Raw genomic sequence first — 71,527 nt, forward strand, 5'->3', positions numbered from 1 at the left:
TGGTGTCAGCAGAGGGATACCTGGCAGTGGTGTCAGCAGTCGGATACCTGGCGTCAGCGCTGGCATACCTGGCAGTGGTGTCAGCGCTGGGATACCTGGCAGTGGTGTCAGCACTGGGATACCTGGAGCGGTGTCACCGCTGGGACTAGGAGTGTCAGAGGTGGGATACAGGGAGTGGCGTAAGTGATGGGATACCTGGAGTGGTGTCAGCACTGGGAAACCTGGAGCGCTGGGATACCTGTCAGTGGTGTCAGTGGTGGGATACCTGGCAGTGGTGGGATACCTGGAGTGGTTTCAGCACTGGGATACCTGGCAGTGGTGTCAGCGCTGGGATACCTAGCAGTGGTGTCAGTGGTGAGATACCTGGCAGTGGTGTCAGCGCTGGGATACCTGGCAGTGGTGTCAGCGCTGGGATACCTGGCAGTGGAGTCAGCGGTGGGATACCTGGCAGTGGTGTCAGCGCTGGGATAACTGGCAGTGGAGTCAGCGGGGGATGCCAGGAAGTGGTGTCAGCGCTGGGATACCTGGCAGTAGTGTCAGCGCTGGGATACCTTGCAGTGGTGTCAGCGGTGGGATACCTGGAGTGGTTTCAGTGGTGAGATACCTGGCAGTGGTGTCAGCGCTGGGATACCTGGCAGTGGAGTCAGCGGGGGGGATACCAGGCAGTGGTGTCAGCGCTGGGATACCTGGCAGTGGAGTCAGCGCTGGGATACCTGGCAGTGGTGTCACCTAGGGATACCGAGAGCGGTGTCACCGCTGGGATACCTTGCAGTGGTGTCAGCGGTGGGATACCTGGAGTGGTTTCAGTGGTGAGATACCTGGCAGTGGTGTCAGCGCTGGGATACCTGGCAGTGGAGTCAGCGGGGGGATACCAGGCAGTGGTGTCAACGGAGGGATACCTGGCAGTGGAGCCAGTGCTGGGATACCTGGCAGTGGTCTCAGCGCTGGGATACCTGGCAGTGGAGTCAGCGCTGGGATACCTGGCAGTGGTGTCACCTAGGGATACCGAGAGCGGTGTCACCGCTGGGACCAGGAGTGCCAGAGGTGGGATACCGGGAGCAGGGTCAAAGGTGGGATACGAGGAGTGCAATTAGTGGTGTCAGCGCTGGGATACCTGGCAGTGGAGTCAGCGGTGGGATACCTGGCAGTTGTTTCAGCGCTGGGATAACTGGCAGTGGAGTCAGCGGGGGATGCCAGGAAGTGGTGTCAGCGCTGGAATACCTGGCAGTGGTGTCAGCACTGGGATACCTGGCAGTGGTGTCAGCGCTGGGATACCTGGAGCGGTGTCACCGCTGGGACTAGGAATGTCAGAGGTGGGATACAGGGAGTGGCGTAAGTGATGGGATACCTGGAGTGGTGTCAGCACTGGGATACCTGGAGCGCTGGGATACCTGTCAGTGGTGTCAGTGGTGGGATACCTGGCAGTGGTGGGATACCTGGAGTGGTTTCAGCACTGGGATACCTGGCAGTGGTGTCAGCGCTGGGATACCTAGCAGTGGTGTCAGTGGTGAGATACCTGGCAGTGGTGTCAGCGCTGGGATACCTGGCAGTGGTGTCAGCGCTGGGATACCTGGCAGTGGAGTCAGCGGTGGGATACCTGGCAGTGGTGTCAGCGCTGGGATAACTGGCAGTGGAGTCAGCGGGGGATACCAGGAAGTGGTGTCAGCGCTGGGATACCTGGCAGTAGTGTCAGCGGTGGGATACCTTGCAGTGGTGTCAGCGGTGGGATACCTGGAGTGGTTTCAGTGGTGAGATACCTGGCAGTGGTGTCAGCGCTGGGATACCTGGCAGTTGAGTCAGCGGGGGGATACCAGGCAGTGGTGTCAGAGCTGGGATACCTGGCAGTGGTGTCAGCGCTGGGATACCTGGCAGTGGTGTCAGCGCTGGGATACTTGGCAGTGGTGTCAGCGGTGGGATACCTGGAGTGGTGTCAGTGGTGAGATACCTGGCAGTGGTGTCAGCGCTGGGATACCTGGCAGTGAAGTCAGCGGTGGGATACCTGCCAGTGAAGTCAGTGGTGGGATACCTGGCAGTGGAGTCAGCGCTGGGATACCTGGCAGTGGTGTCAGCGCTGGGATACCTGGCAGTGGTGTCAGCGCTGGGATACCTGGCAGTGGTGTCAGCGCTGGATACCTGGCAGTGGAGTCAACGCTGGGATACCTGGCAGTGGATTCAGCGCTGGGATACCTGGCAGTGGTGTCAGCGCTGGGATATCTGGCAGTGGAGTCAGCGCTTGGATACCTGACAGTGGTGTCAGTGGAGGGATACCTGGCAGTGGAGTCAGCACTGGGATACCTGGCAGTGGTGTCAGCGCTGGGACACCTGGCAGTGGTGTCAGCGCTGGGATACCTGGCAGCGGAGTCAGCGCTGGGATACCTGGCAGTGGAGTCAGCGCTGGGATACCTGGCACTGGAATCAGTGCTGGGATACCTGTCAGTGGTGTCAGCGCTGTGACACCTGGCCGTGGTGTCAGCGCTGGGATACCTGGCAGTGGTGTCAGCGCTGGGATACCTGGCAGTGGTGTCAGCGGAGGGATACCTGGCAGTGGAGTCAGCACTGGGATACCTGGCAGTGGTGTCAGCGAAGGGATACCTGGCAGTGGATTCAGTGGTGGGATACCTGGCAGTGGAGTCAGCGCAGGGATACCTGGCAGTGGTGTCAGCGGAGGGATACCTGGCAGTGGTGACAGCCAGGGATACCGCGAGCGGTGTCACCGCTGGGACCAGGATTGTCAGAGGTGGGATATCGGGAGCGGTGTCAAAGGTGGGATACGAGGAGTGCAATCAGTGGTGTCAGCGGTGGGATACCTGGCAGTGGTGTCAGCGGAGGGATACCTGCCAGTGGTGTCAGCGGTGGGATACCTGGAGTGGTTTCAGTGGTGAGATACCTGGCAGTGGTGTCAGCGCTGGGATACCTGGCAGTGGAGTCGGCGGGGGGATACCAGGCAGTGGTGTCAGCGCTGGGATACCTGGCAGTGGAGTCAGCGCTGGGATACCTGGCAGTGGTGTCACCTAGGGATACCGAGAGCGGTGTCACCGCTGGGATACCTTGCAGTGGTGTCAGCGGTGGGATACCTGGAGTGGTTTCAGTGGTGAGATACCTGGCAGTGGTGTCAGCGCTGGGATACCTGGCAGTGGAGTCAGCGGGGGGATACCAGGCAGTGGTGTCAACGGAGGGATACCTGGCAGTGGAGCCAGTGCTGGGATACCTGGCAGTGGTCTCAGTGCTGGGATACCTGGCAGTGGAGTCAGCGCTGGGATACCTGGCAGTGGTGTCACCTAGGGATACCGAGAGCGGTGTCACCGCTGGGACCAGGAGTGCCAGAGGTGGGATACCGGGAGCAGGGTCAAAGGTGGGATACGAGGAGTGCAATTAGTGGTGTCAGCGCTGGGATACCTGGCAGTGGAGTCAGCGGTGGGATACCTGGCAGTGGTGTCAGCACTGGGATAACTGGCAGTGGAGTCAGCGGGGGATGCCAGGAAGTGGTGTCAGCGCTGGGATACCTGGCAGTGGTGTCAGCGCTGGGATACCTGGCAGTGGTGTCAGCGCTGGGATACCTGGAGCGGTGTCACCGCTGGGACTAGGAGTGTCAGAGGTGGGATACAGGGAGTGGCGTAAGTGATGGGATACCTGGAGTGGTGTCAGCACTGGGATACCTGGAGCGCTGTGATACCTGTCAGTGGTGTCAGTGGTGGGATACCTGGCAGTGGTGGGATACCTGGAGTGGTTTCAGCACTGGGATACCTGGCAGTGGTGTCAGCGCTGGGATACCTAGCAGTGGTGTCAGTGGTGAGATACCTGGCAGTGATGTCAGCGCTGGGATACCTGGCAGTGGTGTCAGCGCTGGGATACCTGGCAGTGGAGTCAGCGGTAGGAAACCTGGCAGTGGTGTCAGCGCTGGGATAACTGGCAGTGGAGTCAGCGGGGGATACCAGGAAGTGGTGTCAGCGCTGGGATACCTGGCAGTAGTGTCAGCGCTGGGATACCTTGCAGTGGTGTCAGCGGTGGGATACCTGGAGTGGTTTCAGTGGTGAGATACCTGGCAGTGGTGTCAGCGCTGGGATACCTGGCAGTGAAGTCAGCGGTGGGATACCTGGCAGTGAAGTCAGTGGTGGGATACCTGGCAGTGGAGTCAGCGCTGGGATACCTGGCAGTGGTGTCAGCGCTGGGATACCTGGCAGTGGTGTCAGCGCTGGGATACCTGGCAGTGGTGTCAGCACTGGATACCTGGCAGTGGAGTCAACGCTGGGATACCTGGCAGTGGAGTCAGCGCTGGGATACCTGGCAGTGGTGTCAGCGCTGGGATATCTGGCAGTGGAGTCAGCGCTTGGATACCTGGCAGTGGTGTCAGTGGAGGGATACCTGGCAGTGGAGTCAGCACTGAGATACCTGGCAGTGGTGTCAGCGCTGGGACACCTGGCAGTGGTGTCAGCGCTGGGATACCTGGCAGTGGTGTCAGTGGTGAGATACCTGGCAGTGGTGTCAGCGCTGGGATACCTGGCAGTGGTGTCAGCGCTGGAATACCTGGCAGTGGAGTCAGCGGTAGGATACCTGACAGTGGTGTCAGTGCTGGGATAACTGGCAGTGGAGTCAGCGGGGGATACCAGGAAGTGGTGTCAGCGCTGGGATACCTGGCAGTAGTGTCAGCGCTGGGATACCTTGCAGTGGTGTCAGCGGTGGGATACCTGGAGTGGTTTCAGTGGTGATATACCTGGCAGTGGTGTCAGCGCTGGGATACCTGGCAGTGGAGTCAGCAGGGGGATACCAGGCAGTGGTGTCAGCGCTGGGATACCTGGCAGTGGTGTCAGCGCTGGGATACCTGGCAGTGGTGTCAGCGCTGGGATACTTGGCAGTGGTGTCAGCAGTGGGATACCTGGAGTGGTGTCAGTGGTGAGATACCTGGCAGTGGTGTCAGCGCTGGGATACCTGGCAGTGAAGTCAGCGGTGGGATACCTGGCAGTGAAGTCAGTGGTGGGATACCTGGCAGTGGAGTCAGCGCTGGGATACCTGGCAGTGGTGTCAGCGCTGGGATACCTGGCAGTGGTGTCAGCGCTGGGATACCTGGCAGTGGTGTCAGCGCTGGATACCTGGCAGTGGAGTCAACGCTGGGATACCTGGCAGTGGAGTCAGCGCTGGGATACCTGGCAGTGGTGTCAGCGCTGGGATATCTGGCAGTGGAGTCAGCGCTTGGATACCTGGCAGTGGTGTCAGTGGAGGGATACCTGGCAGCGGAGTCAGCACTGAGATACCTGGCAGTGGTGTCAGCGCTGGGACACCTGGCAGTGGTGTCAGCGCTGGGATACCTGGCAGTGGTGTCAGTGGTGAGATACCTGGCAGTGGTGTCAGCGCTGGGATACCTGGCAGTGGTGTCAGCGCTGGGATACCTGGTAGTGGTGTCAGCCCTGGGATACCTGGCAGTGGTGTCAGTGGTGAGATACCTGGCAGTGGTGTCAGCAGTGGGTTACCTGGCAGTGGTGTCAGCGCTGGGATACCTGGCAGTGGAGTCAGCGCTGGGATACCTGGCAGTGGTGTCAGCCAGGGATACCGGGAGCAATGTCACCGCTGGGACCAGGAGTGTCAGTGGTGAGATACCAGGAGCGGTGTCAGAGGTGGGATACCAGGAGCGGTGTCAGTGCTGGGATACCTGGCACTGGTGTCAGCGCTGAGGTACCTGGCAGTGGTGTCAGCGTTGGGATACCTGGCAGTGGAGTCAGCGCTGGGATACCTCGCAGTGGAGTCAGCGCTGGGATACCTGGCATTGGTGTCAGCACTGGGATACCTGGCAGTGGACTCAGCACTGGGATACCTGGCAGTGGTGTCAACGGAGGGATACCTGGCAGTGGAGCCAGTGCTGGGATACCTGGCAGTGGTCTCAGCGCTGGGATACCTGGCAGTGGAGTCAGCGCTGGGATACCTGGCAGTGGTGTCACCTAGGGATACCGAGAGCGGTGTCACCGCTGGGACCAAGAGTGCCAGAGGTGGGATACCGGGAGCAGGGTCAAAGGTGGGATACGAGGAGTGCAATTAGTGTTGTCAGCCGTGGGATACCTGGCAGTGGTGTCAGCAGAGGGATACCTGGCAGTGGTGTCAGCAGTCGGATACCTGGCGTCAGCGCTGGCATACCTGGCAGTGGTGTCAGCGCTGGGATACCTGGCAGTGGTGTCAGCGCTGGGATACCTGGAGCGGTGTCACCGCTGGGACTAGGAGTGTCAGAGGTGGGATACAGGGAGTGGCGTAAGTGATGGGATACCTGGAGTGGTGTCAGCACTGGGATACCTGGAGCGCTGGGATACCTGTCAGTGGTGTCAGTGGTGGGATACCTGGCAGTGGTGGGATACCTGGAGTGGTTTCAGCACTGGGATACCTGGCAGTGGTGTCAGTGCTGGGATACCTAGCAGTGGTGTCAGTGGTGAGATACCTGGCAGTGGTGTCAGCGCTGGGATACCTGGCAGTGGTGTCAGCGCTGGGATAACTGGCAGTGGAGTCAGCGGGGGATGCCAGGAAGTGGTGTCAGCGCTGGGATACCTGGCAGTAGTGTCAGCGCTGGGATACCTTGCAGTGGTGTCAGCGGTGGGATACCTGGAGTGGTTTCAGTGGTGAGATACCTGGCAGTGGTGTCAGCGCTGGGATACCTGGCAGTGGAGTCAGCGGGGGGATACCAGGCAGTGGTGTCAGCGCTGGGATACCTGGCAGTGGAGTCAGCGCTGGGATACCTGGCAGTGGTGTCACCTAGGGATACCGAGAGCGGTGTCACCGCTGGGATACCTTGCAGTGGTGTCAGCGGTGGGATACCTGGAGTGGTTTCAGTGGTGAGATACCTGGCAGTGGTGTCAGCGCTGGGATACCTCGCAGTGGAGTCAGCGCTGGGATACCTGGCATTGGTGTCAGCACTGGGATACCTGGCAGTGGACTCAGCACTGGGATACCTGGCAGTGGTGTCAACGGAGGGATACCTGGCAGTGGCGCCAGTGCTGGGATACCTGGCAGTGGTCTCAGCGCTGGGATACCTGGCAGTGGAGTCAGCGCTGGGATACCTGGCAGTGGTGTCACCTAGGGATACCGAGAGCGGTGTCACCGCTGGGACCAAGAGTGCCAGAGGTGGGATACCGGGAGCAGGGTCAAAGGTGGGATACGAGGAGTGCAATTAGTGTTGTCAGCCGTGGGATACCTGGCAGTGGTGTCAGCAGAGGGATACCTGGCAGTGGTGTCAGCAGTCGGATACCTGGCGTCAGCGCTGGCATACCTGGCAGTGGTGTCAGCGCTGGGATACCTGGCAGTGGTGTCAGCGCTGGGATACCTGGAGCGGTGTCACCGCTGGGACTAGGAGTGTCAGAGGTGGGATACAGGGAGTGGCGTAAGTGATGGGATACCTGGAGTGGTGTCAGCACTGGGATACCTGGAGCGCTGGGATACCTGTCAGTGGTGTCAGTGGTGGGATACCTGGCAGTGGTGGGATACCTGGAGTGGTTTCAGCACTGGGATACCTGGCAGTGGTGTCAGCTCTGGGATACCTAGCAGTGTTGTCAGTGGTGAGATACCTGGCAGTGGTGTCAGCGCTGGGATACCTGGCAGTGGTGTCAGCGCTGGGATACCTGGCAGTGGAGTCAGCGGTGGGATACCTGGCAGTGGTGTCAGCGCTGGGATAACTGGCAGTGGAGTCAGCGGGGGATGCCAGGAAGTGGTGTCAGCGCTGGGATACCTGGCAGTAGTGTCAGCGCTGGGATACCTTGCAGTGGTGTCAGCGGTGGGATACCTGGAGTGGTTTCAGTGGTGAGATACCTGGCAGTGGTGTCAGCGCTGGGATACCTGGCAGTGGAGTCAGCGGGGGGATACCAGGCAGTGGTGTCAGCGCTGGGATACCTGGCAGTGGAGTCAGCGCTGGGATACCTGGCAGTGGTGTCACCTAGGGATACCGAGAGCGGTGTCACCGCTGGGATACCTTGCAGTGGTGTCAGCGGTGGGATACCTGGAGTGGTTTCAGTGGTGAGATACCTGGCAGTGGTGTCAGCGCTGGGATACCTGGCAGTGGAGTCAGCGGGGGGATACCAGGCAGTGGTGTCAACGGAGGGATACCTGGCAGTGGAGCCAGTGCTGGGATACCTGGCAGTGGTCTCAGCGCTGGGATACCTGGCAGTGGAGTCAGCGCTGGGATACCTGGCAGTGGTGTCACCTAGGGATACCGAGAGCGGTGTCACCGCTGGGACCAGGAGTGCCAGAGGTGGGATACCGGGAGCAGGGTCAAAGGTGGTATACGAGGAGTGCAATTAGTGGTGTCAGCGCTGGGATACCTGGCAGTGGTGTCAGCGCTGGGATACCTGGAGCGGTGTCACCGCTGGGACTAGGAGTGTCGGAGGTGGGATACAGGGAGTGGCGTAAGTGATGGGATACCTGGAGTGGTGTCAGCACTGGGATACCTTGAGCGCTGGGATACCTGTCAGTGGTGTCAGTGGTGGGATACCTGGCAGTGGTGGGATACCTGGAGTGGTTTCAGCACTGGGATACCTGGCAGTGGTGTCAGCGCTGGGATGCCTAGCAGTGGTGTCAGTGGTGAGATACCTGGCAGTGGTGTCAGCGCTGGGATACCTGGCAGTGGTGTCAGCGCTGGGATACCTGGCAGTGGAGTCAGCGGTGGGATACCTGGCAGTGGTGTCAGCGCTGGGATAACTGGCAGTGGAGTCAGCGGGGGATACCAGGAAGTGGTGTCAGCGCTGGGATACCTGGCAGTAGTGTCAGCGCTGGGATACCTTGCAGTGGTGTCAGCGGTGGGATACCTGGAGTGGTTTCAGTGGTGAGATACCTGGCAGTGGTGTCAGCGCTGGGATACCTGGCAGTGGAGTCAGCGGGGGATACCAGGCAGTGGTGTCAGCGCTGGGATACCTGGCAGTGGTGTCAGCGCTGGGATACTTGGCAGTGGTGTCAGCGGTGGGATACCTGGAGTGGTGTCAGTGGTGAGATACCTGGCAGTGGTGTCAGCGCTGGGATACCTGGCAGTGAAGTCAGCGGTGGGATACCTGGCAGTGAAGTCAGTGGTGGGATACCTGGCAGTGGAGTCAGCGCTGGGATACCTGGCAGTGGTGTCAGCGCTGGGATACCTGGCAGTGGTGTCAGCGCTGGATACCTGGCAGTGGAGTCAACGCTGGGATACCTGGCAGTGGAGTCAGCGCTGGGATACCTGGCAGTGGTGTCAGCGCTGGGATATCTGGCAGTGGAGTCAGCGCTTGGATACCTGGCAGTGGTGTCAGTGGAGGGATACCTGGCAGTGGAGTCAGCACTGGGATACCTGGCAGTGGTGTCAGCGCTGGGACACCTGGCAGTGGTGTCAGCGCTGGGATACCTGGCAGCGGAGTCAGCGGGGGGATACAGTCAGTGTTGTCAGTGGTGAGATACCGGGAGCGTTGTCAGTGGTGGGATACCAGGAGCGTTGTCAGTGGTGGGATACTGGGAGCGTTGTCAGTGGTCGTATACAGTCAGTGGTGTCAGTGGTGGGATACCGGGACCATTGTCAATGGTGGGATACCGGAAGCGTTTTTTTCAAATGTGCTGTTTTTTTGTCAAATATGGAGAAAAAAATTATGAAAATCTCTGTTTGATTTTGGACAAATACAAATCGACAGAACGACTTCTAAATATGAAGCAGAACCTCAGCGGTGCAATAATGGTTGCACGGTTCAGAATCCCTGACTATGCACAAACTCCTGGTTACAAGGCGATTTCAAACCAGGGTCTCGGGGAAAGATAGCTATAGTGAGGTCTAATGGCTAGAGCCCTAGTGGGGGATCATATATAACACTTCCGATAAAATCCCATAGCCAGGCCTTAGCATTAATTTGATGCAATAACTATCATATATTATAAGTACATATCCTTCAAAATAGATAAGGAAGTGTGGATTTTGGTACTTTGTGCCCTAAAAATCTGCAATTGCTGGTATTATTCAGGCATATTCCACAGGTAAATACATCTGGGAAACATTATTGGGCTATGAACTTCTTTGCACACGGTAATTACCAGGTGTGGTAAACTCCGTACAACTCACAATTCAGACCCCTGTGAAACAGTGGTTTGCTCAGAGGTTGTTTGCACACGGGGCAAGTTTCCCAGCCTTCGGCTTGGGTGCTTTTAGTTGGCCATGATGACCTCAGCCTTGTAGCGCTAGACGATTCAGAAAAGGGGGTGGTGATGGACAGAGTATCTGAATTAAGCAGAACACTTGTACCCAGTCAACAGATCAGGGCTTGATCCATCACCTTTTTTCGCTCACTGCACCATCCCAGCTCAGAACCTGGCTACATGCAAATTAGTCTGTCCCTGGCCCAGTGCATCATGGGAACGGGGCAGACCAAACTACCAAGTCAATTCTTATACTGGAAAGGAAACAAGCTTCCGGGGACCGGTTTCTGGCATTACAGCCGTCTTCGGCCCGGCTTGCTTGAATCCTGATGGTGCAGTGAGCAAGGGACTCATGTCTGAGCATACCCTTCCACGCTTATGGTGGACAAAACGATTCAGAAAAGGGGGTGGTGATGGACAGAGTATCTGAATTAAGCAGAACACTTGTACCCAGTCAACAGATCAGGGCTTGATCCATCACCGTTTTTTCGCTCACTGCACCATCCCAGCTCAGAACCTGGCTACATGCAAATTAGTCTGTCCCTGGCCCAGTGCATCATGGGAACTGGGCAGACCAAACTACCAAGCCAATTCTTATACTGGAAAGGAAACAAGCTTCCGGGGACCGGTTTCTGGCATTACAGCCGTCTTCGGCCCGGCTTGCTTGAATCCTGATAGTGCAGTGAGCAAATAGTGCAGTGAGCAAGGGACTCATGTCTGAGCATACCCTTCCACGCGTATGGTGGACAAAACGATTCAGAAAAGGGGTTGGTGATGGACAGAGTATCTGAATTAAGCAGAACACGTGTACCCAGTCAACAGATCAGGGCTTGATCCATCACCGTTTTTTCGCTCACTGCACCATCCCAGCTCAGAACCTGGCTACATGCAAATTAGTCTGTCCCTGGCCCAGTGCATCGTGGGAACGGGGCAGACCAAACTACCAAGCCAATTCTTATACTGGAAAGGAAACAAGCTTCCGGGGACCGGTTTCTGGTATTACAGCCGTCTTCGGCCCGGCTTGCTTGAATCCTGATGGTGCAGTGAGCAAGGGACTCATGTCTGAGCATACCCTTCCACTCTTATGGTGGACAAAACGGTTCAGAAAAGGGGGTGGTGATGGACGGAGTATCTGAATTAAGCAGAACACTTGTACCCAGTCAACAGATCAGGGCTTGATCCATCACCGTTTTTTCGCTCACTGCACCATCCCAGCTCAGAACCTGGCTACATGCAAATTAGTCTGTCCCTGGCCCAGTGCATCATGGGAACGGGGCAGACCAAACTACCAAGCCAATTCTTATACTGGAAAGGAAACAAGCTTCCGGGGACAGGTTTCTGGCATTACAGCCGTCTTCGGCCCGGCTTGCTTGAATCCTGATAGTGCAGTGAGCAAGGGACTCATGTCTGAGCATACCCTTCCACGCGTATGGTGGACAAAACGATTCAGAAAAGGGGGTGGTGATGGGTAGAGTATCTGAATTAAGCAGAACACTTGTACCCAGTCAACAGATCAGGGCTTGATCCATCACCGTTTTTTCGCTCACTGCACCATCCCAGCTCAGAACCTGGCTACATGCAAATTAGTCTGTCCCTGGCCCAGTGCATCATGGGAACGGGGCAGACCAAACTACCAAGCCAATTCTTATACTGGAAAGGAAACAAGCTTCCGGGGACCGGTTTCTGGCATTACAGCCGTCTTCGGCCCGGCTTGCTTGAATCCTGATGGTGCAGTGAGCAAGGGACTCATGTCTGAGCATACCCTTCCAGCACTAGACAGCCTGGCTGCCCTCTCCACACAACCCGGCGCTCTCTCTCAGCTGCAACCACTGGTGAGTCCATCGATGCGCACATAATTTATGCCGTGGCTCCTCTTTGGGGCCCCGATACCGGCCCAGTCTGCTCGGATCACCCGATCGGCTCCCTGCATTGCTTGCTGATTGTTTGGATCTGTACTTTGGCAATGGGAAATCTCGGACTGTTATCACATGATTTTGTTTTTGTTTTTGTTCAATCGCTCTATCACAGCAAATCTCATGCTAGACCACTTCTCCTGACTTTGACTCTGGCAATCTGCCTCAGCCACTTTCCGACAGGCTATTTCCACTCTCAACTGGCAGCCATCTTGTAATGGCTACCGACTCAGGGTCATCCATCTGGGACCTGCGCCCTTCTGCTAATCTGGTGTGTCCCATCCTTCTGCTGATCTGCTGTTATTCATTGACTTTATCTTGCAGTATTTCAGGTCTCTTGAAATTGATTTAAACTGTAGTTTTTCTTTTCAGCTGCATATCTGTTTATATACATAATGGGTGCTATAGTGTATAGGATCTACACAGCATACTCTCGCTGTTTTTAGGACTAATGCTATCTCCTGACCTGTCATGTACACTCCCTCCTCCCCCTACACCCTACCCCTCCCTGCTCTACTCTTCTCCACTTCCCTGCTACTGACCTTTGCCCTCTCTTGTCCTGGCCCTTAGCCCCCACCCTGTCTATCGTTGAATTTTCCCTAGTCAATTTGAGACCTAGCTATTTTGTCTGATGCCCGATGGAGCTACCTGGTTTAGCTATAGGGGAGACAGGTCGGGGATCTCCCTCTTTGGAAGTCACCTACCCAGTCGGTCTTTAGACAGACGGCCTTGCGTCTCTCCTGTCGCCTCTTCCCACATCCTCCCTCTATCTATGTATCTCCCTCCCTCCGCTCTCATTTTACTGAGACTGTACTATTTTGACTGATGCCCGATGGAGCTCCCTGGTTTAGCTATAAGGGAGATGGGCCGTGGATTCTCTCCTTGGTCGTCACCTGCCCAGTCGGTCCATAGACAGACTTCCTTTCGTCTCTCCCCTTATCCTCCCTGTCTCTCCTCCTCTGCCCCCTCCACTACATTTTTTTCTCTCCTTTCTCTCCGCTCATAATGTGTTACCTATTTTTGTGATTTATTTTGTAATTGTTGATCTTTTTCTGTTACTTTGTTGATTTTCATGTAAAGCGCTTTGATACCTTCGGGTCTAGCCAGCGCTATATAAAACTCTATAAATAAATAAATAAATAAATAAATAGATAAAATGGTCAAAATATAGATTATAAGTATAAAATCTATCTACTGATTGCGCTTGAGTTATTTTCCATGCACTTTATCAGTGGTATCTCCTGTTCAGCAGCTGATGCCCTCCTAAACCCGGGGAGAGGTGTGGCGCAGTGGCCAGGGCGGCTGACTCCACAGCACGGGGCTCACAGTACAATTCCCAGCTGCGGCGGAAGCTCAGCCCAGACTCTGGGCAATAGCTCACTTAATCTCCCCGATGGCCCCCGCAGCCTTGAGACCTTTAAGGGTGATTAGTTCGCACTCCACAAATACGGGATGAACCCAGTCATGTTTTTGTGACATCTCTGGACCCTCTTCTGCTCCATGCCCCAGCCCTGTTCACCCTATTCTTTCTCTATCATGGCCTAGCACAGATGGCCATGATGCAGGAGTCAGCCAGAAAGCCCTGTTGCATGCATGCTCCAATGGAATCGCGAGTGGCTTCGTTGCGGCTGCAGAGTTGCAATTTGGAGTGTGTCAGTCCTCGGGGCTCTTGGCAGGGGCAGGTTCTTCGGGTTTGGGGTCCACTAGGACAATGCAGAGTGGAGTTAAGGGGAGGTGCCAGCACAAGAGAGAGGGGAACAGTTAGAACGAGAAAAGGAGAGAGGAAAGTGGAGAGAGACTGATAAAGAGCGAGAGAGAGGAGAGCAGCAGAGCTAAAGGCTCCCACAGAGTCCATTCATCCCTGAAGACCAAAACAGACGCATGCTTTGGGTGATACGTTACCTGATATACGACAAATGCCATTTCAAGCTCCCCGAAGCTAGCGGCTGCTTTGTGCTGACGATGGGCAAGAACCCAGAAAGATATCCATAAATGCAACACAGGCTGCACCTACGCAGGTGGCGGCGATGTTCTTCTTGCTGGTAATTTGAAAACACTATAAACTGCATTTTCCAGAATGGTGCTGACTTGCTGTCAGTGCGTGCTGGTGTAAAAGTATTGGTTTCCCCATAGCCAGTGAGGCAGACGTCAATGGTCTCCCTTTGCACCAGGGATTATGATCGACAACACTGACAGGAAAAGATCACATATCCTACTACATGGAGGTGTCTTTATTTTTCCACATGGAGATCTGGACCCAGAGCATCATGGGCTTGGGTGTGATGAAGAGACTCAAATAAGCAGAATGTAAGCTGCTCGCTGAGGAACATTGTACCATTTTTTTTCCAGAATCCATTTTCAGGCTTCCTCTTCAATGCATTTGTAAGTCAGGCAGAAGAGCTCCACCAACCATGATGTGAAATTGATTACGGGTGAAAGGGAGAGTCTTTCTCAGCAGTTTGATTAGGTTATTCTTCTTAAACCTATGGTGCATGTTTTGGTGCTGATAGTGACGTGTCAGATGAAGACGGTGGGTTGTGAGTACAAGAAATCAATGTTTTTAAGGAAGTGTTTTGGGTTTAGCATCAACAGTTTTGTTTTTTGAACTGGTCCCTTTTAAGAATAGTTGCCCATCCATACTTCACTGCTGGGAAGGCAGTTTGTTCATATCTGGCTTGAAAGGTATATTAATTAGAACTGAAGAACAGATGGTGGGAGCTGAGATAGTCCATAAGTGGCTTAATGTAAAATAACAGTATTTTTGGCTAAACAAAATGGGACATCAACACAATAGGAACCATAGGGGGAGAGAAAGGCCAGGCCGCCCCCACTCTACACATTATAAACAACAACTTGCCTGACTTGCAATACACCTGATACTGAAACTTCGACACTAGAAGGCTTTCCAATACTTTCCAATTCCCTCATGAGTGTGTTCCCTATCACTACTCGGAGTGTTGTGGTGTATCAATTTTATCAATTTTATAAAATGTCATCAAACCATCATAAAGCTTATCCCACCCAGAAATAACCAAGAAAAAATGTGGGAAAGGAGAGAAAGCACCACACTGTCGCAACACCAAGGTGGTTGTTGGCTGATACTCGCCGGCATACCCACTTATCATCATAGGTTACTTTCTCTCCATGCAGTAAAAGAAAAGTGTGTGTATTCTCATGAAAAATCTCAAACCCAGTGAAGTAAGAAAGACAGTAAAACCCAAGTGTAAATAAACTGTGCATGATGTCTTTGCACGTGCCCTTTGGACCCCTGTGAGAATATAAAGGTATAATTCTCACCATTAAAAACCGGTAAAGCTTACTGGCTCAACGTAACTTTATTAGGTGCTGTAAGCTTTCCTAATTAAAAATGGTTTCAATCAAACGATAATCAATTTTCTAAAGCCAACATGTTTCGTTGCTAAACCATAATGCAACTTCTTCAGGGCTATTGGGGTTCCAAATATAAACTTCATGTGAGATTCACATCAAACCAATTGGTTGGGAAGACTCCTAATACCTGCAACTGTCTTAAGATGGAACACGCGTCCTCCGATCACGTGCCCCGGAGGTGATTGCCCAATGTCTAGTCCCCCCTGCCGCGTCCCACCGGCGTGTCTGATACTCCGTCTCCGTTTGATGACATTTTATAAAATTGATACACCACGACACTCCGAATAGTGATAGGGAACACACTCATGAGGGAATTGGAAAGTATAGGAAACCCTTCCAGTGTCGAAGTTTCAGTATCAGGTGTATTGCAGGTCAGGCAAGTTGTTGTTTATAAACAAAATGGGAGCCTCCGCTTAAATCGGAAGCGTCCACATGCACGCTGCTGCAACAAGGGACACTGTCCGACAATTTCATCTGTCTGTCACATGCGTATTTACATATAAAACATGGCGAAATACATATATAAAATATATACTATAAAAAATACAATGAGTAAAGGGATCATGCCACCTACAGAGGTTTTGTAAAGATTCAGTCAATGAGGAAATGTCTGAAGTCGTTCATTGCATTCTGAAGTCATTCAACCTTCATTTAAGTGTCCCTTGTTTATGAATATTCAATCGGTATTCAGATAAGTTGTTTTGAATTGATCAAACAATACTCAGCAGACGTGTTTCGCTCAAGCCTGTGTGGCATTGAGGTTTCTTCAAGGCTGGACATGAATCACCCAGTCACATGGTTCCGTCTTTGCCAGTGAGAGAACTTCATAATGTGGTTTTGACTAAAAGGTCATATGGTTGTACTGTTCTGGGTTTGACTTGTAGTGCGGGTGTACCAATATTGGAAACAATTGTTTGGTCACCCACACATTATGTTAGGGTATGGACATGTCAGAGTTTAGGTGGTGTGGCTAATAAAAAGGTTGACCCCGCCCATGTGCACGTTCAGTATTGTACCACAATTATGTAATTCCTGTTTGCTAAGTTGAAGGACACGCCATCACAATGCAGCGGTGTAACTTCCATTGGTGCAGCAGGTGCAGTGGCACCAGGGCCACGAGGCCTGAGGAGCCCTGGTTTTGCTCCAAATTTTCATTCAAACAACCGCCAGGGGGGTACATTTCCCTCCTTGCACTAGTGCCCCTGGCACACTGGCCACCTTACTGTAACAAGGGTTGCATGGCTCTTGGGCTGTTCAGCCCTAGTCTGATAGAGCTAAATTATTAAATATGGAACAAGCCCACAATCCTAATTCGAGTCCTTGTCCTATTTAGCATTGTTAGCATGAGCCAGGTTTTGCACCCCTTGTTGTCACCCTGGCCACCAGTGCTGCCACCAGAGGGCGCTGCATTGGTGGGGTCTTTATTTACGCTCTTTCATTGGCCACCTCGGTGGTGCATTAGCCATTGGCCTACCGACATGGGCCTTGCGTGGCATAAACAACGGGCATCGATGATTGACAAGCCTGTCAAGAGGCAAGACTTTATTGGACCACATATGTAGAGTGAGACCTGCGATTGGTGTGTGACCGGGGACCCTTTTAATTGGTTTGTCTCCAGGGGGTCCTGTGATTGGTCTGTCGCTAGGTGGAGTTTGTTGATTGACAGAGCTGTCACAATCGGCGCTGTCTATTGGGCGGCACTTGCTTGGTGAGTGCTGTGATTGGTCAGGCTGTCTGCAGGGGGTGCTGCGATTGGTGGAGCGATGACAAGTGGCGCGGTGATTGGGCAAAGTGTCGGCAGGTGGCGCCCCAGCGCTGCTTCCTTCCTGAGCCGCCATTACGGGAGCTGCTGCGCCGCAGTGAGAGGCGGAGAGCGGAGGCGGGGGACAGCGAGCGAGGCCAGCCGGGGAGAGCGCCAGGGGAGCCGCGGGGAGACGCCGACCCCCCTCCCGGACACCGCCCGACGGACATGATGTTTCCACAAAGCCGGCACTCGGTGAGGCTGAGGGGCGCCGCGAAGCCCCGAGTGACAGGAGGGGGGAGAGGCGCCTGTCACCCTCCCCCCCCCCCGGGGAGGGGCGGGGGCTACCTCTGGCGACCCCCCAGATGACAGGAGATGGGGCTGGTGGAGGTGGGGGTTGGGTCTGTGATGCCCCCCCTATCAGCCCACAGGCGAGGGGGCTCCAGCATGCAGGGGGCCGCCTGACACGGGCAGGGCCTCAGGTAGGGGGGGTGGGGCAGTGACTCATCCTGCCCCTATGGTGATGACGTGGGTGGGGGTGTTGGGGGCAGTCACTGGCAGGGGGTCCCTCCCCAGTGATGGGCAGGGGGTCCCTCCCCAGTGATGGGAAGAGGGGTATCCGGTCCCTACGGTGATGGGGTTGGGGGTGTTAGGTGCAGGCACTAGGAAGCCCCCCTGGTGATGGAAGGGGCTCTGCCTGCCCCCATGCTGATGGTTTGATTGGGAGGAGTATGTTGGTGGCAGCAGGAGCTACAATTGGAGAGGCTCCTCCAAGTCCCTCCAGTGAGGGGGGCTGTTCCTCGCTCCTACAGTGATGATAGGGGATGGTGCCAAGCACCACAATGGGGGCAGGTACCCCCGCCCTATGGGGGCTGTTACAGATATGTAAGAAACAAATGGGGACACTGGTGGCTGCTTGATTTCACCTGCCACCCCTGGGGTGTCTGGCTGGGAGAGAAGCTTCAGATCCCTGTGTTGAGCATGGGGACAAGAGGAGTGATGGGGCAGCGGTTGTGTCACTGAGGAAGCCAGTAAAAGCTATAGGATTGATGTTTGGATGGAACGAGTAGGCCAAAGGTGGGGCTAGGGTAGTTGGCATCACATTCGTTCACTTAAACCTTCCAAACTCCTCTGCTTTGGAGGATATCCCAAGTACCACCCTCCTCCATACACAAAAGCAGACCAGGTGTTGTGCCTTCTTATACCTCACCCCTAAAGCCTGGAATGACCTTCCACAACACATTAGAGCATCTTCCTCTCTTCTTAACTTCCACAAGAAGCTGAATACCTGGCTCTTTGAGTAAGCCCTCCGAGGCTGATCTCTCACACCGGCTACTAAGCCCTAGGTACCCTCACTGGGTTAAGCGCTTGTAAGTAGCCTGTTAACAGGACATGGGTGTAGTAGGGAGGGGTATCAAAAATTGGTGGAGGGACACCTAAAAATAATATAATGGGGTAGTAAAGCTCATGGCGTAAAGAAGTAGCATAGGCTGCAGAGAAAGATAGCTGTAAGAACAATGGGGACGGTGTTGAAAAATCTGTAGGTGCAAGTGGTAGCAAACACTACTGTTGTGCAAAAAGAGGCATTGTGAACGGTGCACCATATAGAGAAGGGAAGGAAAAGCCTTAAAGGATTGGTGGAGTTAAAATACAGGAAAGGTGGAACTGGGTCAGAAAATAACAAAAAGAAAGGAGTAGTAAAGGCAATGAGAGAGTGGAGAAATGCAGTTGTAAGTGATAAGGCAAAGGACCATTTAAGACTGTAGAGAAGCAGTAAGGACTGCAAGGATACATGGAAACAAACAACGTTTTTTGGCCAACGTGAACCTGTAATGAAAGGCCTCTGGCACAGTTAAGGGCATGGGGATTTGCAGGTGGAATCTTCACCCGGGTAACCTGAACTAATGATATTGTGTAAAGGTGTGAGGATTTGGTTGTTCGTTTGAAAGGGCAAAGCCGCTGGGTAACCTGACAATGCAGTGATTACCATATGAGCAGATATAACTTTCAGTTCCCTAATATAGCTCCCTGTTGAGGCACTATGCATGTATAAAACTAATCCTTTAATGGAGTTTCACCTAAATAGTCCAAAGTACCTTTTTCAAAACGTGACCATATCCGTGAACTTCCTCATGGTTAGAAGCAAATGAGATAATGTCTGCAGATTTTACCAATCTCGTGCCGTGCGAGTCTGCTCTGGAGCTCTTATTCATATCTAAAAGATTCAAGCAGCGCAAGTGCTCCTTGAAAGTATACCGTCTTGACAAAGACCTTTATTGTCCCTATCAATTCCTTTGACTCTGAATGTAACTTTAAAAACCTTGGTACACATTTACAATATTTTGGCGTATGGGAGCGCCATCAGCCTTCTAATTGCGCTGGCTTACGTCAAAAGAAAATGGCAGGAATGCGATGCATCTCCAAGATAGGTGTCTGTTGTTGGCATAATTGTTTGTTTGTGCAGAAAGAGACACCTTCCTGTTCAAAAACAATCAAAGGAGGCGTTTTCCTCGTTTTGTGTGTGCTGCAGCACACATGTATAGAGAAAAAACGAGGAGAAATGTAAACATTTCTCGTTACGCCTGCTTTGGAAAGGTGTTAGTTTTGGCGCTGCCCCAGATATATGCTATGGTGTAAATTTGGGTCAGTGTCAAAAACCATGGGTATTGCGTGGTAATGGAACGTCTCTACCATGCAGGGTGGCTTTGCGTGGCCTTGCAAATATGGGCCTTCATACTGCACCTCAGGAGCTTCGTCAAAGTGCAGCAGGGGCATTGTAAAAATGCTCCCCCCTTTTTTATTAACTGTTTGGTCCATAGACGCCTTATGATTCATCAGAGCAAAGGACCAGCAGATTGTTTAACAAAATGTAAGTCCCATTAACCCCTTCCGTGCTGAGGACGGCTGGGAGCTGTCATGGCACACAGTGCTCGTGTGCTGGTGACGGCTCCCGGCAGTCATGACTGCACCCGCGATCGGAATGTGCCGCGCAGAATCGCGGCCACGCCCAATGGGTTAATATAACTCGAAAATTGGTATTAGGATAAACGTTTCCAAATGAAATCGCCGAACCTCTGTATTCGCATCCCCTACACATTCTAGGCTACTACTGTGATTGCTGTAACACTGTTGTATGTGCAAGTTTTGTTTTGGTAATTGTCCCGATTAGTTCAAATGCAATGTTACAAATTGTATCAGAGGGCATGCAAATATTGAGATGGTCTAACGTCGCCCCAGTCCCAGAACCTTTTTCATCGTAGTAAATAAACAAGGCAGAATAAGATAATTGGGCATGGTAAGAGGTTTCTAGCTAAAAACCATTAGGGCCAATAATATGTGTGCTTAGCTTTAAAATGGAGTGTAGTCTGCTAAGGACAAGTAGGGTGGCAAATGTGTGTAGTAGCAGTGGCTTTTGAGACCCACACTGATAAGTCATAGCCTGAACTTCCTGTATAAGGTTCCCTCTACAAGGCCCTGCTTCCCGTTGATGTGTAAGGGAGATTCCTGAACATTCAGACAGCCAGTAAGTTAGAGAGGGGTGTGTGTGTATGCAGGGACTGAACCTGTAATCTGTCAGCCTGTAGTCCAGGACCACACTAAACTCTGCAAATGATTGTAGCACGAGTGCTTATGAATTTGAGTGCTAACACATTTTGTTTAGTGTATTACACCTGGAAGTCTGCAGTATAAATAAAGCGTTATTTACAAGTTCATATTCTCTTCCATTGAAGGGCTCGTCTCACCTGCCACAGCAGCTGAAGTTCACCACCTCCGACTCCTGCGACCGGATAAAAGATGAGTTCCAACTTCTCCAAGCACAATATCACAGGTAGGCTTTGAAGCACCACAGAGCTGGTCATCAGACACCCTTTCAGCCACTAGCCTGGTGTCCCGCAGCAGAGTCTCAGGCCCCTCACCTGATGCAGTAATTGCCCCCACGCAAGTCATGCAAGCACAATATCACAGGTTGGACTCGTGGCATCAGCACTGTCCAGAGGGACACAGATAGTCATCATGGACACTCTTTCGGACACCATCCTGATGTCCTTGAGCAGAGTCCTTGACTACATACTTGGCTCATCATCTGCCTCCACAAAAGTCGCAAACTATGAAGGGGTTGAGGTGGCGGGCATGCTATGGCCGGTCTCTCTGAAGGACCCTTGAAGTTGACCAAAAGAGGATGTTTTATAGGCCTTTTCCGAACCCTTTGACCATGTTCAATGCTGTGGCCCGTGTTGTATCGAGTTTGTCACTCGTATGTCTACCTCATTTCAATGCCCCGGGATCTTGACTGAGCTCCAAATCTGAAGACGCTTTTCGATGACGATTTTTCCAAATATGAAGCATCTTCAAAGCGTCAATGGGATCTGGAGTGTCTGTCTTTGTGTTTTTTTTTTTTTTTTGTTTTTTTTTGTAGGTGCCTACTTTGATTTCTCAACCACAAATGCAGGACCTGTGACACGTTCCTTCCCTGTCTTCATTAGATGGGGATTGTAAAAAAGCCAGGGGCTCTGCTTGGCCAGTGCAGTTGTTTAAAACAGATGCCTGAAGATAGCTGGGTTTATGCATGTGCTTTTCGTGTATAAGTATTCAGGGGTGGCCATCGTGTGTCCAAGAGGCCACATTTTTTAGACATCCAAATATGATAAATTTATGTGCAATAAATAAGAAAAAATCTTCTACATAGCCATTGGTTATCAGGTAACAGTCCTGCTTCAGTCTAGCTGGGCATTTGTTGGACTCCTGGATATTAATATCCTCTTTGATCAGTGGCAGCCGCGTGTGTTTTTTTTTTTTTGTACCCTCTTTTGTTCCTACGGTCAGGTGGTCTTGGAGCAGGTCCTTGCCCTTTTGTGAGGTAGAGCCTTTGTACACTGGGCTCTGCTTACCATAATTAATTTCAGTTCTACATAACTTCTGGCCGTATTACGTGGTGGGTCACTGGTTGAGCAGGGAGTTGATTTTCTGAGGGGCTTCTTGTTGGTGGAGGATGCATACTGCATCTCGGGTGGCTTACGTGCAGACTGGGGCTTTGCGCATAATTCATCGTGCTGATCCTTTGACGCCTGTTCAAAGGATTTTATGATATCAAAGGAGATCCCAAGATCTCCCTCACTTACGACCTTCATGGTCTGGGCACTCCGTTTCACAGTTTTAATGTGTGGTGCATCCTTGCACTAGATTGTGAAGTACGTAACTAGCATGGGCAGGAGCAGAGCTGGGGATTTTGGGAGGGAAGAGCAGCTCATCATGCAGACCTGCTGAAGGGGGAATCTGCAGCAGGCGCAGTCTGGCCTTGGGTGGCTGTCGAGGAGGTACTCCAGGCTCTTGAACGTTGGTGAGCGCAACACCATAACCAGCAGCAAAGGAACATGGCAGTAGTGGCCGAGCTGAGCACTTGTAATGCACGCCTCTTCGCGTTAGGTGGTGCGATAATGAAGCACCGAGGACCAGCATGCAAGACCTGCTCAGGGTGGTACCTGCGCTCGCCTTACAATCTACTGTGTGAACTAGGGAACCGCAGCAAGCTTAGGCGCGCATGTTTGGCCATCAGGGATTTGGAGTATGGCTACAATCGGCAACAAATGCTTATTAAAGGCCTATGTGGGAACAGAGCTAGCACAGGCAGCAGCAGCTTCATGAGACATAGGCTGTAGCAATTATATTAACCTCTTGGCTGCTAGGCGTTTTCCCCCTCCTGTGCTGGGAATTACCATTTTGCTGTTTTCATGACGAGCTCAGCTCGTCATCAGCACATGACACCCGTGGGTGGTGACGAGCTGAGCTCGTCATCAGCATCGAAAGGGTTAAGAACCTCTGTGCTGCTTTGCTGCTTGTGTTTGGGGGCCAGTTATTCTGATTGAGCTCTTACTGTGTTCTTCATTTTCAGCTTGAAGTTGGAGTGTGATAAACTGGCCAGCGAGAAGTCCGAAATGCAGCGTCACTATGTTATGGTATGGAATTTGTGCTGTGGCTCACACCCCAGTAACACTTCATTTCACTTGAAGCAGAATTACTGCCCTGGATTAATGCATTGTTCGTCATTGTCTGTCTCTCGGATTGCTGGTGCACCAGCTGGAGTGTGCCCATGTCTTAGGGTAAATAGCTATGCGGCACAACAGGTTGGCGACTTCATGGGGCAGTGGTTGGCGCTTGTTGTGTTGAAGAGCACTTGTCATCATTGCTGGCTTAACCCTTGTCTTGGAAGACTTATTTGTACTGCTCTGCCTTGCCGGGTTCCTTAATTATGGGACCTTTTCCTGTAGAAAGTATTGCTGCCCCTACCCACCTCTGCTTCACAGGGACTACTTTAGAAATATTATTCCCCACTCTGTCTTCATGTTTCTCTCCTTGTACTTTATTTTGTTAATGTGTATTATTTAGCACCGCGGTCCTTAGACGGCAGCAGTGTATTACATCTACGGTAGAGCATTGATCCAAGAGGGAGATGTCTTTACAAAGAAATATCCAGTTTGGAACCAGGTACAAGAGTCAGTAGTCATGGGAGGAGTGCATAGAAACCAGAGAGGGAGCCCCTCAGCACTTTGTGGGGAAGATCATGTTGGTCTCCCTGGAGTAATACAAAGGCGGGTTGAGGCTGTAGCCCCAGAGATGGTCTAAGTGGAGGTTTGGTTAGTCCATTTCTTGTGGGTTTGGCTTCTGAGCTGCTGCTACTAGGAAAGAAGGTGTGTTCCCCTTGTATGGGGGGTCTGTCTTACAGGCCACTGTGAAGCGCTCTGAAGACAGTGGTGAGGTTGGTGCGAAACAAACCTGAATCTATGCACCATGTACCTCATTTGTTTCTGGATTTTTGTGACGTTCCTAGTCTCTGGAATAACTGGTGAATGTCATCTTTACCTCCTTTTTTCTGTTGTTCATCCCACTGGAATTGTCTGCTTTTGTGCAGCATAGAATGTCTTTCTTCTCCTGCCTGTTTTCAATCTGCCCTTTAGAGAAGCCAATCATATTTAATATGCAGAATCCATTTTCTTTCTCCATTTTGAAATCTATTTCAGTTTGCTGCTGTTGGGAAGTGATGTGCGGAATTCGTAATGTGTGCCTAGATCCCTGGGAGTGGTTCTAACTGGGAGGAAAGATGAACTGGATTCATGGTGGCAGTGGGCTGCGAACCGGCTGAGCTCTCTGCGATGAGTGTGACCCGCATAAGATTGAGTGGTGTGCAGCCTGGGTGCTGATTGTTGTTGGTTGTGAAGCGGTTTGGTCCCTACCTTGTAAACTAGAGCACAATTGATGAAGGTGCCCTTACTGTGGACTAGCCCTTCCATAGTGGATACCAAAGTAATGGCGTGCTTCCCCACACTTCAGCGGTGTGGCAGTGTTGGTGACTTTGCCAATGCACCGTTTGTGTTGCCCACCTGCTGTATTGAAGTCTCTCGTCTACAGTCTCTGGTTCAATCCTGATTTCTCAAATATGCGTTTGTAGTAGTAAATGTTTATTTCGGATTGGCAATCCATAAAATAAGCACAATTATCATGATTTCAATTTATATAAACAATTATTTTAATTTGTATATGATTTTGATGGGATCAAATATGCCACAACCTAGCTATACACAATTCATGTTTTGAGTTCCTTCAGAAAAGCATTCCATACAGGATTAGATAAAAGCTAAAAAATATATAAAATTAGCAGCGTCCTTTCTGGCTAATTATTGCACTTCATAAGACTAAAAACTAGGAGGAAAGTGTTCTTTAGTACTGGTCAGACCACAATTTGTATGCATAGTTTCAGCAAAATTCTTCTAAAATACCAAATGAATTTGGGTACACTACAAATGAATTCACAAGTGGTACTCTTTCTGCCGACTGCGAATTATTCATGCAGCGTGCGTTTTTATATCTTCAGCAGATGTACTTTCCATCAACTTGAAACCCAGTGCTAAAATAATTCTGAAACTTGTAAGTAGAAATGCAAAAATGTCACTTTGAGGGAATAGAAAACATTGTTAGAAGAATAATTTGTTCATAATGAAGCACTTCAACACACTCCTATTAAATGAAAAAAAAATGTGAACAACTTCTATAAGAACTAAACATGAAAACTTGAACTTCGGGCTTGAGTGTTGTTTTCGATTCCTTAGATAAGAAAGAAGATGAGGGAATGGGGTTAGAAAGCCAGCAGCCACACTAACCTGGAATGTGACTGTGTCTTATAAAGAGTGATGCTTCAGGGTCCCACAATGTAGAGCAGTATTAGTTCCATTGAGCAAGAGAAACTCGAAGTTTTGCAGGCTGTTCCTGTGTTTTAGGGTAACTTTGCTCATTTTTTTCTTCCTCCAGTACTATGAGATGTCCTACGGGCTAAACATTGAAATGCACAAGCAGGTAAGTAGATTGTTACATTTTCTTGCGGCATGCCAGAGTGGATTGTGTTGTGTGCAAGCGTGTTGTGTGTTTTGATGCAGATTGGTGGAAGGTTGCATGACCTTGGGGGAGGAGGGCATTGGAGTGGCTGTGCTGGCTGAGATTTTGTGTTGAACAGTAAGCATGGTAAAAATGCTTTATATTGCAGTAGGACGTGTGAACGTTGCTGTCTGAATCTCGTACCTTGTGCGTGTACTTTGTAACTCTTGCTCCCTCATTAGGTTTTTTTCATTTCAGGCTGAAATCGTTAAGCGATTAAATGGAATCTGCGCACAGGTGTTGCCATACCTTTCACAAGAGGTAACTTTTACATCATTGCTACAGAAGGGTGGGTGTGGGGTCACCTGTGATAGATAAAAGGCAGTTTAGTTCAGTTGTTAGCCATCTTGGCACAACCAGTTTGTTTTCGCAGCTGCTTGTTTTTGTGGTTCCAGACTACTATTGTAGACTTGACAATAAAGACCAATGCCGTAAATTCAGTGGCAATTTATCAGATCCACAGACAGTGTAAACTCCCCACATGTCCCTGCGCCTTATCAGCGTTTTCCTGAAGAGGTGTCTGTTGGAAGTGAATGGGCAGGAAATGATTTCATCCAAGCATTCCTTCACTCCTAGTCCATAGTTCCCTGAAGTTGTGTGTGTGATATGTCACAAACTGCTGTTTCTTTCATTTTTACTCAACCAGGTGCCAGTCATTTCCAACACTTCAGAGTCTCCATTCCCAAATGTGAAGCTCTCCTGTCTTTTTAGTTCTATTTTTTTTCTGATTGGAAACGTTTGAACTCAATTGCCCTCCTTTATTAGGTCTCGTTGGCATCTCAGTGCGAATCGCTGTCACCAGCGAGACTTATTGTCGCCGTGTAGGTAGCGAAGTGGGACAGGAGAGGAGCACAAGCTTACTAAGCCCATTGCAGACAATGGCTGTGAACGCGCGCGCTTTAGGAGACGTGCGCTGTGAACGCGCGCGCTTTAGGAGACACGTGCTGTGAACGCGCACGTCTCTTCTCACGCTCTCCCACACTTACACTTTCCCAGCGTGTGTCTCCTAAAGCGCGCAGTCACAGCCATTGTCTGCATTACTGAATGTTTGAGCTATTGGTTTTGCATTATTATTAGCAATGCCAATAGCTCAAACTATAATAATGCGAGACCTATTGCATTGCAAATGCTTGTTACTTAATTTGCTGCTTAAAGTAGAGCAGAGTTGTCTAGCATTGGTGGCAAGGGCTTGATCCATGCCACAAATTCGAGGTGCCCGCACAATCGCTCATCATGGAAGTGTTGCAGAGATCTTTTTTTTTTACTGAGTTTTATATAGCACGAACTTGACCCGGTATCGGAGCGATTTACAAAGCACCAGTTACGTTACATGAGGACACATTCATTTTTGCTAGGCACGGGGAGATGAAGTGATTTGCCAAGAATCGCAGGATGTTCAGCGTCATTGCGGAGACTCAAACCCAGTTCCCCAGATTCGAGGGCGGTCGACCGCCCTAGCGGTTAGGCCAACTCCTCTCCCCAAACCCAGATCTGTTTCTTGTACGCTTCTGTTGGACAAGTTATCTGGAGCGATGCTCCATGTAGTGAAGCCAGCCTCCATAAGGTGTTGGCATGGCTAATGTACCTAGAGCTGCTTTTAGTGGAGTGAAGTGAAGGTGGGATGACCGGTCAGGAGAGAATTACAGTAGTGTTCTAGAAAGCACCAATGGTGGTTGCTGCAAATTCCCAAAGGAAGCTCAAAGGGCCACATTTCTGTCCATGGTGTTGACTTGGGATTGTAAATGATCTTGTCTAGGATGACTCTTCAGGATTCGGCAAGGTCGGTGGTAAGTTTTCTGTTGAGGCTATTGCATGAGTCATTCCAGGGTTTCCCTGGAGGCTGGTGGATTGGATGAGGAGAAATGTGGTTTTGGACGGGTTCAGTTTAAATGATGGGTAGTCCTCCACTCCTGAACCATGTTTAGAGTGCTGGCGAGGCATGAGATGTCCTTTTTAAGAGGAGTCCTTCAAGTACAATTGGGTAACCTCAGCTTGTTGCTGAGAGAGGATCCTAGAGATTGATGCATTTGTTGAAAAAATGTCTGGGCTAGGATAGATCCGTGCAGAGCCCCTTGGGCTAAAGTCGCAAGGTTTGAAATGCATTATTTTTAGCATGTGTGATCTGCCTGAGGTAGGATTGGAATCCTTTGAGGATACTCCCATTAATGCCCATACTATTTTTGTGAGCATCAAAAACTTTCCAGTGATTTACCCTATAGAAAGCCACCGATAGGGCGAGAAGAATTGGCCGGCACGAGTTGCCTGAATCAAGGATGCAAATTGCATAGTCAACACCTTGGAGCAGGGCTGTTAGTCATTGACACAGATTGTTTGTAGGTGGAGGTAGGCTTAGATGGGTTAGGTAAGTTTTCTTGCTACACAATGTTCGGATGAGCTTTACAAGGAAAAGGGAGATTGGAAATGGGAAAACCCGTTTTGCGATTATTCGCATCTGCATAATGTTTTTTGAGAAGTGTTGTCACTTGTCCACTCTTGAGGCAGTCCGGAATCACTCTGTGGCTGAACTAGAAATTAACTAGTTTAGTCCAATAGGGTTGCTGGTGTGTGGTAACACTTTGGCAACGCAATGTTTTTCAGCAATTCCTCCTCTGCATTGTTGTCAAATTGCCAACTCTTCTCGATTTGCATTGAGGATTGTTATAGGAAAGATCACTCTCACTCCCCCTTTTTATTTTTTATTTTTCTCAACTGTTTATAATTCACCAGTCTGCAATTCTGCCTTATGGAGAGGAAGGGAGCAGGGGAGGTAATCCAGAAGAAAGCAGTTAAGTGTGTGGGCTGTGCTAGTTTCTGCTTCACAGGATTAAAATCTTTGGAATACCAAACAGATACTGTGTAGGTTACCTGGAGCCCTGGTAAGGTGATTGTCAGCCATTGCTGTAGTACACCTCTTTGAGCCCTTGTCTGCCCCTCCTGTCGTGCACCTCTTTGGGCCCTTGTCCTCCCCTCCTGTCGTGCACCACTTTGGGCCCTTGTCCGCCCCTCCTGTCGTGCACCACTTTGGGCCCTTGTCCGCCCCTCCTGTCGTGCACCTCTTTGGGCCCTTGTCCGCCCCTCCTGGCCCTCACCTCTTTGGGCCCTTGTCCGCCCCTCCTGGCCCTCACCTCTTTGGGCCCTTGTCCGCCCCTCCTGGCCCTCACCTCTTTGGGCCCTTGTCCGCCCCTCCTGGCCCTCACCTCTTTGGGCCCTTGTCCGCCCCTCCTGGCCCTCACCTCTTTGGGCCCTTGTCCGCCCCTCCTGGCCCTCACCTCTTTGGGCCCTTGGCCGCCCCTCCTGGCCCGGCTCGCACCACTGCGGGCCCTTGGCCGCCTCGCCTGGCCAGGCTCGCACCACTGCGGGCCCTTGTGTTAGTGCTCATGACAAACTCCCTTTGCACTACGGTTCTTAGTCTATCCACACCTTGGTATGAGCTGCCCCCCCGTGCTTGCTGTCCGTGGGTGGTCCCCTCCGTGGGTGAGCTGGAAGGTGCCTTCAGGTGCTAGAGATCAGTCATTAGCAGGCGTGGCCTGGAGTTTCTGTGCTCCGGGCATACCCCTGTTGGTTAATTTGTAGTCGTGTACCGGTGGGGGTCCTTGGCTCGTGGAGATGCTCTCCATCTTGCTGTGTTGGGAGCGAGGCACTCAATGGGTAAGACCTTTTAAAAGCAGCGTTGTGCATTCCTCTGCCTGGCAAGCCCTGGCACAGAGTGATGAGCAGCTGACCAGCTCTCGCACCTTTATTCACATGCATCTGATTCCTGCTCAACACCAAACGTTAAACATCTTTGTGGGATCTTCACCTCTACTAATGCAGTGAGAAGCCAGCGGCCGCTCTGCTGACACAATAGGAGGAGTCTGCGTGCTGGCAGCTGCCCTTTATAGCCCACTGACTAGGCTCATGCCCCTGAGTTGTTGGTTCTGCTTTCATGGTTACCCCTGCTTTTTGCCTTGTGTCAGTGTGTTTTTGACCTATTCAGCTGGTATCCTGCCAATCAGGACCCCAGCAACTGCTTTCTCCCCTAAATTGGTTTTGGTAAGTACTTTGGTACATCCACAATTGGCTACTGGTGTAACCTTTTGAAGTCCTAAATATATGGTACTAAGGTACCCAGGGGTCTTCCACTGGCTGCAGCATGTATTATGCCACCCATGAGAGATCACTCAAACTGTGACTACAGGCCTACCGTTGCAGCCTGTGTAAGCTGGTGTTAGCACCAGCTTACAACATATATATGTTTCCATACATCTGAGATCCTTGCTAAGTCACACCTATGGCAGGCTCTTAAGTCCTGCGGGCAGGGGGCTGGGTTAGAAATGTGAGGGTGCCCCTGCATGAGCAAGACACCCCTACAAACCCCGGGCCGATTCTCCAGGCTTTGTAAGTGCAGTCAGCCATTTGAAGACCTATAGTAGACGCAAGTAATTACAAGATGTTTAACTATATAATGGCTGCACTGAACCCAGTCATGTTTGGTATCAAAGGTATTGGAATTCTACCTTTTCACCGATTCCAGTGTTGGAAGTATGATCCTATGTACTGGGGCCCTTGGGGGACCCTCTGTACTCCTGGTAACAGCCTTTCAGGGTCTGCCAGCAAGCTAGTGCTGCTGCCGCCCTCACTCTATTTTGTTTTCTGCTGCTGGGCCAAACTCGAGCAGGGAAAGGTAGGACTATATTTTGCCCCTTGCAGGGAGGTGTGACCATCTCCCAGACAGGACTTGGTGTATTGGGCAGGGGGTGGAGGCGCTTGCCAGTGCTACCAGACTGCTTTGAAGGGTACATGTGGTGCCCTCCTTGCATACTACAGTTTGAACCAGTTCAGAAACCCTTGGTTCCGCTCTGGAGCGAAACTGGACAACTGACATGGCCGTGTTCTCCCCTCAGTACATTCTCCCCTTTGTACAGCCCCTCCTCTGAAAGGGACCTCCCCCCCCCCCCCTGAGTCGTCCCAACCTCTTCCTTAGGGTACTTAAGGCCTCCTCTGTGAGTAGGTTCTCAGATTTGTCGTGGGACCAGACTCCACCTTGAAACTACGTCGCTCTTTAATCATCTGGGCACTTGGACTTCGCCTGATACTGGGACTGCACCAAGGAAGACTCCTGCTGCTCCTGGTCTCACTGTTCAAGTCTTCTGCGTCTGCACTTCAATAGACCCGTGGGCATCAAGGACACCCTAAGAAATCTCCATTGTAGTAAAGGAGTCACTTCCTTGCATCTGCAGGCCCTGCAACGAAGTAGACTGGCCTGCTGCTCCTGACGCCCCACCGGTTGTTCTGTGGCTCCCTAGAGGTCTGTCCTCCCTGCAATTTGGAGGACAGTATCCCTCGTCTGGGCTGCTGAGACAAAATACCTGTGCCCTGCATCAACTTGCCGTTGCCAAGGCTTGTTGGCTCTGCATTCCAGAGATATTTGGGCTACAAGAAGCTCCAGCACACGCTTCCTGACAGAGTTCTCCCTGCATCTCTTGCATCGTGGGCCTCCAACTTTGGTGAGCTCCTTGAGGTCCTTTTGCAACTCCTGTGTCTTCAACCTGTGGCTCCTCCTGATAGTCTTCTCTTGCTTCAGTGGGCTCTCCTGCCTTTGAGTTACTTGGACCTGGCTGATCACAACGTTTGTTCCTTTTCGTCTTCCTGCCAGTTGCAGGTACCAAGGCTTGTTGGTGCTTCCACCGGACACCGACCACCTAGACCCGGACACCCGAAGTGGGACAGCTTGTGCAGGTTTCCTGGTCTTCCTCTGTGTCACCTGGTCCTCACAGCTGAAGCAACAAGGTCACAGTCTCTTATGAAGCTTGCGACGTTGTTATGCATTGTGCTTCCTTCCATGCCTTCTCGTCTCCTCTGGGGGGCATTGACTCTGTCCCCTCTGCTTGCAGGTTCTTCACTTCCAGAATCCACCCTTGGATTCCTCTGTACTCCTTCAGTCTTCTCCAGAGGCATCTTCTTCGAAGTCTCCCATTGTCGTCTACGGCAGGTTTTGACGTCACTTCACCTCTATGCACCAGACTTCCCTGGTGCAGTTAACCTGGTTCCTGTGGTATCCACGGGTGGGGTGGCTCTTCAACCTTCTGTCTTCCAAAGGGGTTTCTTTGGGTCCTCTGAGAAGGGTCCTTCTGAAAAACTGCAACCTTGATTTCTCCCTTGACTTCCATGGGTCACACAGCTATGTTTACACTCTGCAGACCGCCTCTGTGGGGTTTCTAGGTTCTTACCATGGGTGGTTCCTTGTGTCCTCAGCTACTATGAATATTCTGGTCCAAGTCTTGTTTTCTTTTGCAGTTCACATTCCACTTTCTTAATATGTGGTTTGGTCTCCCCCTGGAGACCAGTTTATATTTGTGCCACTAACCTGATAAATTTCAAAGTAGTCTTGTGCATTGTGTTATCTCCGGCCAGGAGATATACCAATGTGTTAGTGAATGTGTTGTGTAATAATTATTTTTCATAAATGCACTGTTTGGTTCTTTTTCATTTAACTTACACTACTTATTAAAGTTTCGTAAAACAAGCTCCTTTACCCTCCTTCAAGATAAGCCTGATGGTGCTCTCCACAGCTACCACTTTGAGAGCTTTCAAGGAATATCAGAGGCCACTAAAATCACCATAAGGTTTGTCTGGATTAGTGCATCACTTAAATAAGTGTGTACGATATACTAAACCAGCCTCCTACAGGTCTCCTGCTATTCCTCCGCCATGCAGTGTCTCCCAGGCACTGGGTGATAATACATTCATAACAGATCCTGTGCAGTGGGGGATACAGTGAGAACATTTATTATGGCACATTGTGTCCCTTTAGAGGGCTAATCAGACTTGTGGACACTGTAACCCCTGCAGTGACGTGGAGACATACCCCTATTTTCACGAAGGGTGTGCTGGCATGGATAGCCTTTTCACTGAATTAGTGCCACGTTTTGAAGTTTCTCACCAGGCTTAGGGCAGTTAACCTGGTATGTCCGCCCAAACTGGAGTAGAAGAAACTCTGGTTCTCCTGTGCATATTTAGGTTTAGAGTCCCTGGGTTATTTTTTTAATTTGCCTGTGGCAGGTATGCTGTTCTGACCACTTTGAGCAGCACCTCCACAGTCAGAAGCAGTTTGGTTCACGCTATGTGCTAGATAATGGTCTCACTTGCTAGGCTCTGTTAGCTTCTTATGTTTTGTTGGTTGGATGATTGGGCGTAGAACCTGCTCCCCTTGGTTTCTGACCTTTACCAGAGGTCTGTTACCTTGTAGGAGCTCCTAGGGTCGAAGGCGAGGCTGCATATGTTTCTTATTGCGTGGTATGCTGGGGTACTGGTCTTCAAATCCTCATTTGTCCTTGGATGAGCAGTTAAGGCTGTGGGGAGGGAGGTGGGCGGTTCTTACTGGACTATCTTTGACGAGTATTTCATGAAGCATCTTGTAGAAAAGAGCGCTCCCCTTTTCATCGTCTAACCTAATCTCGCCCCGCCGGGCCCTAGCTGATACATTGGGTGAATCTTGGAATTACAGAGCACTTTGACTTTGAACACAGCTAAAACTCCTCACTGGGAAATAATTGGACGGAGTGAAGCGACTGTATGGGCCAAGTGTAGCAAACCACGGGTCTTATTGGCTTTTTATTTCGTTCCAATCCTCTTTTCACCCTTCACTGCCTGACCCAACACCTTCCACAATAATGCAGTCTTTCACAGGTGATGCAGGCTGCTTCTTGCATATTTTAGATGACAGATGTGTTTGGATGAAAAGTAACTGTGTGCGCGGAAGTCCCCTACTAGGCCACCGTTGACACACCATCTTCACTAAGGTAGGTGCCCAAGTGACAAGTCTGCATTACCTGTATTCATTACTGTGCACTGATATGAGCAGTTTCTGCAGCACTTCCCAAGATGGTGGTATTTTTACATCACTCTTGAAATTGTCTGGGGCAAACGTAAGATTTGTGTCTCCCTTCAAGAATATGCTGAGAACATTTGCTATATCAGATGAGCACAGCATTACTTGCATTATTCAGAAAACAATTGTAGGAGTAAATCACATATCTGCCAGAATAGGGGTGTAGACTGTTGCAGCCTAGCGTAGAAAGGATTTTCATAATTGTAAAGAACACTTCTTCCACACCACTGAAAGAATCTGTTTTGAGTGGGGGCTCCTTGCTTCACTCTGACTCCAGTCTTCAAAAGGGTCAGTTTGACATTTTGTGGTCACTTTGCTTGAAGAAGTTTTGGATACGAAGGGATCTAAGTTTTCGCATTATACAGTATCCTCTTTGATGGGTGTTGGCCCCTGGACAGAATGCATTGTCCAGATGCCAGGCTTAAAAATGGGAATTGCTGCTTTGGTGACGGAAAAGGCAGCTGGTGCTTGAGGACTGCAACCAGCCAGCTGGAAGCGGCTCGACTCGTGCTTTGGAATCGATCCTTTGAGGCCTCCACTTTCACCTTGTCTGCTGGCCAGAACCCTCTTGGCCCGGAGAGCAGAGTGTTGGCTCCTTCCCATCTGGGAGCAGCAGGTCCAAGTGGATGCGGTGCAGTCTGTTCTGACTTGCCTTCTAGTTTTGTTTTTAGGTCTCGCCTGAGCCACCACCCATGCGCTGCTCTGCGAGGCTTCTAGTCTGAGCACATGCTCGTGCATGTGCTTTTTTTTGGTTGCTCCCACGCTATTGGCCTTTGCGTGCGTCTTTCTAAGAAAGACCGCACGCAATTGGCTAAAGGCGGGTGCATGTCCTACCGGGTGCCAGCTGCATACCTCTCATTCCTTGCAGTGCGCGCGTGCCGCGCTTGTTATGCATGGAGATAGTCAGTGATGTGCCCATAATCACAAGATATTTTAACCTACCGCCAGACCGATCCTGGTTCCTGAAATTCAGTCGTCCGCTCTACCTGGTTCCCAGCCTGTCACATCATGTTGTTTTTGTATTGTTTCAATGCGGATGCTGCTACGCATTTGTAACGATTAATGAACACGGGACTCCTACAAGACATTTTCTAGAAGCGGAGTGGTAACTACTTCTTGATATCTTACTTCAGTAATAGGTTCGCAAAGTTTAGGGTTCGCGCAGGGGCACACAGCTGTCGCACACGTCGTGTGCACACACCTAGAAAGCCCTGTTGGCGCGAGAAAAATAACCTAGCAGCCGACCAGCGTTCTCGCCATGATGAACATCTTTTGTACTCCAGCCCGCGTTTCTGGAAGCAAACTACAAGGCCTTCTTCTTACAGCTCACAAGCACGTGCAAATATAACCTGCTCAATCTTTTCACCTGGTCAAACTGGAAAGGGGGGGATTTTTGGAGATTGAAAAAGCTGCACAATGAATGAAGGGTAAACCATGACAGGAAATCTGTGGAAAAAGGCAGTTGGAGCAGAAATACAAGATCCACTGCTGAACACTGGAACATACTACAACAAATATGACCCGACTTCATAAAACAAACCATAGTAATGGAACAGAAAACAAACACAAATAATTAGCAATCCGTTCACCTGCACCATCTGTTTCGTTGCCTGAAGTGGGCAATAACTATTAGAACGTATGTTATACTGCACAGTGAGAACGCTCTGCATTGAGCACATTTACAGTGAGTTTTCATATAGTAAATATTGTTTGTTCTTTTTAGATACATCCCTGGAAGTCTAGAGGTGTCCTCGTGCAATAGTATCAGACAATTGACCTATCAATTTGATTATCAGAATCAACCGTATCAGTGTCCCATGTTGAGTCTGTATTCTGTAAAAATGTGAAAGATTCTCTAAGAGTTTCGAAGGTCTTTAAAACTAGGTTACCACTTGCATTTAATGCACTTGCAAATTGATGTCTTTTTATTATTTTATCTAGTATTGATGATTTACTTAAGCATGTTTTTTAAGTTTGAAAAATGTGTAGAAATCTTAATTATTACGATTGAGATGCCTTTAAATTGGCCAATAGATTTTTGATGGTGCCAGGTCAGTCCAAGTAATTGCCTGCAATATGTATCTTTTTGTTGGACCAGAAGGAAGTCCGGATGGAGTTCAGTTTTATTTTTGCTTGCGCATCAATTTGCAAAACTGCACTTTTAGAGTTGATGATGTTTGTAGGGGTGGATGTTTAGTGTGTTCATTGTTAGGAAGGATGATGTGTTGAAGTCGTGGAGTCGGAGGACGAAGTGTACAGGATCAGAGAGACACGTGTCCATACTTTTTTTAATTTATGAAAAACAGTTCCCCCTACTTTTTGTGAATGGACAACCGTCCCACTGTATTTCCGATAGTTTGCATGCTTCAGCTGAGTCCAGCAAGGAGTCTCCTGGGCTGTGAAACTAAGGGAGGGGCAGACAGCTAAACAAGACTACTTGCCAGGGTGCCTGCTTGCCTGCAAGAAATGTACATGTGCGCAACTGGTTAATCTGCAAATGTAAAGGGTGCTTGGAAGCCGATATTGGCTTTAATTGATGGAATCATTTGAAGTTTCACGATGACACCGGTTTATTCTTTTTGAGCGGTAGTGCAAGTGAGTTTCCAGCTGAGCTATGAAATTTCTGCTTTTAAGGGAAAGTTATATTAAAGAAGCATTTTCAATGCAATAGTCTTGCATTTGAAAAAGTTTTAGCTATTGTCATTGTAAATGACAAAGCTTTTATCTGTGTTGGTTTTGAAAATTTACGCTTCTTTGAGCTATTGACATTGCAAATAACAATGCCTTTTATTTTTGTTTTTAAAACCTAAATAAAAGGCTTTGTCATTTCAAATGGGAATAGCTTAAATCCGCATAAATGCGAGACCTATTGCATTGCAAATGCTTGTTTTTAATTGTGTGAATGTTGAGTCACTCTGACCCCTAGAGCGAACTGCTTAGCGTTGATGTTGTAGAGTCTGTGTAGTAGAAGGTAGATTGCTGAACAGCCTTGCCTTTTGTAGGATTGGAGAAAACTGTTGCATGTCCTACATGTGACTGAGTGTATGCACACCTTTTAGAGGAAGTGACCTGCCTATTGGGAGAAATAATCAGGATTTTGCTTTAGACCATGGTGCTTCTTGTGTGCTGAGTGACAGAGGCTGCATCTAGTGTGGGGAATTATAGGTCCATGTGAGCAGCCGTTCTGATCATCCGCGTTGTGCAATAGGCACCTTGGCGACAGCAGCCTTACGCCTGCTCATAGTTTCATCAACCTTACTCTTGCTTATGTTGAATTATGCTGATTATAGGCACAGCAGATCAGGCAGTGGAGTCTGCTTCACCTCCACTCGCTGTGTCCTAAACCTGCTCTGCTCATCCCAGATGAGCTGCAGTGGGTGCGCTGGAAAGCTGCACCTTGGCTGTAAGGGCAGATTAAATGACAGATGATTAGGACAAAACGGTTTAGAATGAATTGGGAGAAAAGATTGAGTAGCCTAGCTTCCTTGTAGCAATCTGTTGCAAGGAAACTCTTCTGCTACTCTAGTAGTTTGGATGGGTTCCAAGGGTGGCTGGGCTGCAGTGCAGCGAAGATTGCCGGCACAGATTCTTCTTGCGGTATGTGAGGTCTTCGACATGTGTGCATCTCTTGCGCCGACTCTGGAGTGGTTGACGCTTGACCTTGAATGTCGTGATGACCCAAAGGAGAGGTTTAACAGCGGACCTGTCAAGCTCACTCAACCCAGGCGCCATGTGAATACACTCTTACTAATTACACCAGTTTAGTAGTTCTCATGTACCCTGGAGTCTGGGATCTTTGATGCTGGCGTGCTGGTTTGGGGGTCGTGGCGGGCAGAGTTGGACTTGAAAAGTTGCACGTGAATGGAAATGCATCCCCTTCAACAGGTTTATGTGTGGGGGAACTTTTGAGGTGTCCTGAATATTGTGCATTTTGATTTAGTCAGGAGTTTAGCTGAGTACACTTGGGGGGTGGAGAATATGCAACTGATGCCATTTGATGACCGTGAAGCCAGGCGTCCCAGAGTAATTTACATGGTATAAGCAGCTCCTTGATGTTGGCTTTTGCGATAAGTTAGTGACTTCAGTGGCAGAATCAAATGGACACTTCCGTTGTATGTGCTAATAGCAAGACTCCTGTGGCTGAAGGCCCACCCAGGACCAACCCCAGAGATTGAACAACTTGCGTCTGGTTTAGCTTGAGTGGGTGCAACAAGTTGGTGTCACTCTGATACCACGGTACCTGACATGCCCGTCCTTGGCGAACCATTGCAGTTCCATGTAATGGGATGTATTGGTTCTTCAACCAATCCTAGTAGACGGCAGGTTCTCAATTGCCATGGGACTGTCTTTGTGGTGCACAATTCAGTTTCCTTTGTATTTATGTATATCTTTCCTATTCTTTTAGTAAACCGAAATATTGGCCTTGAGGTTCTTGGAAAGTCTGCATGGTTCTTGCATAGCTCTACCCTAGTTCAGTGGCGAGAGACTTTCTCCAATTTTTTGCTAAGGAGTGTGTTTTGGACAGATGATATTTAATGGATCCCCAAGATTGATGGAACTTGGTTCTTCTCTTCGATAATAAATCCAATGAACGCTTTTACGTCTTCATTAGTCTTACTTAGGGTTACTGCTAGATTCCTAATGATTCTTCAATACTGAAGACCAACCTTTCAAGCATGGCCTGCTTTTAAGTCTGTGAATCCCTCTTTGGGGCAGTGGTCTTTGTATTCTTCATTGCTTCAACTTTATTAATCCGTTCAGCCCTGCTTTTAGAACTGTTAGGGGAAGTATTGCTGTGACTGCCATAGAACGTGAGCGCTCTTGTTGAATCAGCGGATCCTTGCAGGCTATTGCATTGGGCCACATAATACTATAAAATACCTGCAGTAGAAAAGGGATACATTTATGAGGGATTGCCAGTGGCAGACTTGGGTTTGAGTATTTAATATGGGGTCACCTCGTTTTTGGGGAGTGAGGGTGTGGAAGTATTTGAGGCCTAGTACCTGTTTGTCAAATGCTGCTGGCTGGTCTGCAGAACGCTCTTGCTGCTGCTTGGTGAAATCCTCTGGGTGTTTATTGATTTCGGCTTTCTTTCCTCGCAGCACCAGCAGCAGGTTTTGGGAGCCATTGAACGAGCCAAGCAAGTGACTGCGCCCGAGTTGAACTCCATCATCCGTGTACGTGAGATGCCTTTAGGAACACCTTTGCTCTAATGAAGTGTGCAGGCGGGGTATGGAAGGGCTGATGGGCCGGCGGGGAAGATGACCGATTCTCACAGCTGCAACAAGAGATGCAGGGGTAGCTCTCGAACACACCTGACGCTCTTATTGCTTGATGTTTACCTGTTTGGTTGTTGCATCAGCAATCCTGTCTCTCTGGACTGGCACATGATATTGTGGGTACGGCATATCCGCAGCGGCTTGCAGCTGCCATTTTCAACTACGCCAATGACCCTAATGCAGGAAGCGCAGGAGGCAGGGGTTAGTGGTCTGGAAGCAGGAATGAGGCTTTGAACTGGGAAGGATTTCCATCTAGCTGGGGAAAAAGTGGATTTCTTGCAAGGCTGGGGTTCAAAGCTCGAGTCTACCAGTCTTTATGGAACAAAGTTGTAAAATGATGTGCCTTTTTAGCTGTTTACTCCTGAATCTGTTTTTTGTTTTTAATGACCTCAATGTGGTTTAGAAATTGTACATCTTGAAAATAATAAACTCTCAATCCCTACCTCCCAGGACTGGGTGATCTGCAATCACGTGACTCTGAATTAATTTAATTTGTGGGACGGGGCCAAGGGTTCTGGTTGACATGAAGCTAACAATGGATTTTGGCACCTTGAAGAAAACAATGTTAAGTTTTATTGGACCCTGTTTGTATTTCGAATTTGCGGTGGACTTTCCTGCCATTGCACAGAACAGTCATTTACATAGATCCTTTTATTTCTAAACTGTCTCAGTAAACGATTCCCTTGCCTTCCATTATGTACTTTAAATCATGGGTCCCTTCCATTATATTTGTGAACCCACTAGGCTCTTCCCCTCCTGTGTCACGTGCAGAATACCCCTCCACTAGACTGGCTGAAATGCTTCATTTGTTCCCAGGGGGCGGGTTATGAGCAATGGCAGCATGCTGAGTCTGCCCTTTGAGCTGACATGTATGCACACCTCTCCGCACCCTCACCCCTCTTAGCACTGACTGAGCCCACCTGTGAATGCCCAGGCTGTGGTAGGACCTTCCACTGGTGTCTCGTATGAGATGTCCCACATTTCAATGTCTTCCGCCTTCTCTCTGTTCTCTTGCTATGTGCATCTCCTCCTTGTGTTGAATTACGTGGACTTTGCATGGCCTCTATATGACGGTTAATCTTTGAAGAGTCCTGCCCAAGAAGAACTAACCTAACGAGAAATTATGGAATTGGTGCTTTAGGCGAAGTAAATGGTCTTGTTTGACACAGGGTTAGACTCCATTGGAGGAGTGAAATGTTGGGGCTGATGGCTAAACGTTGGCTCTTGAATGTGCACCTCTCCACTTCCCTGTGTTGCAGAGTAGAGCAAAGCGGGGTTTACAGGATAAAAGGAGGGGGTCCGCTGCACGAGTACTGAGTCACATCTATTGAAAAATTAAAACAAGATAAAAGATGTTTTCTTTTGTTTTTTTTCTATTTCCCACCATTCATGTTTCAGATTAATTTCTTGCTTCTGTTTTAGAAAATCCGAATACGTATGTTTGCTTCTGGCACCGGTGGGTGACCTGCCGTAACTATTGGTGTGTAGGTTACTTGGGATACAGGGAGAAAGGTTCCCATACTTACAGCTTGGCTTGGAGCACGGACAAAAACGTTTGACGAATATTATCGGATTGAAAAACATTGCACACAGTCTGGACCCAGTGATCTATTCGAGACCTGGTATATTAGTAATTGTTTTGGAGCTTCTGGGCTGCACTTCATGAGTAAAACTTTGACTGTTGGTATTAGCGAGCAGTGTTCTGCTCTTTGTCGACATGGGTCTTTAATAAGTCAAGTTATTGAGACATTCACCCACTTGTCAGACCTTGTCTCTGAATCAAATTGTTGGGTGACATAGTAATATCAACTGTGAGGTTGCATTTGTTCCACACTGGCACGAGCACTGTCTTCCTGGTTGAGGATGTTTGATCTCCAAGGCCTCATTTACACATCCTGAGTACCTTGTCTGAGCAGCCAAGGCCCAACTCGAGGTCTGTGGTGTGAAGCTTAAGCCACATATGTTGTAACTGAATGATCACGCACAGTAAATGGTAATCTCTAGACAGAGCAGCTACATGAAACAGAAAAATGCTAATTAATGTTAGAATTGTAGTCCAATAAAAATGAAAACCTGGTGAAAGTTGAGTGTCCTGAGCCATCTCAAAGATATTAATGAAAATGGACTTTGGTTTAAGTTCTGTTCTACATTTGAGTCCTTAGTCCATGCCTCTTCGAGGTTAGTTTCACCATAACACATCTACTGGGATAAAAGAAGCGCTATCATGAGAGTTCTATCCGATGGACTGATCTGTTGCGGTCACGAGTGCTGAAAGATTTTGATGTGGAAGGCTGATGAGCTCCCTATGGTAATGGGAGGGTAGTAGAATCACAACCCCCCGCCTGCCAGGGATGACAAGTGGTTTTGAGCTATTTTCTGAATCGGACAGAGTAAATATGACGGAGAAGTCCCAATATCTCCATTCCATCTAGTTTGTTTTCAGATATTTTAGTTTCTCTTGGGTTCTAGAGTCTTTGGTGCCAAGGTTTGGTGATCGAAGTCTTCTCCAGCAAATATTGTCAGATGTATCATTAAGGGTTGCAAAGTTCTTGTGAGATTACTGATGTAGCCTTTTGCCAAAGTGTGCGCCCCAAAATTGCTAAACATTAGATCTCCGGCTCTAGGCATTCGGAGACCCAGTGCCCTTTGACCTCTGTGGCATAGTGGTACTGCCTTGAAAATGTGGAGGGTTGTCTCTGGTCTTGAAAAAACAAAATTGCAACCCAGGTGGGCCAAAACCGCAAATTGACCTTTCATCCCTGTACATAACCTCTGCATCCTAGAGCATGTACTGGGCCGTTTGTGTCCCTTGCAAGAACGGTTCATATTGCTGGTATTTTGGTCTGTGCGACGCTAGGCATGCGGTACTGTACTGAGGGTGGCAGTGAGTGAGGAAAGGTTTGTTGGAGTGTTGATGAACAAATGACGGAGTGTAAATTCCACAGTGAATTGGTTACTAACTGCATAGTTTATGGCAATGTAACTGCTTTCAAAGTATCTTTATTATAAAAAGGTTTTGAAATTGGATAACTCTTGAATGTTAAAGTTTCAGTTTTCACAAGTTTGAGTTGTGGCGAATGCTGTGTCTGAATTTCATTGATAAATGTGTGGGTGCTTCGTATGATCTTAGTGGTCTTCAATGGTATATCAGTGTATAAGGAGGGGGAGGGGTGTCACTCGCTTCCCTCATTTATAGATGCAAAGTCTGCAGCTTGAAATGAATCCAAGCCTTGGATGCAGTTGTAACTCGGGGTAGGAAGGAGACTTTAGTGCGATTATGCCTGAAATCAGCATCCTTACTTTAAAAAAATATCCTTTGTAGCTCCTACTATGCTACTGATGGTGATATCCTTTTTTCTATTAAGGATAGCTTGGTCACTAGTTTCCTTGTTTCTTAAAGTGTCCTTGCACATTGAAGCTGAAAGTCTATGCCCATTGCTAAGGAAACCGGGATTTTCCCCGGTCAGGTCACTGAACCGGAATGACTGGAGCCACTCTGTACCTGCTTGACATGGGAGGCGCGCGGCAACCTGTGATGCTGATCATACTTCACCTTTCAGCAGCCTGTGGCAGGGTAGACCACGCCTTTTTGGTCGGTTGCCTCCGTCAAAGTTGGATAAAGAAAGGCAATGCCCTTGGTATGCCTTCTTTCTAAGTAATTGTGACCCCGTGGTAGCACTGGCACAGTTTTTGGCAACACTTTCATGAACAGTTTGTGTACTTTGGTCCCCCCTTAAGATGTTGTGATGCCTTTGAAACAAATGATGGAGGCTTTCCTGCATCAATACCGTGTGTAAATTTCTTCCCTAAATCAGATGCACTTTGAGATGAGCTAAACAATTGAACACAAATTCAGGGTGTTATAATGATAAGGTGTTAAAACCACCAACAGATCAAACTATCCGCATTGTGGAAAAAGTAAACCGTCTGAAGATTTTATTTTGATGTCTGGGAGTGAGTCCTGAAGTAAAATGTCGCTGTTAAGCCCTTTTCTGTCCCTAATTTGCTCTAGGACTTCACCTGTAAGAGGTCAGGAGACCTAAACTGTTACCTACTAGAGCCATTTGTGCGTAAAAGGACCCGTGATAAATTACAGGACTGCTTACTTGATACCAAAGTCCTGAATGATCCGTTGAAAGAAGATTGAAGTATAAAGCATTCGTGGAGTGGCACCAACTGGTTTCTCAGGCCCATAATGAAGACGACAGACAACCTGCAATTCAATTCCTTCAATATGGGGGACCTATTTGATTTGAAATGCAAGATGCATTTCTAGGTGGTGCTACAGTACAATTCAATTACTTGTACTACTCTTCCCCCCCCCCCCCCCCCGACCCCCCAAGAAAAAAGTTGTGTGATTATATATCTTAAACAAAAAAATGTTAGAGAAGCTATGGTGAACTTAAGTCATAACGCCGTAAATTATTTTAAGAAAAATACAAAACAGAATTTCACTTAAATTTTAACAGGCAGTCATGGATTCTAATTAAAAAACACAAACATATAAAAGTTATGGTTACCATAGCAATGCATGCCTTGCACAACAGCCAATCAAAACCTAATTCGCACACAAAATGTAATGCATAACTTTGATGTAGCAGTTACATGTAAATGTCAAAAGTAATCTTATAAATAAGATTACTCATCTTATTTTCCTTAACACTATAGTTTTCTTTTTTTTAAGTTGGAGTACGCACTGTTAATGAATTTTCGAATTACATTGTGCTCGGTGTTACTTATTGGTATAAATATTTGTGTGGTAGTAAGTATTAAATTGGTGATTGGCTTTCCACACATGCATCGAGTTAAAAAAAAAAAAATCTTACTGTAGCTTTAGGGACCTCGGTTATTTTACTTTACGTTGCGCCAAAAATAAACATAAATTCCATGCCACAAAAGAACCTTGTAGAGGTACTTTGTTGATCGTGGAAACTGCACAAAACCACCTACTGACTTGTACATCAAAACTCGAGCTTTTTATGTCGGTGTTGCCGTTTCCAGAGAAACCTGGCACAGCTGTCAAAGTTCATCTGTCTGCTTCCCCACAGTTCCCTTTCAGGAGCAATGGAACATGGATCCGCCGTAAAGAGCCCCAGAAGCCAAACATTGAACGAGCAGCGCATCACTGCTGGCTGCGATCTCCTGATCTTGATTGGCTGCGATCTCGCATTGTGCTCCCAGTGACGTGGTACCCGATCTGTGCCAAAAAGTCCTTATTTGGAAAAAGAAGTCCCATATTTGAACTTGCCGTCCAAATTGCAGACTTTTTCAGGATTGCTTTCAGCTTCATAAAAATCTTAAGCAGAAGATTCTGGTGAATAGCGTAGAGGTGAAATGCAGCTTAAAGCAACTCATATTGCCGTCTCCGCTCAGTGATCGGGAAAATGTACTTGGTCAGAGTACATAAAGTTGTTTTTGCTGGGTGCCTGTTTGTGTCATTTATTTATTTTTTCTTTCCATTTGACCACATTTTAAATGCGGAAAGAAACTACTTTTAAAATTGATGTGAATTTGAAAGGTTTTTTTCACAAAGGATTTATGTACATAATATCCAAAATCTAGTCTTCTGGTGCAGTTCTCTGTAGAGTTTAAATAGTGGCTTCATCGCTGTAGATCCACTTCGTTAAGCCACATGGAGTTTGAGTAGTGGTAGGACAAATGCACTTTTTGCATTCTGAAGGGGAAACACAGTACATGTAGGTAAACGAATTACAACAAAGATACTGCTTTGAACTACTATGAAAATAAAGGTGGCTCTGGAAAGCTGTGGCCAGTTGGTGTGCCATCTTTAGTCCTCGGTTTCCAAATCTTTTTATTTGGTTAACTGGAGACTCTGGAAAATAATATAAACAAAAAATATACATGAAATAAAATATATACATTTCTCAAACCATATTGGGTATGATTATTCTCCGGTAGGGAAACTTCGGAGTATGGGGAAACGCATCAGATGTTGGCTGGCTAAGTACTGATTCCGCTTCCATCCCGGTTTACTTCTTCCCAGTTTTCTGCTGATGAGTCCATTAAAAACCTTTTAGGAGACCAGCTCCAGCTACATGCAGCCCAGGTGGCTAAGGGAAGTCTGCATTCACTGCTGACTATATGACCTGCCGATTCAGAGTGGAGTGGTGTGGCTCACTGGTTAGAGGCAGCAGACTCGGAAGCAGAGAACGGCCCGGGACCAGGGTTCAATTCCCGACGCGGTAGGGTCATGGACCAGGGTCAGCGGACTCGATGATTCTCGCCTCGGTGCCCACTCTAACCAGGGATCACACTTGGCAACTCTGGGCATTAGCTTGCCTCATCTCTACAACGGCCCCCCACATTCGCTGGGGATGCCTGGTTTCACCTTGGAGATACCCAGTAGGGACCATCTCACAGGGATAGCCAGGACGGGTTCCCCAGCGGTCTACAGCGCCACGACGCCTCAGGGCAGCAGTGCGCTTTACAAGACACATACATACACACATACACACAGAGCTCATGTTCCAGCTTTGCCCGCCGAGTCGACATCTGAGTCGATGAATTAGTTTCTGTTTCATTGGTAATAATCGCCCCTTCAATATATCTCTTAGAAGCTGCAAGAACTATTGCACTATTCATTTTTAGTTTACTGCATTATCTGGTAATAGAATATTTACAATGTAGCATGTTTCACAGTTCAGAAACTTGCATTTTTAATGTTCATATTTTACAAATTGGAAATGCAGAGTAGCTTACAAAATCTTGACTTCTGTTAACCAATTGTTCATTCTGACGGACTGCATGGGCTTTCTCTCGAAGCTGTGAAATCCTGGTCCGTCGCCTCACTTTGAAAGCCGTTCGTCTCAACTCATCCTGCTCCCCATTCTGACCATTCCCGGGTGATCAGTAAGGTTTTCGATCAGAAATTCCTTCCACCTGGAAACCTTCCGATGCAGAACCTCCTGTAGTACTGATCCCAACTGTCTCTGTTGCTACAAAAGCATTCAGGGAGTTAATTTCAGCTGCCCTGAAGATGAAACCATGCTCCTGCCGTTCAGGGGTATTTAAAAAGGACCTCTTTCCGCACATACCTTAGTACCGCCTCCCATTGAACCCTTTGTGCACGACTCCAAGGTCTTGTTCTCTGTTCAGTAATGTACTCATCTGTGTATCCTGTCTTTCCTTCTACTCGTTAGACCTCGCATACCTACTGGCACATGCACACAGTTTAGAAGCGTTCGTTAAGCGTTACTGGCTGTTTCGTTTGCCTTTGTTTGTGTAAACTATGAACTTCCAACAGTGGGAGGACCCTATAAAGAACTTTTTTTTTTCCTTCAATTTTCTGGTTTGCCCCTAAAAAAGCTTTCGCTTTGTCCTGGTCTGAAGTATCTTATGTCTACCCCTCTGTATGATGCTGATCCCAAATGCAGTCCATGGTCTGACTCCTGAGCCCTCCACAGCTGCTCAGCCCGCATACAGCTCTTGGTCTCTTGGAAGCCAGGTGTCCTCTGTGCTGCAGAGTTTGCACCAGCTCTCTCGTTGCCTGAGTTTTGGTTAACTTGTTCGGCTTGGAGCAGTGTCCAAGCCAGACAAACAGACCAGACAGACTGAAGGACAAAGCCCTTCAATCCATAGAAGCACAACCGAGGTTTTCCTGCATCTTGGCTGCCCGGAGGAGTGTTTCTTTGAAATATTACTTTTGCTACTTCGATAGCCTTGGCCTTCGATGAGAGTTCATCTTGCGTCTGGTCCTTGCGGGGTGTGCAGCACTCTGGCTCCGTGTCCAGCTTGACTCCGCCTGATGTATATCGGGGGTCTACCATTACTTTGGTTTAAAAACGAATATTGCCCGTCTCCAATGACCTCTTGGGGCTGCCGTCCCGCTGCAGTGAAACCAACTGACCATTCAAGCGAGGGGTGGGCTAACTCGCATCTTTTGTTGTGCCATTTCATGAAATTAGAGGAGACATTTACAAGATCACGTGGAATTACGCCAAGAACGTAACCCAGCATTACTGCAATTTTCTTAGCACCAAATGCACCTTCACATCCAAAATAGACCAGAGGATACATTTTAAAAAGAAAATTATGCATAAAAATACAACAGAACAGCAGCTGCCGCTCGCCCTCGGTGCCTGTGCGACTGGGCATGATCGCGTACTTTTGCATCACGTGAGTAATGAGAAATTACTCCAGTACAATTAATTTCTCCCAGACCTAATTCTGTCCGTTCTGCGAGGATGTTGCTCTTTGGGAATGTTGCCAGTTGGGGGAGCCTGTTAATCATGCATTTTTTTCCATTGGTGGTCCTCTTTAACAGAAGATGTCCTCCATTGGAAGTGATGCCAGTGGTTCGGGCTCCCTTGGGATTTTTTTTTTTATTTTTTTTTTAAATTGGACGTTTTCTCAAAATTTAAAACAAATCAATAAAGTTGCTTCCCCTAAATTGTTAATTTCCACCTCCTTTTTAGCACATTTTACAGCTTAAAAATACTTTTAGGGCCTCTGTTTTAGGGCATCAGCAGGCCATCTTTTTATGCCTTTTAATTCCCTCTTTCTGGCAGTATGATGTTTTCAGAAATGTTGCTGTCGGTGGTAATTGCAATGCTGGATGGCAGTGACCGCGGCTGGTGCTGTCTGTGGTTATTGAGATGCCGGAGGGTAGTGACTGTGGCTGGTGCCATCTGTGGTTATTGAGATGCTGGATGGCAGTGACCGCGGCTGGTGCTGTCTGTGGTTATTGAGATGCTGGATGGCAGTGACCGCGGCTGGTGCTGTCTGTGGTTATTGAGATGCCGGAGGGTAGTGACTGTGGCTGGTGCCATCTGTGGTTATTGAGATGCTGGATGGCAGTGACCGCGGCTGGTGCTGTCTGTGGTTATTGAGATGCTGGATGGCAGTGACCGCGGCTGGTGCTGTCTGTGGTTATTGAGATGCTGGATGGCAGTGACCGCGGCTGGTGCTGTCTGTGGTTATTGAGATGCCGGAGGGTAGTGACTGTGGCTGGTGCTGTCTGTGGTTATTGAGATGCCGGAGGGTAGTGACTGTGGCTGGTGCCATCTGTGGTTATTGAGATGCTGGATGGCAGTGACCGCGGCTGGTGCTGTCTGTGGTAAAGGAGATGCCGGAGGCCAGGGACCGTGTGCTGTCGGTAATTGATATGCCAGAGGGCAGGAACGGCGGCTGGTGCTGTTTGTGGTAATTGAGATGCTGGAGTGCAGTGACTGTGACTACTCTATATCTGGGTCTACTTTGCTTTAGAGAATTTAAGCTAACTGTTTCTGGTGGTGCCTTTTCCTTACACTTCATGGTGGTGAAAGAATGTGACTGCTTTGCTCTCCTGCCGAGCATGCTTATGTGAGTTTGCTGTCTACCTTCATTGGTGATGGAAGCCCTACGTTTGATTGCAGGTGCTGCTGTGCACTACCTGCTTTTTTACAGATATCCTGCCAAGAGCTCCAAATAATTGTGGGGACTCGTGGGTTCCTCTTTGCAGCTAGTGTTCATAAACCCTTCTCCTGGAAGAGATGCAGCTACTCAATGAATTGTACTGCTCTGGCTCGTTGCTGTATGTGCTCCTGGTCTTTGCCACTGTACTTAGCAGCACCCTCCTCCCCAGCTGTGCCAAAAACTGATTGGCCTAAGACCTGAGGTTGGAGCAGTTATGAACGTTCGGTGCAGGATGGGTGGCAGAGTTGTACACCTGGTCGATGCTTGAGTGATGCTAGCTGGAAGTATAGAGTAATGTGGATAGAAGGGCGCAAAGTGGAGGGTGCTAGTAGCGATTGGCGTGCTGAAGAATGAACAGGTAGGGAGTCCCTACAGCCTTATCTGTGTTTGGGGGGGGGGGGGGGGGGGGAGGAAGAAATCCTAAGAGCAGAACTGGCTTGGTACCAGGAGAGAGGAGCTCGGGTGTCTTTTGTTTTTTGAGGAGTATTCGTAAGAAAGCCAAATTAGTGATCAGCTGCTGGTTACCTCTTCGTCCAGCCTCAATAGCGGTTTACTTGTTTTGGGCTTTAAGGGTTTGCACGTGTTGCCATCTTTAATGGCCTAGCCCCAGATGGGGGGTCTTCATGGCCAAGCTGGTAAACTGCAGCCTCCCGCAGGCTTGCGACTCTCCACATAGGTCCAATAATTGAGTCGAGTCATGCATGTGCATTCACACTAGAGCCAGTGCTGCTTTGGTCACCAAGAGGGCAGCCCCTGCTTCACTGTGCTGTCTGGTCAGGAAGGAAGAGTTCTCCCTTGTCTGGTCCTTGTCCTCCCAAAGTTCGGTGGAAAGGGGAAGGGAGCCGGTTTTTGGAAAGAAGTGGTTTATTGGGCAACCCTTGCTATGGACGTGGTGTGCAGCTGGCAAGTGTCCTTGACATGGCTGGAGTGTCGTTGATGACTCCTGGGTCATCTGTTGTACTGTATTGGTAGATTGCTGTGCCCCTGCTCAGCATAGGGTGGTAATGGCATATATAATGGACGTTACACTTTTAATTCCACCGATTGAGAGAATTGTAAACCAGCTGATATAAGGAAAGGATGGTTTGCAGTGTGAAGCTTCTTCTTTGTTCAAGTCCTGCTGCTGTTAACCCCTTCGATGCTGATGACGAGCTCAGCTCGTCATCAGCCACGGTGGTCGTGTGCGGATGACGAGCTGAGCTCGTCATGTAACGCGGCTTTTGGAAAAAAGCCGCGTAGCGCAAAAATAACCCCCGCACGCATGTGGTTAAAGAGGGACTTTATCTCCTTATTCTGAACTAGTTTGGTGATTGACTTTTTTTCCGTTAACACCTTTGTTTCATATTTATTATTGTTGCTCTCAGCTGCCCCTCCTGAGTTTCACTTCCAGTCCGTCTTTCTTTTTTTTCTTCTTTCCTCAATAGTTGTCCTCCAGCTGTTGGTGTTGTACGGGATGTGAGTGTTACTCAGTGAAACAGATTTTGAGGGAGGCAAGACATGTCAGTAATCCATGATCCAGCCTTTATGTGGCCTGAGAGGCCACAAAGATTCCCAGTGATGTGAGCAAGGGAAGTATTAGCAACCGCTTGTTTTTGGTGAGTTCACCCTGGTAGACTGGATGATGCTGTCTCTTTGATTGGTGTCCGCACTAATGTCCTTGATACAGGATTGAACCTGACCGGTGGTGGTTCTCAAGAAGGGCATGTTTTGATTACTGTCTAACTACGTGATATGACATGATTGTGGGCCTGGAATAGAAAGGTTAGAAGAAGTTTGCAAGATAATTGTAGGCCTCGTGTGATTAGAGGCTCCATGCAGAAAGTGCTGAGGCAGAAAGGGTTGAATAATTGAATAGGACCCGCTTGGGAAGCACGAGTTTGAAAACACCCTTAACATCAGTATACACTGCCCTAGCAAAGATTGCTCACTTGGGAAGCTCGGCAGTGGCTTATAACCCTAAGAACACTCTTTTCCAGGTTGTTTATAGGTGAAGAAACTGAAAGCAAATTGGGGTTATCTAGAGTTTAGGCGGATACTGGTCATGTACATAAATTGGCAGCGATCTGGTTTGGCCAATGGAGTGTGTTCTTGAGGATACATGCTCCATAGGGCAGGTGGGACCTCTGCCAGACTCTAAACAACCCCCTTAGTGTTGGTTTTCTCTTCTGTGTGCATTTGGCGGGAGCTGCGGTGGCAAGGACCAGGAAGCGATCTTTTGTTCTCAACTTTGTGAGACAAGATAACATGTAGTTGTTTGTGAATAGTACAGTCCTACCTCCAGGGTATTCTTTGCAGAGATTGTGCTGCAGCGGTATTGAGACACTGTGTATTCTGTTTGTCTTTTATGCGTCACGCCCTGCTTCTTAAGTTGTCACAACCCCTTCTGCAGAGGATCGTGTCTTTTAACTGCAGTCCGCTCTTGATTGAAACCAACCTACAAGGGCATCTGTTTGAAATGTAGAGCGAAGGGTCCATAGCAGTGGCTTCCTGTGAATTGAAACTAGGTGCCACCGTTTTAAACGTGCTGTCTGCTCCTCTACCTTTGCCAATGATGTGGCGCCTTTCGACCACCGAATATTGCTTGCATATCTGTGCATGCTCTTCATCACCCTTAGGATCTTTTCTGTGGCAGTAGGTGTCACTGGTGTGTGTCCGCTACCCTTGCTCAGCTTCCACTGATACACTGCTTTAGTGACTCTTCTCTGGAAGTCTGTAGCATCTGCTGCAGGCAGCGTCCTGAGCATGTTCGGTCCATTATAGGGTGTGTGATGTAGGCCATGGAGGGAATGGGCTATACCAGACTACTGCATGCTACTCTAAGCATATTTACTTTGATTTGACTCAAAGTACTTTGTGTTCTAGTTGTGAGTAGAAAAATAGGAAGACATCCTGCTGCATGCTTCCTCTGACTTCTCAGGAAGAGTATCATGTCTGCTCATTGACAAAGCATTGAACGGTATAGACGGACTCTGGGTAAATCATAACATGCCCTTCAGGAATGCACTCGCTATGGGATGTGACCCACTTTTTCCAAATGACAAATCTTGTTTTCTCTCCTCCTTCTCTCCTCCTTGTCTTTTCTACAGCAGCAGCTTCAGGCTCACCAACTCTCGCAGCTCCAGGCTCTGGCCCTGCCCCTGACCCCGCTACCTGTTGGGCTGCAGGCTGCATCGCTGCCGGTCAGCAGCAGCACCGGGCTCCTCTCCCTCTCTGCCCTGGGCTCGCAGGGCCACCTGACTAAGGAGGACAAGAACGGCCATGACGGCGATGCCCACCCGGACGATGAGGGCGATAAATCTGATTAATGGGGAGCATAGAGGGAGGAGAGATTGCAACTGAAGACGCAGTATCACTTTGGCCAATCCCAGGTGCAGCTGCTGTAATTATTGTAACTGACAGTCCAGTCCAGCCCAGCAGCAGTCTGCCCCAAAAGCCACCAGACCTGGAGAAATCTCAACAGGTACAGAGTTTGCACTCCACAGCGTTTGTCCCGCCCCCGCGTGGCATGTGGCACTCTGTGCCACACCTGGGCCCCAGTGTCCGCTGTCCATTTTCAGGGTCCAATAATGTACCTTAGGCCAGTCCTTGACCATTTGGAGAGCAGTTGATGCACACAGCACCACTACCAGAGTGGACAGTGCGTGTTTGTGTGGGCGAGTGCGTGTTTGAGGTGCATGTAGCTGGCTGTAAGCGATCCCTATGCTGGCACAAGAATCGGATCTCAAGTCTTTCGAAACCTCTGTGCAGACCTCCACCATGCATGCCTCTGATCAAGGGTGCTGAGCTAATATGAACCCGCCCTCTTCTGTGATCTCTCATGGTGCCCACGTGGATCATCACCAGTCAATCTTGTATTAAGAGTGGGTGGGTGGGAGATCTCTGCTGGGGAGCGAGCACCCCAAATGATACTGTAGCTTTCTCTCATCAGAGGTTTTATTTCCGTAACCTAGTGTCTTTCCAGCTACTTGTGTTTGTACATAGTCACGTAGAGGATCCTGTTTCATTTACTTGTCTTTAATCTATACGAAAAGCAGCAACAAAAAAAATGTATAAAAAGATTTGAATGTTACTGGGACGAGTACTCTTGAAACTCTGCTTGTCTTTTCAATAAACAGGTGTGAAGGATGATGCCCTTGGACTCCATTATTGTTTTATGATGATGTTTGCAAGTTTGTTTAGTGAAAAGTGAAATATCCAACTCATGCGTATGAAGAATTCACTTCCTTGAAAGATTTTTACGGTTTTAATTTGTTCAGTTTTCGTGCTACTGATTTGCTCCTTCTGTGAAGATTCATTTGTGAGCACCCATTTATTATTTTTTTATTTTTTTTGCTCCACGAAGTTTGGCATTCACTATCCTGGATGGGTCATATAATAAATGGTGTCGGCTTCATGGTAATGTATGTACAATCTTGCTTGGCAGCCATAGCATCATAACTCCTACATGTGTATGCATCATCATGCATGCATGTATAGATTATTTTGTTTTCGTTTTGCGTATTCTGTACAGCATTGTCAACACCAAAAGGTAAGACCTATCGGCTTTGCCAGGGCTGCTGTTTGTTTTGCAGTGGGCGCACGCCAGGTTCCATGCTGCAGGCTGTAGTCGGTGTCCTGGGGACGTGGGTGGTAAGGATAGCAGTTCAGGATAAACTGAGCTCTGCCAGCAGCTGATGCTCATAGAAGTGTCTCCCTTTCAGTAGTGTCTGCTACTGAACTGGGGAGAGGGGGGGCGGGGGGGATAAAAAATTAAATAGACTTACCTGGGTGCCGCCTCTATTCCAACGTCTTCTCCGCAACAGAAAGCGCACAGCCTCCCAGAATCCCCTGGCCATTAACAGTGCTGTAATGCAGTGTTGTGATTGGTCTGAGCCGTGATTCAGTGCTCCGATGGCTACAGGGAGGCTGTGCATGTTCCCTACCAGGCTGTGAAATGCAGGCTGGTGGGTACAGGGAGGCTGTGCATGTTCCCTACCAGGCTGTGAAATGCAGGCTGGTGGGGAACAGGCAAAGTGTGCAGGACTGAGTGGCCAGCCGAAGAGGGCCGGCCAAACCGTCCTGTGCCCTTTAGAGTGCCTACGACTCCTCCCCCTGGCACCTGCTCTGGCCAGCCCAGCCGACACCTAAACAGGAAGGGAAACTAAAATGATCATAACATTCGTCATTATTATTTTAGTTTTCCATTTGAAAGTGCTTCCAGAGCAGTGGGGCGACGCTTCACCGCCTTAGCAGAAGAGCTGCCGCTGCTGCCTTTGTAGATGGTTTCAAATGAGCAAGGGAGAGCACATGCTCAAGCATCAGTTGAAAACAAGCCTTGGCAATGCCAGTAGGTCTGGATTTAAATGAAGTATGGTAATAAAAGAATTACTAGCCGATAGCCTGGGAATGGATATGCATTTGTGTAAAGGCATAGAATTGTAGAATAATAATTGTGTAGATTAACAGATCAGTAGACAGTTGCAGTGTTAGGCCAGGCCTAAAAATCCATGTAGGTTAATAACTGCCCTCCCATCTGTGCTGCTGCAGGAAAAAAACACTATCAATGTTAATTAACACCTTGCGTGCTTGTCGGCCCGCGGCTGTCGCATGCACTACCATCGTTGTGCTGCGCATGTCTGTTGGCTGACGTGGCCCTGCCCACTCAATCAATTAAACCAGACGCACTGCGGCGGAATTGCCGCCTCGTAAATGGGTTAAGACACTCTAATAGCATTACAAAGTCATGTGTGCCACTGAAAGTTGAAGCTCAGGCAGTTGGATAGATAAACAAAATGATCACAGCTGTGTGGAGACCAAGCACTTTTTTGTGGAAGCACACAACTTCTGCCCAATCAAAACGTGTACTTCTGGCTCCCAACATGTGGGCGGAGCCAAAGTCCCTCCTAGTAATGCTCACAATTTTCTGGCGACAGTTGTGCTGTGAAGCCAGACCATAAAAATGTTGGGCATGTGGGCTGTACATAGGGTTATTTGCTGAAGAAGTGAGGCACTGATACCAGCTGTCAAGTGTACTGGCTTCCCATGGTCATGGGATGCAGAACATGGCCTACCAATGGAAGTCTCTGACCTCTTATAAACACTGTGAGGAGCCAGATGAAGTATGGTAATCACCTGACATCAAGTGAGTTTATGGTCTGGTCATTAGGCGGGTAGTCCTCTACAATTTCAAAGAATAAATCGTGTCACTTTGGGTGGTCTTCATTACTCCAGTGGACCCTAGAAATCTGAGTAAGACATCATAATTGCATGACGCTCTGATCTTGAGCCTTATGTCACTTGTACATAAAACTCCATGCTTCTGCCAGAACTTTAAAAGGAGAAGGTAGATTCATCCATCTCCTGTGTGACGTCCTACAGCGTCCTGGAAGTTCCTGTGCAAAATGGAGAAGGGAGCCTTTTCGATCCCGACGGGGTACTCCACTAGTACAAACCACGTGGTTGGAGAATGAAGAGGGGAGAGGAAGAAAACCGCCATGGAGAAAACACCCCTTTTAAGTTCTGCCCCAACTGCCATCACAAATGTTCACAAAGAGACCCCCCACGAAGTTAGCAACGTTTGTCTCCGGAAGCACCACAAAGACAGTCCTGTTTGAGTTTGTACCAAAGACACTTGAGGTACGACGTTGACAGAAGCCAGAGCACTACACCATGGGCAGCACTCTGAAGACACAGGAATCGATAAAAAACCTCGACTTATCCAGCTAGGAGAATGTTAAGGAGACTGAAACAGACAAAGGAGAGTAGTCGGACGTCAAACTATGCAGTCGACGCTGAAAACAAGTAAGTGTCGAGAGGTGGCAAAAGAAGTTGAAAAGGAAAAAAAGGTAACTAAACTGCTGAAAGGCATAGGCACTACGTCCTTGGACACAAAGTCCTCGACTGTGGCCTCCGCATCGAAATATTGGTTGACCCAAGGTCTGCGAAAACAAAGAGGGTCTCACGGATCCCGACTAAAGGATGCTGATGGGGGGCAAGACTGTTGAACACCTCGATGCAGCCATCCGCTTGAGAGGGAGTGAGAGAGAAGGGCATGGCCCGCCCGTGAGATCTGTTGACATCCAAAAAGAGACCAACAACTACTCTGGACGCTGAACAAAAAGCGCGAGTTGGGGAAAAGAAGGCTTGAGGCCAAACTGGGATGGTGCAGTGAGCTAAAAAACGGTGTTGGATCTAGCCCTGATCTTTTGACTGGGTGAGAGCTTTCTGCTTAATTCAGAGACTCTGTCCCTCACCACCCCTTTTTGTAAATATTTTTGTCCACCCTAAGCGTGGAAGGGTATTCTCAGATGTGAGACCCTTGCTCATTGCACCATCAGGATTCAAGCAAACCGGGCCGAAGACGGCTGTAATGCCAGAAACCGGTCCCCGGGAGCTTGTTTCCTTCCCAGTGTAAGAATTGGCTTCTGTAGTTTGGTTTGTCCTGTTCCCATCATGCACTGGGACAGGAACAGACTAATTTGCATACAGCCAGGTTCTGAAACTGGGATGGTGCAGTGAGCTAAAAAACGGTGTTGGATCTAGCCCTGATCTTTTGACTGGGTGAGAGCTTTCTGCTTAATTCAGAGACTCTGTCCCTCACCACCCCTTTTTGTAAATATTGAGGCCAAAATGGCCACCTTATTACAAAGGAAAAGGTGTTTGACTCCTTGAAAGAATTCCACATCCCTACAAGACCTTCAATGGTCACAGAAGCGGAGGACCATCAATTGGGCAACCACAAAACCCCAAGAAGAGGAGCAGGAGTAGTTCTATGAACTTGAGGGGGTCGAGAATCTGAAAGGATTAGATAACCAGAGCCAGTTCGAGGAGGCCAGGAAGGATCTTGATGCCGAGGCTCCAGAGGAGGGGGTCAAAACCTATCCCTTGATGCCATCTCTACCAGGCGAAGTATCACCCTGCAACAGCCTCGTCAAGAGGCCTGTAGAGACATATGGGGTGCAACTAGAGGAGGCGAAGGAAGAAGCGGGGTTCTTTCTTGAATCATTAATACCCTCACAAAAGGAAAATCAATATCTGCCCCTGCTCCCTATCATCCTGGACTAAGGGCCTCAGTGATCTGACCACTGCAAGGGCTGTAACACCAAGAGTGGAAAAGAAGTATAAGAATTCTACTCAAGACCCAAAATACATAACGGTCAATGGTCCAGCAGACTCCATTATAGTAGCAACTGCTATGAAGCGAGACAAAGCCCCCCCCACGCGCACAGGGCTGCCGCCAGGAAAGGAAAAGACTAGGTTTGACTTGGGAAGGAAGATGGAGAGAAAAGCAGCCACCTAATGGAGGATTGCTAACCCCAAACGCTCTCTTGACCGCTAAAGTCCCAGCAAGGGGACAACATAGAGGGCCTCATGCAGCACCCCCAGAGGAATAACTCCAGGGGGTGGGAGGGATGGCAAGATGTTATACATTAAGGAAATAACATGGCCAATACCTGCCTCAAGTCTTCACTGGATGCAGCAGATCTTGCCAGCAGGCAGATGTGCATGGGGCCAACACTAGGGAGACACACCTGGCTGAGGGTGTCAGACTCCAAACAGGGTAGAGGTTTCAATCATCATCATGCTATTCAAAGGTGACGCCCTGTTCGATCAAGCAGTGTATGATAACCATCAAAAATTAAAGAAGGATAACGAGATACCTATGGGGGCACTTCAATCCAGGCGTTCCTGCAGGAGCGGAGGAACTGCAAACAGGAGGCCCACAGGCAGAGGACCCTTCACATCTGGACAGCAACAACCGCAGGTGCAAGCAGCACACATCAGGCCACACTTGAAACATGCCAGCAGTGGCAACATCCGGCGAGACTGCCCTTTCGAGGAAGAGCAAGTGGAATAGGCCATCCCAGTGGAGGAGGACCAACGGGCAAGTGACTCATGTAGAGTTTAACCCCTCCACAGAAAACCTGTGGGGGGCAGGTTTAATGGATTCCTCCAGAAATGGTGGCAAATTACATCAGTCAATTGGATTTTGAACATATGTCATTTGTACTGCATAAAATTAATCAAAGAACTTCCACAAATCCGCCCCTGCCACACCCCCCCCCCCCCCCAAACAAAGAACTTCAGGGGACATGACAACATTCAACTTAGAAATGAAGTCAGAGCGCTCTTACAAAAGAGCCATAGGAAAGGCCTTAGCAAAAAGAAGCACATGAGGGAATCTACTCCCCATACTTTCTAGTGACATAACAAGATCTGACTCAGAACAAACCTAGACCTCAGATTTCTAAACCAGTTCATCTGTACGCAATACTTTAAGATGAAAATACAGCAAGGAGTAATTCTACTCCTAAGAGAAGATGATTATATGACCACCCTAGATCTAAAGGATGCTTATCAACAAGTACCAATGACTCCAAAAGTACCTGAGATTTGATCTAGACCAGGCACATTACCAATGCAGGGTACGACCATCTGGTATAAAGTCTGCACCAAGAGTATTCACAAACCGCTTAGCTGCGGTAGCAGCCCACCTAAGAATACAAGGAAGCATTGACAACCCCTACCTAGACGACTGGCTAGAGAAGGAACAATCAAAAGAAAAATGCCACGAAGGCATGCAAATGGTTATTGCCCCACTGCAATGCCTCGGTTTCACATTAAACCACAATAAATCTTTTCCACAACCAGAACAAGCAAAGGTGTGCCTGGGAGAAACCATAACCTCCAGGACTGCACAAGCATATCCAGTCCAGAGGAGGGCACAGGTAATTGCAGAGCAGACTCTCCTTTACCACAAGGGTCGGTCTCTGGCAGTGAGGACTGACATAAAACTCATTGGTACTATGCATCCCACTCTTACCTCATGCAAGATTGTATATGTGCCCCATTATGGAACGGATCTGCAACACATGGCCTCAAGCTGCTAGGAGGATCTAGTGGTTGTCAAAGCAAAGATAAAAGGGGAAATACAATTGTGGAATTCGAAAAACTTGAACATGGGGAAGACAATTCAAGACACCAGCTCCCACTGTGACCATAATGAGGGACGCATCCCACAAGGGTTGGGGAGTGTACAGAGGCAATCTGAAGGTACAAGGATTTTGGAACAGTAGAGATGCAATAAAACACATCAACTACCTGCAGATGAACACAGTATTTCTAACCCTGAAGGCTTTCCAGGCGCACATAGCTGCTCAGACTGTACTGAATCAAACGGACAGCACCACAACTAGGTTCTATCTCAACAAGCAGGGGGTAACCTAATCCTTCACTCGGTCCAATCGAGTCAAATAGATATGGAGGTGGGTGAGCTAAAGATTATCACATTAAAGAGTCCACCTACCAGGAAAACAAAATACAGAGGCCAATAGACTCAGCAGGTAGGACAGCTCCTCTCACGAATGGGAGACGAAGCAGGATATACTGGAAAAGATCTTCAATGTTTGGACAGGCTAAGCATAGACCTGTTCGCAATCCCAAAAAATGCAAAATGCCAACACTTATCTCCCAGGTTTCCACACCAACAATCAAAGGGTACACCCTGCCAATAAACTGGTCAGGGAACTTTGCATACACCTTTCCTTCAATTTCCCTGTTCCCCAAGGCACTGGACACAATGGCCACGCAAACTTGGTATTCGGACCTTCTAGGAATGTCCAAGGGACAAATGATCACAAAGCAGAGCAAGATCTACTGACAATGTGTTGGGACAAGAAGTCTTCTGCATGTCTCTGGACAGAGTGCTTATCGTGCCTTATGCTAATCTCCTGGCAAGTCACTCCAGCTACAGTATGGTTTTTAGATCCCTACCTCAGTGAGCATGACAATCATATATGTCCACTGAGGGTCTCACTGTTTACCTTGATTGAGACCCTAGAGATTGGCCCTGCGGTTCAGGGAGCATGCCTAGTGGACCCCTATGTTTCAGAGTGACTACTGTCCTCTATCCAGGATGTGCTAGACTGACAGTGGTGCAGGAATACATCTATAGTCCGGATGGGTGAATCACTAGCTACCCTCCTGATCAAGTCTGTGCAGTCTGCCATGTCTGCGTTCCTGTTTCCTTTGTCTACCTGATGTGTGCTTGAGAGCCAGTGGGTGCACTGGGGAAGAATGGTGAGTTGAGCTATTGTGTGGAATGTAAGCTATTCTGCTGGACATCCCAGCTCCCCTGTGCCCCTCCCCATTTCCTTGGAGGGGCCTGGTGGGCTGGGGTAGACACTCAGCTCTTATCTGTGTTTAGCTGCACTAGCTCTGCTGGAGGACCTCCCCAAGCCCCCCCCTCCTTAGGGAATAGCACAGGCTGGTACCAGGAAAGACAGGTCATCTGTGCTGGCTGTGGTCATGCATTGAACACACCATGAATGGTTTGTGATTGGAGGTGTAATCAGGCTGCACAAGTAGGTGATAAAGGTCTAGCCTGAGTGGTCAGCGGTTGTTCAAGACTGGTCTATGAATGAAGAGGCGGCTCACACCAGGTCCGTCTAAAGGAAGCCTGTCGGGACGTGGGTTGTGAAGGCAAGATAAAGACACTTGCTCACTGCATCTGGAATTTGGGGAAGTTTTCTCTTTCGCTGATGAATTCTGCTCCAAAGGAATGTGCCAAGACCAGCTGTTTCTGTAAGGTTTGACGAACTGGAGGTTTGAAAAAGGAAATTGCAGACAGCGGCACAAGGAGGAAAGGAAGCTTACAGCACATTAAGGTAGCTGGCGTGGAAAGGAAGCTTGCAACGCATCAAGGGAGCCAGAGAAGGGAAAGCTTGATCGTGCTTGGTGACCTTGCTTTCCCTAAACTCCTCCCCTGTGCTGAGCAGTAGCGTGTACATAGGTGCCAGTGAAACAGGCCCCCACCTTTCTTTTTGTGATATCTGGTGGTATCGGAGTGAACTGGCACTCTGCACAGCCACTGCCCTCCTACAGCTAGTCAGTGGCTACTGGACTAGTGGGACTCCAGTAAACTGTGCCAAGACATCAGACACCTGTGATTAGAACCCTGACGGCACTAGGGCAGTGTCCTCACTCAAGACGGGAGGGCACTTCTGCTGCTTCAGGTGGGGGGGTTATGGGGCTGATCAAAAACCTTTGACTTAACATCATATGTTGAAATTATATCCTTTCAATTCAAAGACTTGTATCAAAGCAAGCTAACAAGAGCAACCCTGTGCAACATGGTTTGTAAGATGCAATGCTAATTGTGTGTATTTATGTTAACTGTGTTTTATAGTGCTTGGCGTCTATGCACTATAATACTATTTGGGATCAGAACCCTAGCCCAGAGGGTTGTAGAGGCATCTGGTTTTCACTGTTTATCCTTGTTTTTTGTGAAGTATAATTCTCTTGTGTGTTTTAAAGTACTCGTTTATGAAAAGTAAAGCACTGACTGGGCATTGATTTTATCAGCTGGTACTACGGTGTGCACTGTATTCTGAATGTCTGACCCCACCTCACCTCTTTGAGTAAGCCTTGAACTGCTCTGTCTCGCGACCCTGAGAGAGTCAAGTGGTGGAGAGGAGTACTTGGTTACCCAGTTTGGGGTCCACTAGTACTGAGGCCCCAGGACACCAGTGGGGAACACTCCAGTTGATGCGATTGGAGCGCAGTAACACCAGAGTGCCCTGGTGCCCAGGAAGTCGGGTCTAACACAATGCAAGACAGAAAAATGTACCACACAGAACCAGCCATGTCCAGCCTAGCGGCATTGCCCTTGAATATCTAGAATTCGGTCATCTACAGCTTCCACCCAGTACAATGGAATTTTTAAGGGAAGCTAGAAACCCAAGCAAAAGGAAATGCTACAAACAAAAACGCAGCTGATACATCCATTGTTGCACAGACAACGGGAGAATAGAAACAAGGACCGAACAATAGTAACATACCTCACTCTCCTGTTAGACAGTGGGATAACCTACGCAGGGTACAAATTGCAGCAATACTAGCCTACACCAGAGATACATCAGGTAACTGCTCCTTCACATCCCCAGTGGTGAAGATCTACTTGGAAGTTTCAAAGAGTTGCACCATCAAGATCGATTCAACACCATTGTGGAATTTGAACACCCTACTAACACTGACCGAACCCTTTGAGACTATGAACAATTCAGATCTAAAGTCACTCACTCTAAAGACAGCTTTTCTGATTTTCAAACCCCTCGCTATGCAGAGTCAGCGAGCTACAAGCATTGATGACACAGAAATCCGCTAGGACAAGGTCCTTAGAACCAATCCACATTTCCTACACAAGATGGTGACCTAGTTTCATGTCAACCAAAACATGCAGCTACCAGGTTTCTTCAAAAGCCTAAAGAGCCCTTCGCACAATGGGTGTGCGGAGAGCTTTCATGTACTATCTGCAGGAACCCAAGGCGTTTCGGAAGTGGGATCAATTATTTGTCTCCCTTGGGGATCACCGGTGACCAAAGGAACAGTCACAAGATGGATAGAGGAAACAATACAAACTTCCTACTCCAGGGTGTGGAAGACCCTACCCGTGCACCACAGGGCACACTCAACTAGGAAATAAAGGCGCTACAGTGGCTTTGTTAATAAAAATCCCCATAGATTACATTTAGCAGCAGCTACCTGTGCATCGCCACACGCCTTTCCCAAACATTGTTGTGTGGACATTCAGATGAACGAGTAAGCACAGGTGGGATAGAAGGGACTACAACACCTGTTTGATAACACATCCACATTTCAACCCAACCAACCCATGGGCAGGGATACTGCTTCATAATCTAATGCAGAGCATGTGAATCCAAGAAAGGATTCATGCTGTAATACGAAATGTCTACTTACCAGTAGGAGAAGTTCTGCAGCTTAAAGAACTTTCTGGATTCACATGCAACCCACCCACCTCCCCAGAAATGGGAGATGAAGCAACCAGGTGGAAGGAGGAAAAAGAGAAAAGAAAAAGGACTGCAAAGTAAAGAAAAATACATTGGAGGATGGCTACTACGCACAGGCACTTCTGGGGCGCTGACTGATGTGACACGCGGTGGACCTACCACCAAATGGTGGTCGAGGATTCCCACAACATTAACAATATGAAGAAAAACAAGAACATTTCCAGGCCAACCCACTAGATTGCGGAATAATGTAAAGCATGTGAATCCAGAAAATGTTTTAAGCTACAAAACTACTCCTACTGGTGAGTAATTTTGTTCTAAGGAGAGTCTGTGGTACCTCATCCATGGCCACAGATGGAAAGTGTCAATGCCTCTATACGGAAGGTGTAAAATGAAGTGCTAGGGAGAAAGTTCTATAGCAGTGATACTCAAAGTATGGCCCTGGGGCCGCATGCTGCCCTTTGACCTTTTACATGCGACCCTCTGGACTGGACTCTACTCAGCTCCAACATTGAAAAGATGTTCAATTAACAGGCAAGCGGTTTTATAATGTTCATTCAAGTTAAAGAAAGGAAGTAGCTAGGCTGTTCTGCACAGCATACATTTAGAAACACCTTTATTTTTAAAGACATCTTGCAGGAAAAGTGTAAAAATATGATACAAGTCTGTTCAAAATTAAAAAAGGTGTATATCCTTAACATGCACAACCATTTCACCTTAGTGCATCAGATTATATCGGTGCATTTAGAAGTTTTTTTAAATGTTATTTTAAGTGATAGTTTTCAAACATGAATTTAGAAACTTTCATTCTCCACACCCACACCCTGACATTTCCAATAGTGAACTAAGAGGCAAGTCAGTTATGTGCACTATTTGGGTGGCTGGGTTTATATTACACTTGAACAACATTATTGTTCATTAAATCAAACCCAGGAGAAGGTTTCGTACAGCACGCATCCTGAAGTCATGTATTTCACAATCCTTGTGTGATCATGATAAAGGAGGAACAGTGAAATAAAAAATTGCCTAGGATCACTCAGTTTAGTTACGTGGAGAAGCTGGGATTAATTCCAAGTTTTTGTTTCAAGTTGTGCAATTCAGACACTAGATGTATATGCTTTGCTTCTCCTACATCCACCTTAATGCCAATGCCCCCCCTTGATGGCATCAATGCGGCCCTCCGTCACATCGCAGACCAAACTTTGTGGCCCAGGAAAAATGTTTGAGTACCCATGGTCTGTGGTACCTCATTCACTGCCATAGAGATGGCAAGGGTCTCCAGGGCACCCATGATCATTCACCATAACTGATTGTACAGAGGTTTTCAGAAGACTTCCCAGGGCCGAATTGGAAGTGGTGAATGAGGGCATGTTTGTTGTAGACCAGGTCCTCAGTTCCTCAGCAAGTGATCAGGACTAGTTGACCTTATCATAGCGATTAATCTAATCTCAGATTTACAGGTCTTTAGCCCAATGTGTAACCGTAAATAATGAACCTTATTCATGACCAGCATCTCTCACTGCATGACGAACTGCGTGCAGCTAAACCCAGACAAGACGGAAGTATTCATCTTCGGCAACGCATGGAGCGACTCCTGGTGGCCATCAGACCTAGGACCTGCACCCACTCCTTTTGACCATTCAAGAAACTTTGGAATCGTCATTGACAACAAGCTCACCACAAAATCACAGATCAAAATCACAGATCAACGCATCGCCTCTGTCTGTTACCTCACTCTGTGCATGCTACATTAGATCTTCAAGTGGTTATTCCTACACACGAGACACACTGTGACACAGGCCTTCATCACCAGCTGACTGGCCTACGGTTACGCAAACTACGTAGGAATCGCCACACCGTCCTCCAGATTCTTCAGACCATACAGAATGCCACAGCCAGACTCCTCCTCTGCCTTCCTAACAAACCCACATCACACCCCACCTCATTTAAGTCCACTTGCTCCCTGTACAGAAGAGATGTCAATTAAAGCTGCTGACCAATGCACACAAGGCTTTACCCGACCATGGACCTGCCTACATTTACCACCACCTGCATTTCCACCAACCGCCAAGAAGACTACGCTCTGCCACCCTCTCACTTGCCCATACTCCCCACATCTACCGAAACAGAAGTGCAAGACGCTCCTTCCCCCTACATGAAAATTTACACAGTAGATGGTTGGACGTTTCTACCCTGATATGAAGGCGATATACTAGACAATTATTTTGATTTTCTAACCTCTCAGTTGGTTGGTTGGTGTGAGGAGGTTGTTCCAGGTCTTTTCTGGAACAACCATCGCTTCTACACACCGGTTTAGTGAGACACCGGTTTTGTGCCAAAGAGCCCTGTACCAGTATTTCCTAACCACAAGGTGATTTTAAGAAACCATCCAACGTTTCAAAAGCCATTTCCTATCTCCAAGTAACACCGAGCATTTCAACCCAGTTCTCCCTCTTCGGCATAAGTTTCCCATGTTATACTCACATCCATGATAAGAAAAGGATTTCTGGTATTACTTAAACCATCTGAGAGGTTAGAAAATCAAAATAATTGTCTAGTATATCGCCTTCATACCAGGGTGGAAACGTCCAACCATCAACAGTGTAAATTTTCATGTATTATAACTGGTTGCAAAAAGGCTGAGTCTCTCCTTTCAAGGACGCCCCTTTGGCAACAATACTGCCACAAGACCGTTCTGTCTGAAGGGCCCTCAAAATCCCATTTTCGTGATTGCGGAAATATTGGGCAAAAGTCATAGTCCTAATGTCTCATTTATGCGTCTTAGCATCTCCATTGAAACCCCCGACAACAGAATTTCTTATCATCTCCAAGTGTCCTCCATTATCCTAATTGGTGATGACTGTCTCTCGCCAGTGGAAATGTCTTCCACCCGTGAAGAAAAGGCGACACTCTTGGGTTTGGTGACCTGCACAGTGCACTCATGCAGAAAAAAAACATGCAGCCTGCTGAGGTTGCTGGAGGGCGTCCAGAAGTTCATGCCGGATGATGACTCCAGGACCAGAGTCCAAGAGGCTATCCTGTCTATGCCAGGTAGCGGGAAACCCTGCTCCCTGGCCTTCCTAGGACTCGGTCCAAATGAGCCCATGCGGCAACCTGTCTGGTCACCCCTGCACCTCGGTTGGACATTCTGTCCTAAAATAACCTCTTGCTTTGTCAAGCAAGAATGTTTCACTTGTTTGCTAGTTGTACCTTTGTTGACCATTCTCTTGTTGCTGCACAGCATTGAAGGAACCACAGAGAGAGTCGGAGGAGAGAACTATGTAATGACCATATGGATGGACTGTAGAGCGAGCGTGTTCAGGGTGAGAGGCGATGCTCTAAGCACGATAGGATATTTACTGGTGGCGTAAACTTAAAGTGACTTGTCCAAAATGCGAGTGCCGAGCTGACCCGTGCACTATGAATGGTTCCCATGCTGAACCACTGCCCAGAGGGATACTTCTCTTTGCTGAGTCCTGTAATTGAGGCCATTAGGGGAAAATATGCTTTCGCGACAAAACGCAGCTCCGCCTTGGGTTTGCTAAAAGGCTCTGGCTGCAGGCGCAGTTCCACTGGGGTCCAAGGAAGATTGAATTTGCTTCAGCGTCTGATGGGTGATTACAGCCCAGACCGCACCATTGCCGTTAAGCCACCTTGTCTCTGCCAGTGGTGTGAAGTCAGCTGGGACTGGGTGAGATTCACGTCCGATAACACCATTTTAGGTCTTGTCTTCCAGACACTGCGAGCTACCCGTTTGAGAGAATACCTGTTGTCGACTTAGTGGCCCTAGTGCCTGCCCATCGCTTACCATTGGTTGGCTTTGTCACTCATTTTGTTGCTTTTTATTCATCAGCTAGTATCAGCTTTCCTTCCTCCTACTGTATTGCTCCCTCCCTGCATCGTGACCCCATGACGTGTGTCCTTCCACTGCTTACTTTTCGGATGCTACTTGTTTGTTAAGCCCTCTAAGAGAGTCCATGTGTTTTCTAATTGTCTCCCTTGTGTACGTCTCGTCCCCCTTCACTGTACTCTGTGTTGCTTTCGACTGCGTGCTTCTCCCATTTCCTTTCCGTGTTGCTCATTGGGTTCTACTCTGCCTGCATTGCTTTTTCACCTGTGTTTTTTCACCCTCTTCACATATCTCTCTTTAGCCCTCATGCTTCTTTTTCTCACTCTTGATGCTGCTTCTGCCCCTCACCATGTTGCTTCCCTCCCCCACTCGTGATGCGTGATGTGTGTTGCTCCCTACCACCTGTGCACTCCTTTTTGCTTCCACCCAAGGAAAAAAAACACTTTTGCATGACCTTTTTTTTTTTTTTACTGATCCAACTTGAATTGGTTATATAAAAAATTGCGCCTCTGTCATTATGATGGTGTGTGCATGCATTATGTGCGTTCCTACAAAATGACATGTACACGTCACAGTCCCCTTCTTAGGCCAAAGCCTATCACACAGCACAGCTGTTGTGTTTGCTAACGACATGTAAATATAAATTGATACTTGTATAGCGCACTACTCACCCGCAAGGGTCTCAAGGCACTTGTACGAATACCGCCGTGGAACCTATCCTGGCTTTCCCTGTGAGGCATCCACTCCTGGGCACCCCCAAGGTGGAGGCCAGGCATACTTAGCATTGTGGGGGCCGTTGTGGAGATTAAGCAAGCTATTGCCCAGAGTTGCAGAGTGGGACTCCATGATTGGAATAGGCACGAGGCGAGAATTATCAGGTCCGTGGAATTTTAAATTTTGAGCCCAAGACCCACCGAGGCGGGGAATTGAACCCTGGTCCCGGGCTAGACCTCTGCATCAGGGTCTGCCGCTCTAATCATTGAGCCGCACCTCTCCACCTGGGGACATTCGGATAGCTTCCCTTGGAATTCATCCCCCCCGTTGTTTACCATTGGCTCTTTGGTTTGTGATTTCATTTGCTTGCTTTCTATTTGCTGGCTCTATTTGTTTGAGGCTGTGTAGCTTGAGTTCATTCCTTCCTTTGCCCAAACCCTGTTTATAAATGAATGGTTGGAGGTATTGCACTCAATTTGTTTGATTAAATTGCTTATCCGATATGTGTGCTGCCCTAGATTAGTGTCTGCTGCACTGTGAAACGATGAATATGGCCTGGGATCGCTAGATCACCAGGACTCTAGTGCGCACTACTAGTAAAAAGTTTTTTTACAATGAAACATTTTCCATACGTGTTTTTTCTGTTTTGCTTTATCATGAATTTAGTGAAGATTAATTGCATCAAATCAGTTAATACATATACAATAAATAATCAAAGATGAAAGACTTATGCACATTTTGTAAATCAATCAATACACAACACAGTTATTTATGAAACCCAATGCATTTCGGGGTTAGTACCCCTTCGTCGGGGGTCTATAGAAAAGAAAAGAAGAAAGAAAGGACACCAAATTAATCTAGATTCTTGTGGAGATCTATACTCTGTTATCGGTAATAATATAAGATGCTCTTACCTAGATAACTGTTTCTTATGCGGTTGCGTATATTATGACGCTTTGGTGATATCTAAATTAATTCATACACTAGTAAATAATTTGATTGAAACCTAAGAGGACACTAAGTTACTATTAGTGTTTTAGAATATTACCTTGATTCCAGATTTAAGGAAAACCTATCTGGGAATAATTAAAGAAATGAGAAAAAATAAGTATAAGAAGCTATTCCTATAATGCTTCTGAATTATAAACCAAATGGTTATTTGATATGGATCAGCCAAGCCACGAATCTCACCTGTAGTTCTTTCAGGTTAGCTGTGGTATACCGGAATCTAGTGAAACAGAGCAATAATGTATTTTTGTTTATTACCGCTCTTAAACAGTGGGGTTTCAAAAACGTGATTGCCGATATTCAGTCGGAAAAAAATTACCTGCGAGCCTTTAGTCAATTTCTCATGGTCTCGCTGTGAATCGGCTTGTTCCCATGCTAAGGAAAACAAAAAGTAAGTTTCAAATTTCCGTATTCGGTTGTCTTAACTAGCAACCTTCATGCTACTTGGCCATTTGTAAGGGTTGTCTTACCGGGAACGCGGGTGAAGCGGCGTTGTAGCGGCGTCTTTCCTTGGTGACAGCACCGATACGATTACGGTGTTGCAAGTCCTATCTCTAAATTGTGTAGTGGAACCTAACACTAAAAACGGACTACGACGCGAAATGCGGGCGGCCATATTTGAACAGGATGCTATCTAAGGTTACTAAGTGCCGCATTATAGGAATAGCTTCTTATACTTATTTTTTCTCATTTCTTTAATTATTCCCAGATAGGTTTTCCTTAAATCTGGAATCAAGGTAATATTCTAAAACACTAATAGTAACTTAGTGTCCTCTTAGGTTTCAATCAAATTATTTACTAGTGTATGATTTAATTTAGATATCACCAAAGCTTCATAATATACGCAACCGCATAAGAAACAGTTATCTAGGTAAGAGCATCTTATATTATTACCGATAACAGAGTATAGATCTCCACAAGCATCTAGATTAATTTGGTGTCCTTTCTTTCTTCTTTTCTTTTCTATAGACCCCCGACGAAGGGGTACTAACCCCGAAATGCATTGGGTTTCATAAATAACTGTGTTGTGTATTGATTGATTTACAAAATGTGCATAAGTCTTTCATCTTTGATTATTTATTGTATATGTATAAACTGATTTGATGCAATTAATCTTCACTAAATTCATGATAAAGCAAAACAGAAAAAACACGTATGGAAAATGTTTCATTGTAAAAAAACTTTTTACTAGTAGTGCGCACTAGAGTCCTGGTGATCTAGCGATCCCAGGCCATATTCATCAAACCCTGTTTATGGCATTCTTCGACAGTATTGAATTTCTGTAAACAACCTTTTAAATCTTGTTCTTATCTTGTCAATATTTGCTGAGCATTCAAAGACGGAGGTCAAATGTCAGGCTTCCAGGGAGCTTGGTGTTTTCTTTTCTCTCTTTTCTCCTCACCCAACGATATCAAAACTCTCAACTGCACCCTACTGAAAACCCAACAAGGGTTAACTCGCAGCAACTGTATGCTCAACAGACCTCGTTACCAAATTCCTCCTTATCGCCCCCCCCAACCCCAATTAATAGGCCCCCATAAAAGAATGGCTCAAACATCTTACAGCTCTCAACTGTGTCTGTCAAGTTAATGACAAATATTTGAATATACAAGATCATATCAGTGCAACTACCAGAGGAGCCAATGACCAACTGAGCATACAAAGGAAACAAACCCTTTTTGCCCCCAATGACTTTTGACAATCAGATTTTTTCCTCTATTTTTTAAATCCACAACAGGATTTGAACTTTGTTTTTACTTTTTTGATGGGCTCTCCTTTTAAATCTCTTCATAGTTGTTAGTCAAGACTGTTGATGTTTACAACTGTTTTGCATGTAGCGCTTACCTCTGTGAGTTGCAAGCACTGAGCGTCCGTCCTTCTAACACATTTTTTCCCAGATCAGTGATCTCTGTGAACCAGAGCTTACTTTCTGCCGATGGTGGTGACACATGACCATCTGGGACAATCGATTACCCTCCCTTGTATAGCCTGCCACATACCCCCGGGGAGGAGGAGAGGTTACACCGGCTGGTCTCTGGAGGAGCGTTAGTTAATTCATTGGCTGCACCAAGGAGATCAGGTATGACCACCAGCTCTTAGTGGGGTAAGCAGGAAGCAGGAAAGGCTTGGCTGTCCACAAGAGGACTTCATTCCACTGGGTATTATTGAACATAAAGATGCGTTACTCCTTTGTGAAGAAAGAACCGCCTGAGGGATCTAGGCCCATTCAGCAAGGGCAAAGCCTTCCATGTGGGCATTCGCCAGCACTGTCACCGTGGCTCGGATATGTCAGGTGGTGACGTGGTCTTCTCTTCACACTTGACCCTTACATTGCTGTTTGGGGTCAGAGGTGAGACGGGGTGGCCATTTTGAACGTTCAGTGCTGCAGGATTTCCTTGTTTAACCATCTCTTCAGATCCAGCTCCCCGGGGTGGGGGGAGCCAGGAACTGCTCTGTAATCGAAGAGACAAGGAATCTGCTGGTTGAAGTATCCATCAGAAGAAAAAGTAACGATACATGCAAATTACTGCCAGGCCAGAGAAAGGGACCAGACATTGGTGTCCCTTCATTTGTGGTGATAAACGGGGTGGACGCGATGGTGCCGCAGGCGTTTGTGGTGTTGCCAAAGCCATGTGACGCACTCCTCTCCTCGAGGAACAAATTCTGGCGTTGATACCCAGTCTGGACCAGACCATGGTGGGGTCTGTGGGGCTGGCACTGAACCCCGTTGGGGATGGCGTTTTGCTGCCTCTGTGTCATCGCAGTGTGTTTGCGCCGCATACTCGAGGGACAGTTGTGCAGTGTGGTGTATTGGCACAGTCTGATTTCACCCAGCCATCACTCTTCTCGCAGGAGACCATGCCCTCGTGGCAGAGTCCCTCACTCCCAGCTGGCATCGCTGCTGGTGCCCCCAGCATGGCACCCTCGCCTGCAGATCTCCCTCCCCTCTTCATTACCCATGCAGCAGCTGCTGCCGGCAGAGAAGTGGAAACTCAAGTCCATCAATAATTAAACTGCACTCAGCCGCCATCATCTGGGAGGTGCAGAGCTGCCAGCTCTCAAACCCAAGGACAGCCTAGAGCTGCCAGGCCCTTGGCTTCCTGGCACACCGCTGGCCTCATGCCCTGGCCTTCCCTTGGTGGCTTCAAGGACCGCGGCTTTAAAGGGCCTTGTTGCATCAGCGGCAGCCTGGCCGCGAGCTGCTATAGGCCCGGTCCCTTCTGAAGGACTGCCTTTACTCCTTTGCCATTGGACCTCTCCCAGACCACGTCCTTCCGTTAGTTAACTATTGGACAGGCGATTCACAGTCCGTTTCGCATTACATCTTTAAACAAGCATTGGGAAAGCCAATAAGTCTAGTCAGTATGTTTTTTGTGTGTTTGTTTTTCAAACACATGCAGTCAATCAATCATTCAGGGATTTGTAGAGCGCACTACTCACCCGTTAGGGTCTCAAGGCGCTGGGTGGTGAGTGTGAGCATCTCCGTTGGGGTCATTCAAAGAGCCAGGTCCTGAGGTGCTTCCTGAATTGGTGCAGTGTCAGGCTTCGCCGGAGGTGAAGGGAAGATCACCTCCGGCAGAAGACCTTAATAGTGTAAAAATGATAAAGTAAAACTGCTGAAGTTTAAACGAGGTGTGGATAGGTTCTCCAAAAAATAAGTAAAAATAAATGAATAAACATTAACTCATAGAAGTAAAAGAAAAGCATAGCCTATGAACCCTGGAACTGAACTGGACTACATTCTAGGCGGAGGTGAACATGTTGAAGGGAAATAGGCCAATGCTCACAGTGGAAAGAGAAAACGGCTCGAGTGGCCTGACCCATTTCCTTGTGCTGGAGGCTGCGATAGGCCGAAGTAAAATGTGAATGACCCTTGAACAGACGACTGGAAGAAGACGGCTGCCCAAAAGCCTCTCTATGTATATAGGGAAGTATGTCTTTTATGCTTTTTTTGAGGTTCACATAAGGTTTTTAGACAACTAAATCTGTCTAAAAGCCAGACCTAAATGAAAACTTTAACCCAGCC

The 71,527-nt window shown here is 48.2% G+C and overlaps 1 protein-coding gene across 4 annotated transcripts; it reads left to right on the plus strand.

Annotated features, from left to right (window-relative positions):
* Nucleotides 1–17,167: 17,167 nt before the first annotated feature.
* Nucleotides 17,168–52,269, plus strand: TLE5 (TLE family member 5, transcriptional modulator). Of its 4 annotated transcripts, none has more exons than XM_086946764.1 (7): nt 17,168–17,409; nt 20,886–20,983; nt 23,045–23,108; nt 25,456–25,500; nt 25,777–25,839; nt 38,551–38,625; nt 51,231–52,269. In XM_086946764.1, the coding sequence occupies exons 1-7, from the start codon at nt 17,383–17,385 to the stop codon at nt 51,444–51,446; spliced, it is 588 nt and encodes a 195-aa protein (XP_086802890.1). In that variant the 5' UTR covers nt 17,168–17,382; the 3' UTR covers nt 51,447–52,269. The 4 variants fall into 4 exon arrangements, with proteins under 4 accessions (XP_086802890.1, XP_086802891.1, XP_086802893.1 ...); XM_086946767.1 differs by having other exon boundaries at nt 17,212–17,409; nt 51,228–52,269; XM_086946765.1 differs by lacking the exon at nt 38,551–38,625 and having other exon boundaries at nt 17,185–17,409; nt 51,228–52,269.
* The last annotated feature ends 19,258 nt before the right edge of the window (nt 52,270–71,527 follow it).

The sequence above is a fragment of the Lissotriton vulgaris genome, chromosome 12 (assembly GCF_964263255.1).
Source record: "Lissotriton vulgaris chromosome 12, aLisVul1.2, whole genome shotgun sequence".
Taxonomy (NCBI): domain Eukaryota; kingdom Metazoa; phylum Chordata; class Amphibia; order Caudata; family Salamandridae; genus Lissotriton; species Lissotriton vulgaris.

Bases quoted from the DNA above. Each gene is read 5' to 3' on its own strand.
- TLE5 (XM_086946767.1), top strand. From the start codon at position 17,383: ATGATGTTTCCACAAAGCCGGCACTCG. The intron at 25,501-25,776 runs GTAAGTAGATTG...TTTTCATTTCAG, and splicing joins ACATTGAAATGCACAAGCAG to GCTGAAATCGTTAAGCGATT. The intron at 25,840-38,550 runs GTAACTTTTACA...CTTTCCTCGCAG, and splicing joins TGCCATACCTTTCACAAGAG to CACCAGCAGCAGGTTTTGGG.